The sequence below is a fragment of the Lytechinus variegatus genome, chromosome 17, assembly GCF_018143015.1.
Source record: "Lytechinus variegatus isolate NC3 chromosome 17, Lvar_3.0, whole genome shotgun sequence".
Classification (NCBI taxonomy): domain Eukaryota; kingdom Metazoa; phylum Echinodermata; class Echinoidea; order Temnopleuroida; family Toxopneustidae; genus Lytechinus; species Lytechinus variegatus.
Window position 1 is genome coordinate 17,156,904 of NC_054756.1, and position 72,089 is coordinate 17,228,992.

At 35.8% G+C, this 72,089-nt stretch overlaps 2 protein-coding genes and 2 long non-coding RNA genes across 5 annotated transcripts in view; 2 read left to right on the forward strand and 2 right to left on the reverse strand.

Annotated features, from left to right (window-relative positions):
* Positions 1-17,666: 17,666 nt before the first annotated feature.
* Positions 17,667-47,137, forward strand: LOC121430946. Of its 2 annotated transcripts, none has more exons than XR_005972082.1 (4): positions 17,667-18,710; positions 31,591-31,647; positions 33,876-33,988; positions 46,843-47,137. It is a non-coding gene; the product is annotated as an uncharacterized LOC121430946 (long non-coding RNA). The 2 variants fall into 2 exon arrangements; XR_005972081.1 differs by lacking the exon at positions 46,843-47,137 and adding an exon at positions 45,664-46,717 and having other exon boundaries at positions 17,671-18,710.
* A 14,344-nt stretch (positions 47,138-61,481) lies between these two features.
* Positions 61,482-66,842, forward strand: LOC121430500. Its single transcript, XR_005972044.1, has 3 exons — positions 61,482-61,727; positions 66,087-66,235; positions 66,758-66,842. It is a non-coding gene; the product is annotated as an uncharacterized LOC121430500 (long non-coding RNA).
* Positions 66,843-68,138: 1,296 nt separating this feature from the next.
* On the reverse strand, positions 68,139-69,527 carry LOC121431272. Its single transcript, XM_041628782.1, has one exon. The coding sequence runs from the start codon at positions 69,525-69,527 to the stop codon at positions 68,139-68,141; it is 1,389 nt and encodes a 462-aa protein (XP_041484716.1).
* A 908-nt stretch (positions 69,528-70,435) lies between these two features.
* LOC121430908 overlaps positions 70,436-72,089 on the reverse strand; it is a 3,955-nt gene continuing 2,301 nt past the window's right edge. Inside the window, exon 2 of the mRNA XM_041628338.1 lies at positions 70,436-72,089. This exon is cut by the window's right edge and continues 1,208 nt beyond it. Coding sequence (XP_041484272.1) covers positions 70,436-72,089 — 1,654 coding nt within the window.

Genomic DNA, 72,089 nt, shown 5'->3' on the forward strand with positions numbered 1-72,089 from the left:
GTACTACAGGCTATACTATCACTAGACAGTTTATAGATTCTTTTCTTTGCACTGCTATTGCTTTTTATCCCATCTATGCTTCAGCAGTGATCATTGCATCAGCTCAGTGCTTCTGTCTGTGTACTGTTCATGTTTAATGTACCTGTAGGTGTGAATGGGGTCACTTCTACTAATATTATAGTGGCAATCTATCACGGGTATTCCCCAATTAAATTTCCAGTATAACATTGAGTAATGCACATTGTGCAGCTCAGTGAAATTTGGCGGGAAATGTGCAAAGTGTTTTTGGAATCGATTCAGATATCATTTACACATCCTGCCCCACCTCTTAAAATGATCAGCAAATGTTCTCTGGGTATTCCAACAGGAAAAATAACTGTGAAACAAATTAAGCAACACCCAATTTCTCATCGAAGTTTAGTCAATGCCATTTCATGCAATGAAATCAATTGATATTCATGGATCGTTGTTAGTTTTGTTAATGTAATCCTGAGTCTGGACATGAACATTAAAAGTTTAACCAGGAAATGATAGTAAGATTTTGTGGAGGAAACATTAATTTTTTCAGACAAGCAAATTTTTGCTACAGAGTTCCTTGTAGCTGTAGAGGAAAAACAAATATAAACCATATTATGCAGTCAGCCGTGTTTCTTTCTGTTTAAAATAATAGATAGATATGCATGAAATGTAACTTGATAACATCTGTTGAACTTGGTGCAGTATATGTTCCCACAGAGTTGTGTGAATTTTTGTTTATGGGTAGACTCTCTAGGGGATGCCTAAGGCTAAAGTCCACTGATTTTAGTAGTAAACTATGATAGGATGATCCTATCTTTGTCTCATATTTTCTAGAAGTATGTTTGCATACTTTGGAGGATTTATTGCAATGCACTTTGGATGTGGCCAGGTCATTTGATCATAGATAGGATTATTCACACCCAACCATTCAATATTATACCCACAAATTACTAGAACTTTTTGAAAGTGTCTAACTCCAGCTGAAGCCATCTCAATATGGAAAGCCAAATTTGAAATACTGTACATCGATTGTGAAAAAATGCAGACTCGTGCAAATTACATGTGGAAAGCATGCACGTATGTCTGTTCACAGACGATTATTGTCCTGGTTGGCTTTTCATAGATATGGTGTTGCAAAATATTTGATACATACATACATATGCACATTTTTTATTGAATTGGTGTGAAAGCATCTTTGTGGATGATTGTATACAGTATTGTTCAGGAGATATGATCTAGAAATGAACTCTCAATGCTTTGATTCAAATAGTATTAGGTCAAAATGTTGGAAGTGGAATGATAATCAATATTATTGCAGACATGATTTAAAAGTGACATAAAATTTTGAACAGACCACCTGTGCCTGAATGTGGCCTATATATTGTATAAATGTCACATTTGGATTGCAGAAGGGCTTTTGTGACTTTCTGTTTAAAAGGCTCTGCACACTATGATTCACTTGATTGGCACAGTGTCATTATACATGTAACTGTTCACAATCAAAATGATGTTATAATTCATAATTAATGGCATTTTGGTTCTCAAATGTCATGATAGATGTCATGGTCACCTCATGAAAATAGTACTTATTATGTTGATAATAATTAAGTTGATCACATTTACGAGGTGCCAATTATCTACTTGCCTAATCAATGGTGCACTATATATTACCCAGCTTTAGCGCCAGCTGCCAAAATGCTTGATGCATTAAAGGAATTAGTCCTGCCTGGTACCCATTCACTACACCTGGGTCGAGTGCAGCGCAATGTGAGTAAATTTCTTGCTGAAGGAAAACACACCTTGGTTGGGATTCCAACCCATGTATGTACCTCTGTTTGAAAGAAGAGAGTCATTTAACCACCAGACCACAAAGCCTTCAGACAAGTTTGGTGATGTCAAGTTCAAGATAATGGGACTTTCAACACTTACTTATAAAAAATCTTAAAAATCTTAACCGCAAGGTCTCATTGTCAACATTGATTATGTTATAATCATGAAGCCCTAAAGAAATTCCACTAGAAAAGTTGCTTTTGTCACTATCAACCCAGGTTATATACCGTTACCTGTTAATATAACGAAGAAGTTGACTTCCAAGTTCACTCTTGATCAGTTGAAAACAATGTTGCCGTATGAATGATTATCTCATGTTGAACTTAAGCCAGTACATATGAATTGTACCATAGAACCCAAATATAAAGCCAGAAAATAAACCAATAGCTATTAGAGGGGGGGGGGGGGCTGGACCAACACAACTCCCATCTAATCTCAAGGAGCTTTAGCTGATCAGCCTGCATGAAAATCAGCTGCTCTTGTTCAACAATTTCTTATGGATGTTGGCATCTCAGTAGGAGCTATTGAGCTGAGTAATGTGCCAAACTGTCACATTTTGACAAACATTGACAGCTTTATTCATGCAAATTCTGTCTCAATCAGTTGTGATGAAATATCATTTTCCCCAATAGTCATGCACTTTGATAATGATAAAATGTGAAATGTGATGGTGAATATGCATCTATGTAAGAAAAAAAAATGTAAATTCAACCCAAATTTAGGTTCATTTTAACCAATATTTTGATTTTCATGTCAAACATCATATATGCGGGGGGGGGGGGGGGCACTCGACCAAAAAAGTGGTGGGGGTGTGCAGCGGGCGAGACAAAAAACGGGGGCCTTGGAGCGGGCTTATTGTAAAAAGAAGGTTCCTTGGAACGGGCTTCAGAACGACAAATGTTTGTGAAAACGGGGGTCCTTGGAACGAATCGCCAGCGTGAGTGCGTATGCATCCCTATGGAACGGTCATGCGTGCATGATGCAGCTAGCGCGGCCTCCTCTGGGTGAGCTCTGCGGCCGCTTTTCACCAAAATTGCAGCTCATTCAATGCGATCGGAGCGGCGTAACGCAAATATGCGAAGCTTTGGAGCGGATTTCTCTCTTTTTTTCTCCATAAGAAGAAAATGCTATGCCTTGGAGTGGCTTTCTTTGTTCTTTTTCTCAACAAGGCAAAAATGCTATGCCTTGGAACGGAAATTTGAGTGTGAAAATGGGGGTCCCCTCCGCGGCACATACCCACTATGCATTATATACTGAGTGCCCCCCCCCCCGGGCATTTATGCTTCAATTTTCTTTGCTCATACACACAACCTCAAACATATTTTTCATTTTGATTGATAGGGACCTGTTCAGAATATTAATATTCATATATTTTGTTGATCAATATCTAATGGATGATTTGTATTTGAATAAAAAATAACACCCTCTCAGTCTCAAGTAAATGAATCATAATAGGTGGTTTCAAACCGCCTCGATCACAAGAATCCCGTTAAATTACGAGAACTTTTTTAGACTAAAAAATACCCATAAATTATTCCTGCATTCACACCGCCCCGAAACATACCCTTTCGGGATAAGTTCCCAAAGTTACAAGCATGCGCAGTATGGTCTGATAAGCAGGCAAGGCGCGAGATTCAAAATCACTAGCCAAGCAGCCATCCACGCCGCTGCGCCCAACGACACGCTGGGCTAAAAGTTCCCGTTAATTGCTTTCACATTTCCAAAATACCTGCGACCTTGGAAAAATCCCCGCGAAAGTTCTCGTAATTTCGCCAAGTACCTACTATTTAGCGGGTATTTTCTTTCGGGGAAATTACGCATAGTTTGCTTTCACATTAGCAAAATACCTGGAACTGACGAACTTCGAGGCGATCTGAAACCACCTTATGATGATGATGTTTAACATGAACATGCAGCATACATAATTGTACAGGTTACATCATCGACCTTAAAATAAATTCCTAGCCTTTTATGATCATAAAGCTTATTTAAGTTCTTCATACATAGGTATCAAGTTTTAAGTGTCACTTCCGGTACTGATCTGTTTTTTATTGGAATAAAGCAGGAGTCGTAACCAGAAAAAGAAATAAGAAAATTGTTTTCATTATCACTTTCAATCACATGTGTACAAGACAGGAAACCGTTGTTATGGTTTGATTTCCCCCTTTTTTACAAAAGGAAAGCAGGAGAAACTCTGAAATCGTCTTATAAGGAAATTAACCTCAATTTCAGACTGTCTTTTATTATACTTTAAAAGAAATAATCAGTCACTACACATCTATACTCTGTAAACTTTTCATCAAATTTATACAATTAAGAGTATGTTTTCTGCTCATTATATTCAATCTCTAAATAGATTAATGTACATATCCAACACCTATAGGATCCCTCTCATTCAGTCTGTATCCTGGTAAAAGAAAATTTCATATCTTGGCTCTGATTTACTGTAATTTCCTAATAAGGCAACATCCCAACAACTATAACTTTGAATTTTAAATTCATATCTTCAACAAGTGAGAATATAGATAATGAATATGCCATTAAATTTTTGACTGTACCTTCAATGTGAGAGACCTATATTAAATCCAGTCTACCCAAACTATATTTTTTAGATCCAGTATTATTTCATTTACATCAACAGTCTGTTGTGACTTGGGTAAATCTTGACTTACATGATTCATTCAAACTAAAGATCATGATGGCCATTCTCTATGATAAATATTAATGTCATTAAATAGCTTCATGGTATAACTTCACTATTTACTGGTTATATTGACCAGTTAATAGTATGTCATCTTGATAACATGGTATAGTGATCTTTAAGATGGTTTTCCTATTTGAGGTGAATTGTCCCAGGTGAGTCTAGCACTCCAGGAAAGACAAACGGATGCCAATCTTAGTCACCATGTCATTAAAGGTACACCTCAACTGGTCAATATAACCGGTAAATAGTTAACTTATACCATGAAGCTTTTTCATGATAATACTCTTTATCCAAGAGAATTGCCATCATGACCTTTAGTTTGAATAAATCACATAAGTCAAGATTTACCCAGTTACAAACATACTGCCCAGTTAAAGCTTCAATGATAAATGGCAGTTAAACATGACAATCTGTTGATAGTCAATGAAAAGTTTATTGCATCTGCTGATACTTTAAGAAAACTAGAATATTCAATTCTCATACAGTGAGCAACTTGCCTTGTCTCTCATTTTAGTAGCTGTTTTCTCTCAATTTTTTTTGTAGCCTTTTTGTAGTTGTTTTGTAGCTCTTTTTTAAAAGCTGCTAGTAAACAGCCCAAAACAGTGAATTTGGCCAATTTTGCACATCTTTGTTGTGTAATAGATTGGCCTATCTAGCTCCCTCTCTTGAGGATATTTTTTTTTTCATTTTCATGCAAATCACTTACAAATTTAATGATTTAAATATCAGAAAATTCAAACAAATTTACAAAGAATTTATTGTGAAGTTTTTCAGCATATTCCATGCTTGGAAAGCGTTTGATAAAGGAGAGAATGAGAGAGAAACAAAGCAAGTATATAACATGCCAACCTAACAAAAGCGGAGTAGCTTTTGAAAAGTTTTTTCAACTGATGATTCTCTGAGGAATTTAGACTATTCAAACCTTACATATCTAGCGCCCTCTTTTGGGTGATGTTTTTATTTTTTTATGACAAAATTACCTTTTGAGCATTATTTTACAAAATTAGTGACCGGATATCAGGAAGTTACATGTACAATCTATCTATGAGCATACGTTGATTTTATCTTTGAGTTTCCAGCCTATATTCCATGCTTTATAAAATGAATTAATATAATTCATACAGAAAGAACGATAAATCGTGCAGATTTGTTTAAAAATTTGATTGGGCAACCAATGAAAATAATTTTGCATGTAGTGTAGGATTGCAAAATTGATCCTCAAGGCTACAAACAATATCTTCAAAGCATTTTGTATTTTTTTTATAAGGCATGCACATTCATAATATTTTCAATTCAATTCTTTATTTCATTTCCATTCAAAACCTAATAAAAGTAATATAAAGTAATACAAATCAAGTACAATTTTACAGAAGGGCATTCTTACTTCGTAAAAAAACAACAACAGTATAATATAGAGCATAAATGGAAATGAGGGGGTCCACTAAAAAGCAAAGCTTGTAAAGTGTGGATCCTCCTTGGAAATGAAGAAAATATAGTCAACTTTCATTCATATATGTGTACATGTATATATTACAGGAAAGAAAAAAAGAGAAGGAAGAAAATAAATCATATTGATGCAAACATAATTACTGAACAATTGAAAAGCTTTTCACGCAAAGAGGTCTTCATGGTAAGGGATATGCTGCGCAAGACAGAAGAAAAAAAAGAACAGAAAGAGAGAGTGGCACATTTTGAGTGACACATTTTGGGGAAATGTGAGTTCTGCTTTGAAGTTTCAAAAGCAGGGCAGCAGTTTAATCTGAGGAAATCATTTTGGCCCAGTGGATACCTTGCACACCGTATTGAACAAGCAGGCACAGGATTCAAATCCCTGCTTTGACATTCTTTTGCATGATATACTGTACATTAATCTGTCCATCTGCTCTTTCTTGGGTACCTGGCTACATGTATGCTGTGTTTTGCTCAGTGCAATGCAGTTGGTACAATTCATTTGAAAAATGCTCATAAACACAAAGTTCAATGAAAAAAGAAAAACAAATCAGCTCATTTTTTGATACTGGCAATAACCTTAAAGTAGTGAGATATTTTCCCCCTTTAAACCAATTTAATACAAAAAATAATACTTTTCATTAGTTTTCTTCATTATAATAGCTCATCCTACAAATGTCTTCAGCTGGCCTATATTATGTTCATAGTTATCATCATTGCTAGTTTGGCATTTTCCACTTTAAATTTGGATTTTTTTTGTTTGTTCAATGTCTGCAGAACGCTATATGAGTATCATGACTGCAATGGGTGTCATGTCAACAATCTTTTTACCAGCAGAAAAGTTTAAGTGCAACCCGTAAGGTGTGCAACAGACAATAAACATCAGTGTAATACGAGATGATACGATCAGATTTCTACAGTCATCATTGTTGGAGTTTCATTGAAACGATATAGATTTCAGGATGTTTTAAATATTTTGAATATATTTGATGATTTTCACCCCTAATTGTTATACTTTTTCATGGTACATAAGTTCCTTGGTTCAACTCTTTAAAAGAAGTAATAGCAATTTGACCTGTATTTTTTTTCACAAGGATGTACTTTATGGAATTGCAGCATGAAGGTTAGAAATATCAATGACAATTGGTACCAAACTCCACAAAACTTGAAAACAAATTATGGAAGTGGCTTATCTGTGGTGCATGTTGAACCCCACCTCTCCTCTCACAAGCAATACCCCTCCAACAACAGTTCCCCCACCAACACCCCCACGCTCCCGTCTCTCTCTCTCTCTCATATACTGCACTTCTTACCTCTCAAGTCACCTCCCTCCTTCCTCTTCTTCCCAAACAACACCACCACTATCACCACCACCATCAGCACGTCCACCACCACCACCATCAGCACCACCACCACCATCAGCACCACCACCACCGCTATCATCATCACCACCACCACCATCATCAGCACCATTACCATCACCATCATCATCACCACCACCACCATCATCATCACCATCACCATCATCATCATCACTGCCACCATCATTACTATAGTCTGCAGGCACAGATCCTGATTGAAACTTTGATGAACAAGTGGGTCTCCAAGTAAAGACTAGCACATACAAAACTTGCCTGAGCGAGCTACACAAGGCATTAATAGGCTGCCCATTCAGACCCTTAACGTGAGTGAAGGGTTTGCGCAGCAGACTACATCATCACCACCGCCATCATCACACCATCACAACAGAAAATGAACACAAAACTAATTTTCATTCAACCTAATCCCATTATATTATCTGCGACAGTGAGATCCCTCTTGATCATGTCTGAGATTTGTCTTCCAATTTCTCCTTGTTTCCCCGGGAGACTTGAATCCAATCAGATACAAAATTGGTATAATTGGTTTGAACTTGTTAGGGTGCATTCGGAGGTACATGTATATCTAATATCATTGAGTTCGAGATGTGATCTACCATGCATTATAAAATTGAAAGACAAACAAGTTGTGAAGACAGCTCAGTTTTGTAAAGTCCAAGTATGGATAGATGCATGTATTTGTAATTTTGTAACTGTTCTTACAGTTCTTGCAGTGTTGATATTTCATGTAAAAAAATAATTTTTTAAAGGCATTAAGATCAAAGTTCCAATTCATTTTTCACTCGGGGTAAAAAAGACAGCAACCTGTAAACTAATACAAAGATTTATAATGTAATTAGACAGAGCCTTAACTGCTGTGTTAGAGAGCCAGTACATAGCTGCCAGCTCCTATATGATATTTTTTATAAGAAAGCATACATGTACATGTGTATATAGGTAAAGGTACTTAAAAATAAATTACCAAAAGAGCAGAAAGTGAAAGAGGGAAATAAGTGTAAAGCAAATTTGCATTTTTGGGCCTCGTCTTACAAAGAGTTGCGATTGATCCAATCAATCGTAACTCCATGGAAATCCATCAGTGTTATAATTTTTTTCTACATGATATTTGCAAAATGTCCTGTGTAAACAAAGGAGATCACACCAAATTGTCAAGAAATCAATGAATTTATGGATATATACATTCATACCTAGAGAATTTTTTAACATGCATTTTATATGTTGACGTTGCTGGCTGTCCATAGTTGCGATTGATCGGATCAATCACAACTTTTTGTAAGATGAGCCCCAGAAGTATATACGGTAGGCTACCTGGTGAAGTTGTATTGGTAGTAAAGCAAATTTCTACAGAATTTTATTGTACACATGGATATTCTGTAGGTCAAGTTGAGTAATTGAGATCTTATACTGTTTGTCCTGCCATGTTTATAGAGTCATTCTCTGGTTAATCTATTTTGATCTCTCTTTTTTTTCTGATTCGTCTGCCTTGAGTCTGCCATTCCTTCCTTCCTCATCACATTCGTCCCTGTCAAAAACATGTTAGCCCCCCCCCCCCGCCCTCAAATTGTCCATGTCAACGGGCAAATGTCCATTTCATCTCAAAGTAGATACATCACCATAGCAGAACTGCAAAGTTGGCGCCATTGCTGCACCGGCAAGCATTTCATGAACAGAAAGTCAGTGGTTTTCACAACAAGTGTTTTAAGCTACTGAAACCCTGGTTTCTGATTGGCTCAGAACAAAATAGTGAGTGGTAATGGCTAACTATTTGCTTTGAGAAAAGCTCCCTGAAAGAGCATCCATTCTTCATGTCCTTGTTGAGTTGTTGCATTGGACAATTATTTCTCTTTTCTCTCAAAACTGCCCGATCTGCAAATTGGCCCGATCTGCAAATTGGCGCCATTTAAATCTTCAGTGATGTAGTATTCCCGCATGATTCAGAGATGGTGCTACCTATCGATGATGCTGCTTGTCTGACCAAAATAGATTATCGTTGTGGCTCATGAATTTTCGGCGAGACAGCTGCAGTTTTTACCGGAATGCACTATTACATTAGAGGGGATACAGGATAAATGGGCTTGAACTTTCGGGTTCGTGAGCAAGAAAGAGGTGAGCCTTGTGGGAACCCTCATCTCAATTTTAAATCTGTAGAAAACAATGGAGGATGTCCTGTAGTTCTCCGTTTATAATTTCAATGTATCATTGAAATGCTAATGACCAAATTTGACAAGATATCTCAATTTGAGAATAGAATTTTCAATCAGCATTGTATAAAGATTATACACAAAGCATGCATTATATAGTTGCAGTCAAGTCATAATGATGCATGAAAAATAAAAAAAATAAATACGCTCGTGGTGTTTCCATCGAAATATGATGTTACTAGCTCCTGGGTTCCATTGCATATTAAAACTTTTGCCATATAAAACTGGCAATTTTTTGCCAGAGTTTTTAATGTGTGATTTTCAATGGCATGATTTTGTTTCCAAAGTTTTTGTCTATTTGCCTGAGTCTTTTTATGGCAAAAGTTTTCTGCAACGGGTGCCATGTCAGCCGATCTGTCTGTGCTATTGGCATTGAGCTAAAAATAATAAAAAAAATATTAAAGATATTTTTTTCTATGTTCAGCTTTGCCATTGCTTTCCCCTTTATTTTCTCTCCATTTTTCTTCATTCTTTTTCACTTGTCATTCTTGATTTCATCTGAATTCCCTTCTACCTCATTCTGACAACACATGCTGTTGCCATGGTAACCGTGGCTCCAGCCCGTAGAGCACATACCACTTGAGACTGGGAAAAATAAAGGAGAATGGCAATGTCTTGAAGGGAAAAAAAATCATAATATGGAAAGATTTCCAATAACCCATTGTGGGCTATTTCTCACGATTGGCAAACAATAGTTTCCTATTTACATAAGTTATCAAATGAAAGGTCCATTCTCCCTCATTGTCTCAGCCGTTGCCCTCTCTTTTTTAAATAATTGATAAATTGCCAATTTGTCCACTGCCAACTCGTCCACTCACCACATGGTCTACCTTCATTTAGTCCAATGCCATTCCGTCCATCAACATTTCATCTGACAACCATTTGGTCCAATAACCATTTGGTCCAATCATCGCTTTGTCTAATAACCAGTTCGTCTATGGCCATTTCGTCTCATAACCATTTGGTCTTTATACACATTTCATTTTTGTCTCACCTGCGAAGCAAAGTGAGACTATAGGCGCCGCTTTTCCGACGGCGGCGGCGGCGGCGGCGGCGTCAACATCAAATCTTAACCTGAGGTTAAGTTTTTGAAATGATGTCATAACTTAGAAAGTATATGGACCTAGTTCATAAAACTTGGCCATAAGGTTAATCAAGTATTACTGAACATCCTGTTAGAGTTTCATGTCACATGACCAAGGTCAAAGGTCATTTAGGGTCAATGAACTTAGACCATGTTGGAGGAATCAACATCGAAATCTTAACCTGAGGTTAAGTTTTTGAAATGTCATCATAACTTAGAAAATATATGGACCTAGTTCATGAAACTTGGACATAAGGTTAATCAAGTATCACTGAACATCCTGCATGAGTTTCACGTCACATGACCAAGGTCAAAGGTCATTTAGGGTCAATGAACTTTGGCCGAATTGGGGATATCTGTTGAATTCCCATCATAACTTTGAAAGTTTATGGATCTGATTCATGAAACTTGGACATAATAGTAATCAAGCATCACTGAACATTTTGTGCAAGTTTCAGGTCTCATGATTAAGGTCAAAGGTCATTTAGGGTCAATGAACTTTGGCCGAATCGGGGGTATCTGTTGAATTACCATCATAACTTTGAATGTTTATGGATCTGATTCATGAAACTTGTACATAAGAGTAATCAAGTATCACTGAACATCCTGTGCGAGTTTCAGGTCACATGATCAAGGTCAAAGGTCATGTAAGGTCAATGAACTTTGGCCATGTTGGGGTTTTTTGTTGAATAACCATCATATCTCTGTAAGTTTATTGGTCTAGTTCATAAAAAGTGGTCTAGTTCATTAAACTTGGACATAAGAGTAACCATGTATCACTGAACATCTTGTGCGAGTTAGAGTAGTATTCAAAGTCAGCACTGCTGCTATATTGAACCGCGTGATGCAGGTGAGACGGCCAGAGGCATTCCACTTGTTATAATTTTGCCCAATTAACACTTAATCCAATTAGACCAAATGGTATATGGACTAAATGATGATAATCCTTATGTAACAAAGGCTTCAGTTTTTAAAAGTACATATATCCCAACCACTCATACTTAACATGAAAATGAAGATCATATTTTATTGGTCGAAAAAGACATGATATGATGCCTGGCAGCCGCTGTGCAGCACCAGATCAATAAGGCTGTATCCCTTTAATTGTTGTACGCCAAACAGGGTAGCAGCAACTCCCATCTTTTAATTTCTTCGGTTTCAATCTGACGTCTGTAGCAAAGCTATATACTATTATTTGGGTTAGGTGTTTTTTAATGTTTACTCCCGTATCTCGTTTTATTCATACCATTTCCCTTCGTTTGGATAGAAGTAGTGAATGTAGATTTATGACAATCCACTTTTCTAATTTGTGTACCCTTGATTTTACGGCATTATTAAAAGAGAGCCCTACTGGTAGTTGATACCAATTAAAGGGGAAGTTCACCCTGACAAAAAGTTTATTGTAAAAATAACAGAAAAAATAATTAAAAATATTGCCCAAGATTTGAGAAAAATTCATCAAATAATTAAAAAGTTATTCGAATTTCAATTATTTGATTTGTGACGTCATATGCCAGCAGCATTCCTACATAGCGAATGGTAAAAAATCAATGAAATGTCATTTTCTCAGAAAATTGATAATGGTTTTCACTGTACCTTTTGTGTATCAATAGACAAATCATTTCACACCCGATAATGAATAGAAAACAAAATTAAGTCATCAGGAACTATACAAAATTTGAAATTCCTGCATTTTATATTACATAACACATGGGGCAGCTGCTCGTTTATGACGTCACAAATCCAAAACTTTGAACTCTAATATCTTTCCTACTCTTTAACGGATTTTCCTCAAACCTTCACCAATATTTTTTACCATTTTTTCTGCGATTTTTGCAACAAAGTTTTCTTCAGGGTGAACTTCCCCTTTAAAAGAACTCATCAATGTGAGGTAACAAGAATAGGAATGCAACAGTCTTGTTTGTGGATCATAACTATTACTGTATGAAACCTATTTTTAATAGGATGGCGTGAATATGGGAAAAGGAACTGTCAGGGTTTTTTAGCTTGAATAAGTACTTTTATGATTCCAAGTAATTTTGGTATTTAAGGTAGGTGTGAAACACCTAAAAGATTGACTTTGAAGACCTTCAACTTGGTCTCCAAACCCTCCAGAGTTGATAACTATTGGCAGATGTCCATTTCATGCCTGATTGAAGCACATTCGGAGGATAATCCTCTTTTCTCAAGTTCATTGATACATTTCAGACTTTTATAGGCTTATTACGTCCCGCAATCTGGTCGCTCTTCATCAGATTTCATTCAAATGAAGCGATTAATGCATCTGTAGTTAGAATACATAAGGTGCAGTCACACTTTCCAAAACCAATGTCAAATTGAGTGATGGTATATCATTGGTAATAATGCAATAGCTATCATCGGACTGGATTTTGCTCACTGAGTGTGGCTGCTGCATTATTATGAAGCTTTTGGCCTCTTTATCCGCGAATATCCAGGAGGGTTATCCTAGCAAGCCTTTATTCACCCTAGAACATTAAAACAGATCTTTGTGACTCTTAATGAACATCGCATTCATGAGATACACAATGGAAAGTATACAATGAGGAGTTTAAATGCCCGAAGCAACTTCAAGATGACACATCGCTGTCAGATAAGGCACATAATGACTGCTCATTATACAACATGAGTAACATTAAAGTGACATAAATAGAGGGGTAGAGTTTTGGATGAGAGTTTGCTGGATTAAATTGTTAGCAGAAAAAGAAATATAGAATTCTCAAGAGGTTTTCCACGATTTCACATAATTTGTTTTTTCGTGCTTACCAAACTACAATGTATAATTCAATGATATTTGGGGGGATGGGGTCCACGATATAAAAGAATCCTATTATTATCATGGTTTCAATAGTGAGTATATTGGTCACTGGCATCTGCATTTTGAGTGCCTAGCTACCTTCTGAGAAAAAATTGTGGGTGCTGTTTTTAAATAGAAATCAATTTAAGGGGGCATTTTTATCATTTACATTTTTTGGGGGGCTACAAGAGTCAGGAATATAGGCCTACAAATGTACGTGTATGCTGATACTGACACTACCAACCACGAAGCAATTTGTGCCCCAAGCTTATAGTCACGTAAAAATTCATGGAAAAATATTACGAGCTGCAAAAAGGTCAGTTTCTTTTATTCAATTGACAAAAAATTTATCAATCTTAAAGACTGCTTATTCAAACATGGAAATCCATACATGTTATTTAGAAAGGAGTTTGAAAATATAGGTGTGTAGTGTATATAGACTTACAGGCATAGGCCTACATGTAGACTATTTCATGATTGGTATTAGGCAAAATTACATTGAATAAATATAATGTGACCTACATGTAACTGTTGACTACTTTCTATTCCGTTGGATTTTCTTATTATCTTATTATTATCTTTCTGTAATAATATTTCTTCATTGATGGTCATTAAATTTATTTTTACAATTTACTTTATACATGTACTCAATACTGAACATTCATGTTCCTTTTTTTCTTCTCTTTATTAAACCCACCCAGACAGAATGTCTGATTTTTGAACAATAATTCATCACAATCCAATTTTGAATGTCAGGCTTGTATGATCTTTCGTCTATATTGGAATAGATGGCAGCATAAAATTGTTATAAATTCAGTGAACATTCTTCATGATCCTCAGACCACATTAGAATCATGTCTCTTCTTTTTTTGCCATTCAGTTTGCGGCTTTTTGAGAAACTTTTTGTTTTACTTTCGTCATTCATGATTAAGTGTAAGGAGCTGGTTGCTAGATATATATATGAATTATAAATGTTTTGTCTGCTTAAAACATAATAATCATTGTGTTCTTTTATCATGTAGTTAGTTTACTTATTTTTCAAGGCTGTGTTGAACAGCTTTGCACTCTCAATTTCAATGATTTGAAGAAAAATCAGATCAGATGTGAAGAGAGATCAGCCAAATATTGGATTTCTTTCATAATTATTTTAACTGTTAAATCTCAAAAGTTGTGAAATCAAATATATTAGTTTTGTGTTTAAATCCTCAAAGTTTAAATTCGTATTTAGTATTCTGCGAGTCACTATTCAAAGGCGATTTGGATTTCTTTTAAATCCTTGGAACTTATAGTGTTCAGAAGAAAATGATAGAGGTTAAAAAAATCTTCATTATTGTGGCATATGTTTTGCATATGAATCAAGACACCATGCACCACAAACCGCATTTGTAACAGACAAAAAGCAACTTGTCCTAAAAGATCATTTAAACATTGAGATAAATATTGTATTTAAAGGAAATCATTCAAATTCACATTCTAATTTTAATACAAGTTCTATGCACTGTTTCGTTGTAATCTTGCACTACAGTCAGTACAGTGAAAATAGTGCGAAGATATTCATACTAGCTTGCATTTAGTATGCTAATGCCTGCCCACATTATTCTATGTTTCATTGATGAAAAGACCTAGCTCATGTCTACCAACAGCTAGTCTGCTCACACAGACGTTTTGTTTTCACGCAATCTGCATAGCGCATAATGCAGAGTCTGAATTAGTAAGACTAGATTCACCATGTATTGTGGCTGCTATGGCGTCTAGTCTTTACTCTGTAGACATGGTGTAATAGGTCAAAGTGTCAAGTCTGATTCTGTGCTTGTAGACTAACCAATGGCAACAAGCTCACAACGAGGAGTCAATCATTTCAAAGTGGACCTAATAAATAGGGAATCTTTCCCGGAAATTTTCCAATTGCGAACGTTCAATTGTATTTGATGTCTGCGAACTTTGTTTCATGAGAGCTGCTCAGTTCAAGGAATCTGTGAGCTCTCCTTAAGCAAAAATCTGAATGATGATTTATATTTCCTTACTCTGTTGCTGCCAAAAAGCATTCCTTCCTTCAGTATTGGCCATCATCTGGGAAACATTTCATGGAGCATGTTGCTCTAAGCCAGTCAGATTCGAGGATTTCTGTCGCTTGTAACAAATTAATCAGGGAACATCACCATTTGATTCATGAAAACTCTCCTCTTTCCATTTTGATTTCATGACAATTTCTTGACTTTGGAGCATGATCCAGTGGAATTTGAGCTCTTCATTATATACGCCTACAATTCTGACGCTGAATATCAGTCCACTCCTCCCCCCATATAGTCAAAAGCTACCAAAAATTCAAAATTTTTTGAACTACATGTAATAATGATCATCCCATTGGTAAGTGCTTTCCAATAATGCAGCTTAAAATCCTAACAACTTTTTCTTTCTTTATCATGTTGTCTATGGATTTCTTTGTGTGTGTTTTGATTGGGAAGGGGGAAGGGGGAGGGGGGGGGGGTGGTTATCACTTTAATGCAATGTAAAAAAATTTCATGTGCATGGTAAGGACATGATTTGAATGACCTCATTAAAGTGTAAGAGCCGACTGTTAATTAGTGAAATGACAGGGACCGTTCTCTGGATTGTGGAATGTCCTCATGGTCCTGAAGTGTGTCTGGATACCCAGGTACTGAAACATGAAAAGACATTATGTATAGAAGAAGATCAAACAGCTTTGTGCTGGCCTTTACAGACAATAGTGTTGGGATATTTAATTAGGTGTAGCAATGCCTATTAAGGTCTTCAGAATTATAATGACAGATTTATATTTTCTTTCCCTATGCTGTACTTGAGGAAAGATACATGTGGGAGTTATATCATCAGTGATGCACTGATTAGGACCACCAAATAGAATTGCGTCCTATTTTTTCATGACACCCAGTTTCCACAATAATATAGCATTCATGAGGCGCCGATCTATCTAGTTGCCTATTATATATTAAAGGCACTTGGTGCATTCAAGGAACTTGGTGCATTCAAGGAATTAATCCTGCTGGGTACCCATTCACCTCACCTGGGTCGGGTGCAGCACAGTGTGGATAAATTTCTTGCTGAAGGAAAACACGCCATGGCTAGGATTCGAACCCTCTGTTTGAAAGGTGAGAGTCAGAACCACTAGACCACGACGCGCCCAATCGTAACATTTCTTGTGGGGGCATCATGGTCAAGTGGTTATGACTCTCATTTTTCAATCTGAGGGACGTGGGTTTGTTTCCCGGCCATTGTTTGTTTTCCTTCAGCAAGAAATTTACCCTTAATTTGCTGCACTCAACCCAGGGGCTCGTTGCAGAAAGAGAAGCGTTTAAACGCAAGCCAAAAAATCAGTCGCAAGTCCTTGAATTGGGTACCTGGTAGGAAGAAATTCCTTGAACGCTGCTCCAGAGCACCTGCGCAGCACAGTTTAAGCCTGGGGAACAATAACAACTATTGATTGATTGATAATTATTGATTGTGTTATTGCTTGCAGAGAAATTTTCTGAATGTTACATTGTGTCCAGTCCCGGCCTCCTTAAATTTTCCTCACCACTGTCTTATACTTTAAAAGAGAAAATTATTTGGGGAATAAGGGGATAAATACACAGGAACTGGGGGCAATGTAGCCCCCGAAATGTCAAAAAGAGCACTGAAAATTATTTTTAAAAAAGATCCTTGGAAAGTCCTCATTTATTGCAATGTTAACGTTTTAATTTCCAATGTTGCATATTTAGGCAATAAATTGTGAAAATTAGAACCCACAACTAAAAATGCATATATATTTTTTGCCTGTGGAGAATATATGAATTTGTATGGAATTAAAATGCACTTCATACAGATGTAATGATAAGTCACTTGTTATTGAAAAGGTCCCCCTAAGATCCCCTCCTGTAGATATTTTCTTTTGACTAATTTTTGATCTTCCAACGTTTATAGATCAATGATATTTTTTTAACCATTCCTGTATATCTGGGCATCATACTCAACTGTACTTTTATTTCCTTTTTTCATTACCTTCATCTCTTCATACTTGCAGTAAAAGATGATATGTTTTTCATTTCATGATTTGTCATGAATGTCTTGTTTGATATTATATGGAATTTGTTCAAGGTTTGACTGGAGCTTTCATTAATATTTTGTCTTTTAGAATCTAAACGTATTGTCATCTGTATTCTATTTCATGAATATAATTGTGTTTGAATCGTTGATGTTGTCCAATGTGAGTTTTTGTTCCAATTTTGTGACTACTAGATTTTTTCCTCCTGTGAAATTTTTATTTTAGTGATGAATATTAACTTAATTGTGATTGAGTATAATGATGTATTCTTGATATTTAACTTGCTTTGAATATTAAGACTGGAGTTACAAAAGAAATCAGTATTCATAATTCAAAAGAATGACCTAGTTTGCTATTTATCTTATCCATGGAAGATTTGTGCAATGATGCAACTCGAACCTCCATTTGTGTATTGGCCAGCAATGTATTAAGAAATAGCCCCCAAATCATCTTCCGGTTCTTCAAAATTAGAATTTAGATGAGTTGTATACTACATGAATACATGTGTTTCAAAATATAAAGCTGTAAAATCTATCTTAACTTTTTTTCTGGAGAATTGATTTGTACCATTACCAAGAGTCTCAACTATATTTCAGCTCATTTTCATGCTTGAATGAAACTTTAAACAATGTTTTCTCCTTGTACTGGGAAATTCAAGTAATTGACTTCAATCAATCATTTTGAACAAGATTGAAGCTTAAGAATAGATCTGCCTAAACTGTGCTTAAATCTCTAACTTACTTTTTGTCCAGCAAGGGTTTTGAGATGGGAGCTCTATAGGTCACATAATTTTGTGCCTGCATCCTTTTCAGTTATTTATACATTAAATTCATTGTTATTTTTTGTAATTTTGGAATCATGCACATTTGAGAAACTGTTCCATGTGGGTGCTGGCCATATTTAACACATATTGTATCACATTGATTATGTGCAAACCATCGTGTCATGTGACGTTTCAAGATGCACTGTCGGTCTATATCTAAGGGTATATTTGTTTCATTCATTCACCTCTCCACATTGATGGCGTGACTTAACCAGTAGTCACAACGACCCCCGTCTCAACGAAAGCCCCTACAACGAAATCATTGACAGAAACACCTACGCAGAGGAGAACGACCGCAGGTTCGAGCATCGTCGTCGCCGAGCAATCGGTTGATTCTGCATCATCAGGTAATACTTGGATGAACCCTGCTGAGGATTTCACCCTCATTTCACTTACTCTGTTTTCGCTGTCCTTTAGATCATCGTCATGCATGTGTGGAATTGTGTGGTATCTTTGTCATTTACATCTTTATATCACTTTATGTTTTTTTAATGATCACCGGTCTGTTTGCTACTCTTGTTACATGTAATTCACTCCTACTCGCTGGAAAGGACACAGTGTCACAAAGTGTGCCCTTAGTGTGTCCACAGTGTTACACATTATGTTCACAGTATGTTCAAAGTGTGTTCATTGTGTGCTCACAGTGTGTTCACTGTGTGTTCACAATGTGTTCACACTGTGTTCACAGTGTTACATATTATGTTCACAGTGTGTTCAAAGTGTATTCAAAGTGTGTTCAAAGTGTGCTCACAATATCACCTACATGTAGTGAACTATGTGGAAATGTGACTCACGCTTTTGAAATGCTCAGTGTGAACATATTTCCACACTGTGCATGGGACACCTCTAAAGTGTAAAGTGTTTACACAGTGTGTTCACATGGTTTAATAGAAATTATCTGAATATTTAAATGTGATTCCACACTATGAACATATTGTGGGACTTTGTGTCCTGTCCAGTTGGGTAGTCATTGTTTGTTTGTTATGCATCTATTGTTTCCATGTACATGTATGTTTTGATATTTTGATATACAGTGGATGTATCTTATTTTTTTCAATTTAAGTTTATCAATGTCAGCCCATTGGCCAGTCTCTGTTATAGTCCTATTGGTGCTTTTGAAGGGCCTTCCATTTCAGTCCCATATTTAGACATTTTTGTTAGTACATCTAGTGCAACATCAACTGAATAAGCAATCGTAATGAGTGAATAAAGAAGGGAATATTCTTAATTTTCTCTACTAAATAAAAATAATTTCAAGTAAATATGAAAAAATTAATTGCAATTTCGTGGGTGTAAAGAAGTGAAATGCAAAGTTTTGGGCGAAGTTTTTTTTTTTACAAAATGAATGTAATGACACTGGCCTAGATTAGCTGTACATCCCTTTTAAAAAAAGGAAAATAAATGAATATAAAATACAAAATCCAAAGAGAGGTGAAACTGGCAGCATACATTGAATGTAGTTGCTTCTTTGGTATCAAAAATAATTTGGTCACTTTTAAAAGTAGTCACTTTAAAAGTAGTCGCTTGGTTTAGGAGACCATTTCACGAAACAATTACACTGTAGTCAGTGATTTTCTCTGACTGTCGTTATAAGCTAATGGTCCTTTAATCTGATTTGTGCAGAGTGAATTTGTCACTCCCTTTTTTTTAATGAAATGCTCTACTGGATGAATGCCTCATTTTGAGTTATCAGGCATGATGAAATATCATACTTCATGATTATTTTTGTCACTAAACTCCATTACCAAAGGATTTTATATGTAATTGCATCTTTTACCACAATGATAGAGATAAATACAAATACATGTAAATCTACAAGCATGCCAGCATATCCATTCTTGTCATCAAGTTTTACGAGATACTGAGATAGGATGCACAGTAATTCAATAAGAAGCATGGGTAGCATTTCACAAAACAAACAGTAATATTTAGTTGTTAGAGGCTACTGAAATCCCTGCTTCTGATTGGCCTAGAGCAAATTTGTCAGTGAAAATCACTGGCAAGATGCTCCCTGTAATCTCTGCTGGCCTTGAGAATTTCAGAAAAGGAAATAAACCATAGTTGGCTGTATCTATTGAGAGAGGGCCCACTTCTGCAGATGACCTTGAAATTATGCAACAATACATATGCATGTACAGGGATTGATTTGCTTGCCAAACTGGACTAGTATTTTTGATATATAAAGAGAAAGGCTTTCAAATCTGCTGCACACACAATACTTTTTTGTGGAGCGGCATTTAAAGTTTGAGCAAGTTGGACAATTATTCCCTGATATTGGTTAAATCATGTTGCGTGACCTTGAGACTATTGTCCACACTGATCTATAAGTCAATTGGGTAATATGCTATTTTGAAATGATCTTGAGGCTTGAAGATATATTTGTTGAATTTGAATCCACATCGCATATATGTGCAATATACTGTACCCTGCATCTGGGTGACCTTGAATTGTTTCCATAAAGCATTATGGGGTATAATGCAGTCAAATTCTTGGTTTCTCTACTTGAAAATATCCTTGTACATGTAGTCCACAATGAATTAAGACTGACATTGAGATGACCTTGAAAAATACCATTAAAGCTTTTTTATACTTTTGCTTACATGGACAAATATTCTGAGACTAATTAACCAAAATTATGTAATAAAATATGGCATGTGACACAATTACAACTAAGTGATTTTCATTGTTTTATTTCAAAATATTATTTTTTGTTAAATTTTGTGGTAACAGTGGACTCACATTTGTGTATTTTAGTGTACGAGTACAATGACTGTATTTGACTCTTAATTTTCTGTTTAAACCAACGTAAAGCATGGCTGCTTAAATACCCAACTGTGCAGGAGTTTGGCAATTTGTTCTGGTGCTTCAGCGTGTGGTACAACATTGCATTGGATTATGTAGCATTGAAACCACTCTTTCTTCCCCCGAAATAATATATTTCTGTTAATTTGTTTTAGATAAAGCGGCCAGTGATTTTATTATGTCAACTTTATTTGCAGCATCATATTTTTCCTGGAAATCTTTCGCAAAGAGCAACTGCATTGATGTTTATAGAAGTACAGTATGTGTATGCAGATGAGTCAACTCCTTTTTTGCCAGTATTCATATTCATATCCATGAATAAGTTTAGCTGTGAAATGGTTTGTCTTCTTAATGTTAAATGTTTACATGTATTTAGCTCAATGTGAAGTAGAAAGTACAAGAGATTTGCTGATAATAAATGATAGTGATTTCTTCTGGAAGAATAGGGAGAGATTTGGATTTGAAAACCTTTCAAGCTGAGCCACCCATATATTGCATTTGACATGTCTTTTTAGTGGTTTAGTGTGTAGATGTACATTTAGATGCTTTTAGCAAGAGTTCACCTGTTCTACCACTTGCTTTTTATAGAAAAAAGTGTTTAGAAATCAATTTTATAGTCATGCAGGTATCTATTACAAATGGTTTTGTGATTTGTAGTAGTTTAGCGTTACACCAACTGTAAATTGCACACATTTCGATCAAGTGGTCATGTCTTACCAGTTATCACAATTTTTTTATTCGGAAGATGAAAGAAGAAATCCATATTTGGTAAAAATGTTCAGTTTTTATCAAATATTTTTTTAATGGTATTATAAATATTGAGAAAACATCACGTTGCTTAATTTTATTGATGCCTAGCAGATCAAATAACCTCTGTTTGACAATATTGTTGTTTTCTTCTTTTTTTTGGGGGGGGGGGGGGCATTCATGACAATCCATACTTTGCATTGCTATTATGAATGCTTGATTTTGCTTTTATATTTAGGTTGTCCCTTGGTGAATTTTATAATGATAATCCTGTCTTTTTCCAAATGACAGTGTGTACCTTCTATTGGCCCAGGGCCATTTCTTCTAGTTGTGATTGATTCCATCATACTAGAATTGCAATTGATCTAAATTTGTATAGTTCATTAAAAGTGATAGAAAGTTGAGATTTAATGCAATTTTAGTTTAATATCTATGATCGCAACACATTATGATACCCCTTTCATAAACCCAATTATGCGGCTAATAGCAGCATAATTTGGTCGTAAAATCGGAGGAGGACCAGAGTTATCCGCATTATTTTGATGATGCTATTATCCGCATAATAGCAGCATCGGGACCAGATTTTGACTTTATGAACGCATTTCCAAATAATGCGGATAATTGCCATGGCGCGGTCACAAGGTCACCCTTTTCCAACACCACCGCATCGGAGGGGGCGTGTCCAGTTGTCATGACGATTATCCGCCTTTTTCAGGACGGGCGCTCGTAAAAATAGTGCGGATTATTTTCGGAGTTTGTGAACGCAATTTTTATTGAATTATCCGCATTACTCTTAGGCGGCTAATTGGAGGATGGGTTTATGAAAGGGTATAAGATAAGTCCCTGGAGTTCCTCTATTATATTACTTTGATAGAATCTGCTTTCATATTGGGGAGGATAATACACGTGTCTGTGATCACCCGATACTCAGTTCACATCTTAATGAGAAAGCAGTCCCATGCATTGAGATTGGTGTTAAGTGGAGGCTTTGGTAGAACAGATGGAATTACAGTTAGCTATGGTTGGGGTACTCCTCAAGGCAGCTGCTACTTAATCTCGGCCATGTGTTCTGATATTATTAAAGCCCTTATTGCCATTAATTAAACATTCTCATCTTGTAGTCAAAGCCCCAGTGATGATTTAACCATCAACTGCATCCAAATTCTGGAATATGTGTTACCATCCTTTCAGAGCTTAAGAATATACCTCTTTGATCATGCAGGAGTTCAGCAGCTCATGATTTTTTATTTTTCAATGAATTTTGAGATTCCTTCGGGGAGTTTGAAGAAAATGTTTTAGACAAATCTCTAGAAGTTTAAAAAGCCATGCTCGATGCAAAAAGAAATTTATTTGAATGAAAAGAGAAATGTAAAAAAATAATTTGATTTGATATCAAAGTTTACTTTAATATAGTTTCATATTATTATGTACAAGACGAGTCAAGGAGTAAATGCAAATGAGGAAGATAATGATGTCACATAATAAAATTCTTTACGATTAGATCCAACAATGCATCTTAATCGTATTTTGAATAAATAGAGTCAAAACTTGGTCTTATATAATTCCGATTTTCTTTTCAATAGTTTTAGAGTGTATAGTCAAATACTTCTGTAACATTATGGCCATTACTAATAGGTGAAAATTAAAAAAAATGTCTAAACATTCAGAAATGAGCTTATCTGAATGGGTAATACCTGGGGGCGTTTCATGAAAGGACTTGTCGGACGTTTTATCCGACAAGTCCCATTTTATCCGACAGTTACCATAGGAACAGTGCCTCTCAGCCAATCAAAATCATGGAAAGATGTCAGATCTGACAACTTGTCGAATGAAAATTTTGATGAAACGCTCCCCAGGAGACCGTTTCCTCAACATTTTTGTCTGACAAGTTGTCAGATATGACATCTTTTCTTGATTCTGATTGGCTGAAAAGCATTGTTCCTATGGTAACTGTCGGATAAACTGGGACTTGTAGGAAAAAACGTCCGACAAGTCCTTTCATGAAACGCTCCCCTGAGATATGAAGGGCAGATGTAGAGGGAGAGAGGGGGGGGGGAGGGGGATGGAACAGACCCAGCAAAAAACTGTAGTGTTAACCGATGTACATAGAGGACCACACCACTTATTTTACACCGGTGTTAAATTGGTGGTGTTAGTTTTACACCTATGGGTGTTATTACAACACCTTTTGTTGGTATATTTACACTTCATGGTGTTACATGTGGTCGCATTTCATTAGTTGGGTATACTAAAAGGGTGACGTATGAACAATTTTCCACACGGTGCCATGGATAAATTGTTGCTACATCACAGCATCTTGACCAAATTTATTGAGTAATATCTCATTTTGAAGCCAGAACTATAGGCCAAATATATTACTATGAATTAGATCAATACAATATCAGGAACTAAAACTATAGCACATTAAGTTTGAAGTAATAGGGGTGGCGGAGCCGGTGGATGCGGAGCCGGTGGATGTGGTAAATGATAAAATATTAATTAAACCTAATTAACAACTTACTTTAATATGTAATATGACTGTTGTACTCATATTTCTGGGCATTTTAAAGCAGGGAACAACTAAATGTCATAAAAATTTGACAATTTTGAAAATATGCAGCAATGGAATACATGTGTATGTCAGCTCTGAGGTGCAACCTAATCAATTAGTAAACTGGAGAGATTTGGTTAATTATCTAATTTTTATTCCTAACTTTTAGTATAAATGTTGTGTATCATTGCAACAAACATTTCTACCCATGATGTTGTCATTTTGCCAAGCATATAAATACAGTGACAGGTATTTTAGGGGCAAAAATGTGAAATTAAATACTGTTAATTAATTAGTATAATTAATATGCATACAATAATAGATAATTATTCGATTTTTGGTACAGATTTAATTATTGATGTTTCAAGATTATAACTGCAATTTACTAGGGTGATCCAATGTTGCATAAACTTTTGTCACCATTTTATGTGCAGCAGGTCCAATTTGAGAAAAACACATTTCAAAATTCACATTTACATTGACGTCTATGTAATAATTAGCTGTTAATTAGTCATTTTAAGGAAAAATAAAGGTATTCGAGACTTAAAACTTTTCCATTATTTAGAGAATGGTAATGGCTATAACATATCAAAAAATAGAATTTTTGACCATTTTTACCCTGTTCACGAAATTGGACCACCTTATGACATGCGACCATGTATGTTTAATCTCTAGCGTGTAATTTTAACACCTCAGGGTGTGGTCCTCTATTAACACCAATTGGTGTCAGTTTTAACGTCGCAGTTTTTACAGTGGATGAGTGGGGGATATGATTGTTATTGAAAGGGAGAGGGAGTTTAAACTGGTTTTAAAGAAGAGTTTGGAATGCGACAGTTGCGACTGTCAATATTGATGTAGGTTCTAGTACAATCATTTTCTCTCCAGGCTATTCATTCATTGATCCTCGTCTTGTCCCTCGAGTGATGAGAATAGTTCACAAAGTTCAGGCATTTAGCCAATAATAGGACAGCCGATTTGCCCATCATCATGTGCGAAGCCATTAAAGTTGTGTTCCCTTGCATTCATTATGGATGTACCTCTTGTCAATACTTAATGAAGGTATGAAAATTCCACGAGGGATCCAATATCACCAGCTAATATTGGATGTCCTCAAGAGTTTATCCTTTCTCAATGCGAGACACATTCCATGGGTCATGTAAGTACATTAGGCTGGTTAAACTGTAATTAACTGGGGAAAGTCCTGAGCTTTGACAGAATGATGAGAGTTTTCTCAAAGGTGATGGCAGCAGTGAGAGCGCAGCATCATCGTTATTTATTCATTATGATTTCCTTTGGAAGTGACAGTGGAAATTGAAGTTCACAATCAGTTTTCTTGATGTTATGTCAATTGATGAATCATGAAAGTGATGTATGTAAAGAGGTACATATTGTACAGATGTCAGCCATTCCGTTTTTTTGAGTATTTGTTCCTTTGACAATTATGAATATATAATTATTTCCTATTTTATTATATTTGTTCCCTCTGTGCAATGCATGCGGCAATATGTTTTCGTATTCTGTTTTACCTGTTTTAAAACTTTTTCATCATAGAGTATGTGCCATAGTATGTTTTGCATGATTTGCTTTCCATAGACAGCCACAGTGCCATTGCTCGCTTCGGAACTTGCACCATCATTTAAAATAATGAAAAACATTTTTTCCTTCTGAGAAAACTTTTTTTTGCAGAAGGTTGGCATCTCTGGTTAATGACATCAGTAAATAAATGTTCACAAAAGACAATAGCTGAAAGAAGATGTATTACATGTAGTTTTCATGATAGTTTAACAAATAATGTTACACTGTTAATGAACACTTTTTTAATGAGTGCTTTAGTTTCAGTCTAAAGTAGGTTCATTCATGGTCTTCAGTAGGTCCATGCATGGTTTTGACCATACTGAATCAAGGGTTGAGAAATACAATGATCCTAAAACAGACGTTAACATGATTATGGTAAATGTGAAACCATATTTATTATTGTAATTTGCTCTATGATCCGGATATCTTTTCTGTTGACTTATTATCACATGCACCCTGTAAATTCCATTCATGCATGTATAAAACAATAGGCCAGAAGAATAAGTATTGATCACTGAAAGTGCAAAAGTGTGTTTGCTCCTGCGTTATTTAAAAAAAGAGCGATATTAAAACACCCTATACACGAGAGAGAGTCTAAAATTAGAGTCTAAAAGTTAGAACCAAAGTTTGGTTCTAACTTTTACACTCTTTGGTGTTATGTTAAATCTCTAGGGTGTCAATTTTAACACCGGGGGGGGGGGGGGGATGAGTGTGGTGGTTCTGAGGGTTAATTTGAACACCCCAATTTGCTTTGAACCTCTTTTGAATGCATACAATGAGCATTTGTTGGCATTTATAAAAGCAATAATGCAATGTCTTGTTATGTATGAACAGTGGAAAATAAATACAAGGCTAAAGACATGGGGGAAGACATTCCATCATTAAGCAGAACACAGCATGTAGCAGGAAATTGAATCAATTAGCAACCGGCTGGAGAAGGGCAGGGGTGTAAAACAGATGCAAAGGACATACACTCTCTTAAAGGTCAAGTCCATCCTAGAAAAATGTAGATTTGAAGCAATAGAGAAAAATCAGACAAGCATAATGCTGAAAGTTTTATCAAAATTGGATGTAAAATAAGAAAGTTATGGCATTTCGCTTATATTTCACAAAATAGTTGTATGCACGATTTTAGTCACATCCAAATGACAGATTTGATGATGTCCTTCATTCAATATGTCTTTTTTTATTGTTTGAATAATACAATCTTTTTACAGATTTTGACAAAAAGGACCAACTTGACTGAACCATAAAATGTTAAATAGAGGTAATTCAGTGTGTTCAGGGAGAACACAGGACAATAAGGAGAACATTAGAATATTTCATATTTGATTTAATATAATATAATAGAAATAGTGAGTGAGTGATCAGCGGTCCCCTCACTTGCATACCCACCGGGATGTGCATGTAACTGTTTTGTGAAATTTTAAGCGAAATTTAGAAATGTCATAACTTTTTATTTTACATCCAATTTTGATGAAATTATCAGTGTTAAATACTGGTTGGATTTTTCTCTTTTAATTCAAATCAAATTTGTGTTGGGGTGAACTTGTCCTTTAAGAAGACCTTTGAAAGCCATGTGGGACTAAAGTGGGCACTTAGGTTACTTTGTCACAGTGACATTTACACATCCTCTTTCTAATTCCATGTCTGGAAGTTTTGCCGGTGTGCAAGATTTTTTCTTGATCATGATTATCCTGTAAACATGCATACTTGTTGGTATTGATTATGCCAATATTGTTTTCATTTAGTTTAGCTATGACCAAATACATGTGCAGCCAGTCAATATGTACAATATACATGGACACTGGTCAGGGAAACAAAATTACACAAGACTTAGGGCGGTTTTGCAAAATGCTCAAAAGATCACCAGAAACAGAAAATAAAGCTGCCCCAAAGGGTTTATGCAAAGTTGCAGTTTAAGCACCTCGTTCTCTTGTCATTGCCCTTCCAGGGTCACCTTTTATAACAAAAAAAAAACCCTGATGATGGGCACCTACAACCACCCTCCCAGTATTTTTATTTTTATTTTTTTAATTTTTGTGGTTACTCTCTTCTTTCACAATCTACACACACTCACATAGACATAACATGTACACCCACACACGCACTCTCTCTTTTTCTCTTTATTCACAACTTATGTATACCCTCTGTCTCCTTTCTTACTCTCTCAATCTTCTATCCATACAATTTAGAGTTTTGTCATATTTGTCAGAAGCTCTCAGTCTTTTCATATCTGCTGTCAAATTTCATTTGAAAAACCACAAACCAAGGATGAGAAGCCTATAGCATCTATATGAGAATGTCTGAATCTACCTTAAAATAATTTTTTTTCATACCTATATTGGTGTTGGAGACATCCATTATCTGTTTAACCAATGCCCCACTTCCCTTGGTGGCATCACGTGAGGCGTTCTTAATGCAGGGAAAGAGGTTTGAGTGCAAATCATAATATCCCCCTTCATGTCCACCACGCTGCGTTCCGGCCTTCAGTCAGCTATGAAAAAAATAAAATCCCATGTATGACATTATGACTATAAGACATGCATGGATGCTTCATCTCATTATGTATTCAACTGTGTGTGCACCAAGTTATGTGTATGATATATCCCACACATGCTATGTTCATAACTGGACTTGGTGCCATAATGTGAATATATACAGCAAAAATGGAAGGCTTATTCACTTTTAATAATAAGTTAAAAACTGGCAGCCCAGAATGTTTTTTTTGGGGGGGGGGTAACACCCCCTCTCTATTCCTGCATGGTACTGGTCTCCTTGACAATATGCTTTATAAACACTAAAAATGCTGTATAAAAGATTTATACCACACTCGTTTAATACTCTATGAACCTTACAGTAGTTGTTTAACAGTTTTAAACAAGTATAAACAACAAATAATTGTGTATATTTAATCTTGAAATTATTACCATGGTCGGTTAAACTGTTTAACGGCTTTAGGGATTTTATAAAACAGAATTGTATAGAATTCTTCGCAGCATTTCTACTGTGCAAAGAATGTCAAACATTTTCATCGTAATAATTATTGTCTCAAATATGTTCTGGATATTCAAATATCAGCTTTGCTGCTACAACTACAATCCTTACGCAAGGTACATTTTTGTCATGATAAACCTATTTGTTTGTTTTTTTATTTGTTTATATTTGGATTTTGCATTGCTTTCTACTGCTGATATGAACTTACTCACTTGCAGCAATACATTGTCAATGTTGCTGATTTCTGTTTTTAGCAATGTACTCTATTTTAGGTTCAATGTGTTGCTTTGAGAAGAGGCACAGGTATACACAGTGCTGTGTATCTTGCAAGCATGCGTGTCAGGTGCACCCTGTTATGTGTAAAAACAATTCTTTATTTGGGATCCTAGGAAATGTGATTCTGATGATTGTCTTGAAGGAAACATAGAGGGCGATATTTTGATTTCTGGAAAGTGGTTTATACACACACAAAATAAAAACAATTCCAAGATGTGCTATTGGTATCTTTTTTTTTGGGGGGGGGGTTACCTGAGGCCTTGAGTCTACTTGACTGCTTCAGATCACTATTGAATGCCTACTTGCAACCAAAATAAAATTGGCATATAAGACATATATTGACAGTACTATATTTTACCAAATGTATTATAAAATAGAATTGCATTTTTTTTTGTCTTGATGCTCATTGTTTCATTAAAATCAAATATGAATTTATTTAAAAAGTTATGATAGGGCATGATTTTTTTTACTTTGTAATGCACTGGCATCAACATACTTAATTTGAATTAATCATTTAAAGTAAAAGTTATGCATGAATAAATGTCTACATTTTAATTTTTATGTACTGTAACTAAATCTTGTTGAATCCCCTTGAATTGTTAGATATTTGTGGCCATATCACATGAAAATTTAGAGAATGTCCTCCACCTCCTAATCCTCCAGCAAAGTGAAAGATAAAGCATAGCATCAGGCAAGTTATTCATTAAATGTGTCTCCGCCAATTTTCTTATGCTTCTGATCATTATTACTCTAGGAATTTGAAAGCTTCAAGCATGAACAGTTTTCAGTGAAAAATCATAGACCAGCTGGCTTTTGAACCCCTCTTAAATTCACCAAACATAAAACAATATTAAAGTATAGTGTTAACAATCTGAAGTCTTGACATTTCAAAAGGGAAGTTTCTGTTCACCCTTAAGAAAAAAATTTATAGTAAATATATCAGAAACACTAATGAAAACAAATGGTGAAAGTTTGAGAAAAATCCATCAAAGATTAAGAAAGTAATCTGTGATCTAATCTCCCAGCAGCTACCCTATATGTTATGGAATAAAACTGCTTAAATTTCAATTTTTAATTGTTCATGGTGACTTTCTTTCAGGAACAGGTGTGAAATAATTTGTCCATTTATATACTTAGGTACAATGAAAACCATTTTCATATTCATGACATTTCATCAATCTTTTACTAAACAGTATATGGGGAAGCTGCTCACGTATGATATCACAAATTGAAAAAAAAATAGAATTCTAATATATTTTGAAATCTTTGATGGATTTTCCTCAAACCTTCACCAATATTTTTGTATTATTCTTCTGTTGTATACAGTAAACATTTTGATAGGCTGAACTTCCCCTTTAATAGCTACCTGTCGTTAGCCTCTTTTATTCAAGGTAGAGTCAATAATTATGACTCACAGGGACTTCCCAATGTCAGAATGATGCTAGTTTCTCCTCCCCACTTTCATCAATATCCCTTCCTTCAGGCAGGGATTTTTTTTTGTACATCTATGCTGCATTCAAGTGTGTGATTTGAGTAAATGCTGTCTTGTAGATGAACATAGAGGGCAGTGTTCTGATTTTCTGAACAGAGGTTGAACCTAAATTACCTCAAGCAGCCTTGCAGCAGAAAAACAGCTACTGATTCACAAATTTCTGAATGTTATTGCGTATTTCAACCTGATCTAATTGGAAATAACTTGGATGTTTTTCTTTTCAATAATAATATATGCACAGCTTTTTTTGTTTTTTTTTGCCATTGAAAATACATTTTATACAGGTTTAGATTGGTATTTTCAAACACACATGTACATGTCGTTCATATCCTTTTTCAGGCCTGGTAATTTGTATTATTATGAATATGTTTCACAATGACAGTACTGCTTCATTGACGATTGAAGATGTTCATCCTGGTATAGTTGTGTAAAAGACAATGTTGATTGCAAAATTAAAGTGGAATTAAAGCTTGTGTAATTCTGAACCATAAAGGGAGGAATGAATTGTAGAATATGAAAGGAATTTTTTTCAAACTCTTTCCTTCTTTTATGTGGATATTAAAAAATCTTTCTTTCTAATGTCTGATTTCCATTGGTGTCATGTATTTTTTCTTCTGAAATTACAGTCTTCTGACTACCCAAACATGTTTTGGATTCCAAGACAGTTGATGGGGGAGGGGGTGTACTTCGAGTGCTAGAAACGATACTATCCTATATTGAAATGTTTCTTTTCAGAATACGCAGCAATATATATATAACTTTTTTCTTATTTTGATTTAATTTTCAGTAACAACAACGCCAGAAAGCGAGCCATCTGTTAATACAGTTAAACCAACAAAATCAGGTGAATATGCATCAAATTTTTTCTCAGTACAAAATGCATATTTGATACTATAAGCATTCCATTTGTATGTTGCGCAATAATGTAGATGAATTCGACTCCGGGGAAGCGTTTCATGAAAGGACTTGTCGGACATTTTATCCGACAAGTCCCATTTTATCCGACAGTTACCATAGTAGCAGTACCTCTCAGCCAATCAACATCAGAGAAAGATGTCAGATCTGACAACTTGTCGGATGAAAATGTTGATGAAACACTCCCCAGGTGTGTTGCTTGTCAGTGCTTTAATTATCTATTATTATGCATACTTGAAGCCCCCTGTTATAAATAACCATAAATTCAGCACCCAAACTGAATCAGTCTTTATTGCCACAACATAGCTAAATGCTTTACATATATTTATTATCCCAGCCACTGAATTTTGATTTAGGAAGTAAGACGGTTTATGCAGTCTTTGAGAAATGGTTATTATTATTAGTCTGTTGCTCAAATGTAGGCAAAAAATTTATTTGTAATATCCGGGTGCTACTTTCCACGACTTGCGTCCTAAAACGATGACCCGACCTCTCCTCCTGCAACAATTGCTCTGGGCTTTATTTTGTCTAAAGGCCTGGTCCTGCTGGTTGATAGGCACAAAAGGTATTCATAATGGATACAGTGGATAAGCAATATACGTCAGGGTGCCTCCATCCATTTTCATCCGCGGCTCCAGGCAATGGACAAAATGGGCGAACAATGAAATCACAGTGGACGGATGCTCGTTGAATATAGAGCGTATGAAACACGTATGCAATGAGTACACAACGAATACATAATGTTTCCAACGGATGGCAAGATTCGTTTCCGTTTTACATCCTCTCTGTATCCGTACGTGCAGTGGGACCAAGCCTTGAGAGTTGAGATAAAGTTATAGGGTTTGGCTTTGATAAGGTTTTATTGTGAAGGTTATGGTTAGGTCTAGAATAGGGTGTAATGTTAAATCCATGGTTTATAAAATTTGCAATTCCATAGTGTATTAAATTTACAGCAGAGCAAATGTCGCCAGAGCAAATGTCATGGAACCGCCTAGAACTTCATCATTGAGTAAACTTCTACATTGGGTTAAATGAGTTTTTTTTTTTTTTTGGGGGGGGTCTTTTTTATTTTTCTAGGGCTCGTTTGCACATTTCAGGGGCTAAATAGCCCCCCAACCAGCCCCCATGTAACCTTTTTCCTGCTCGAGTGAGGTTGTTTAATTGAAATGGAAATACCCGAGAATCATTGCACCCCTTCAAGAACCAGTAGTTCTTTTTCTTGTACTGTTCTTGCACAGGGTAATTATCTGTAGGACAGAAATATTGTATTACACCTTCAATAGGTCAAGTGTTATATGATACTAATGGATATGCTGAGATCTCAAAACAAGTTTGGAAGCATGCATGAACAACATATGAGAAGTATTTGATGGGAGTAGGAAGACATGAGATCTCCACTTATCATTTCACACATGCAGTCTTGAGACAACTTGTCTGAGATTTTGAAGAGTGATATTGTTGAAATTCCTCACAATGCTATCAGCAAAATGTAGTGCAATAAAGGAATGGATAGGAGCACAATATTAGGGTTAGGATTGAACTCTGACTGAAACAAGGATTTACACAATTGAAATTTCAACCCGGTATATTCAATTTCCCTGAAAACAACTTTGTTATTTTGTTAATAAATGACCAAACTTTGTGTTCTATTTTCTTTTTATTAATGCTCATTTTTAAAATGGTTTATTAAAAACCTGGATGAGAAAAAGAAAATCTGTTTAATAAACATACCATATTGAACATTTAATGCAGGTTACCTTTTGATTTTTTGCCCCTAGAATACGTTGGCACCCCCCACATTTAGTTTTCTTTATTTCCTTTAATTGAAGCTATGATCAGAAATTAACATTAATTTGAAAAGTGTTATCATACACTTTGAAAGCATACAAATATTTCATATTCATTTCAGATTCTTTGACACTCGTAGCCCAATATTCTGAAAATAAAAAATTTTCAAGTGAATTCCTATGATACATATATGTTTGAGTTTGACAAAGCTGCTGCTGCAATAGTTTGAAAGAATCAATATTTCATTTCGCCTTTTCATTAAAATACCTATCAATTTACAAATGCCAGTTAGAATTGGTGAACATAGCTCAATTGTGGATGAAATGTTCCCCACCAAATAAACATGTACATTTCCATTCCCCGCTCTAGAACCGAAGAAACAAACGAGCAACAACCAAACGCTTTACATCATCGTGGGATCTGTTGCTGGAGTTATTTCCCTTGCTATCCTGGTTCTAGTATGTTACTGTTGCTGTCGTAAGGTGAGTGGGATGCAGTTGAACTGCTTTGAATGTAATACTAAATTGGCCTCTATTCCGTATTCTGGTCTTAAAGTTTGGTTAAAGTATGGATAGCCAATGGTGACAGAAAAATCTAGCACCTCATGTTTGATTTATTGGCTCCTTTAGAATGATCATTATTCAAAACTATCTGGGAATAATGTTTAAAATATTATACAATTCAAGCCTGAAGAAAGAACGCAGTAAACATAAGAAATATAGATTATAAACAAGTCTCTGAAATATTTGGCTTCCCGTAATTCCGGCACAGAGTTAGACCATGGACTAAGTTAAAACTGGACTTTGGAATACAGGCCAAAGAAAATCCATGAATAAAATGAAACCAATAATTATATCAGCTTTATCTTAAACATAATAACATTTATGAAGGCAAATATTTGTGAAAGCTTGGATCACCTTCTGTCATTCTGTTAGATAGCACTTATAAATTTTGAGTTTTTAGATGTGAGTGAGTAAAAACAGTTAAAATATCAGGGTGTTTCAGCTTAGATAGAATCATGGTGATATATAGAGTACATATTTGTTGCAATAGCAGGCAACCAGAGAAATCAAATTTGCCGTATGGAATCATTGGCATACATGCATCAAAGCATTAAATAAACTGAATCCTGTTATTCAAGCTCATATTTCCTGATTGATGTTCCACATGACAAATGAAAAAAAAAAAAATCTCTTTGAAAGCCAGACACTTACTGCCTACATTTTGGTGCACTTTCTTTTCAAATATTCAAATGTGAAGTACCCAATTGCATATCATAAAATACATCATATAAAAAAGGAGGATCTTAGCTTTACAAATGTTTGTCATTAAGATATTATTGTGATTGATGAAGTTACGATAAAATATCTAAATTATTGGTTTCATTTTTCCCATGGTATGTACAGTTTGTAGTATTACAAGCATGTCTTGTATGTGTAGGGCTAGTCCTCTTATAAGAAATGCAGAGGGAGATGAAATAGCAAATGTTGGATGAATCATTGGAGATATCATACAAACTTAATGTTTTGATACCAAATTGAATACATTTACCTTGTCATATATTGAAATATTAACTGAAATATAATATCAGGGTGGAAGTAAAATTGCATCTGAACAAAGTATTCATTTGGGCCATTTAATAAACAACCCCCCCCCCCTAAAAAATCAAGTTGGGGAGAAACAACACTAAAACACAACAAAATCAACATACGCAATTATGTTAGAGTGATTTTCTACAATACTAAATTCGCAATAATTTATTCCCATTCGTTGACTTTTTTAGTATTGTGTTTTCAGTCACTAGAAGCAATTAAAGCAAAGTACATAGATTTCAAGCAAAGTTCTTAGATTTAAGCATAAAATTGCCATCCAATTTGATAGATTCTTCCAGTTTAAAGGTCAAGTCCACCCCAGAAAAATGTTGATTTGAATAAATAGAGAAAAAAAATCAAACAAACATAACGCTGCAAATTTCATCCAAATCGGATGTAAAATAAGAAAGTTATGACATTTTTAAGTTTCGCTTATTTTTCACAAACCAGTTAAATGCACAACTCAGCGATATGCAAATGAGAGAGTCGATGTCCATCACTCACAATTTCTTTTGTTTTTTATTGTTTGAATAATACAAGATTTCAATTTTTACAGATTTGAAAATAAGGATCAACTTAACATAAACATAAACTGTTAAAATATTGGTAATTCCACATGTTCAGTGAGAAATAAAAATGTGTTGCACTTGACAAGGGGGAGAAAATTAGAATATTTCATATTTCATATAATGAAATACCAAAGAAATAATGAGTGAGTGACGTCATCAGTCTCCTCATTTGCATAACGAACTGGATGTGCATATAACTGTTTTACGAAATTAAGCAAAACTTTAAAATGTCATAACTTTCTTATTTTACATCCGATTTCGATGAAATTTTCAGTGTTATGCTTGTTGGATTTTTGTCTTTTTATTCAAATCAACTTTTTGTTTGAGTGGACTTGTGCTATAATGTTATATTCTTGTATTGAACGTGTGCATGACTTGTCTGTTCCTCCAAAACACCAATGCACCTCATTATAACTGGAGAGATATTGCATGCATTTCTCTGCCTAATAATATAGTAATGGACTTAAAACAATGGATGAATGTATGCTGCATGGTTAGCTAAATCATGCATTGTTTATTTTCCATCATTTTGATTAGGATTATCATTCGCTTTTTCAAATTTCATTATTTTGCATGAAATGACAATTCAAAGTTCGAATCAAGGCCAAAATCTTCATGGTCAACAAGCAAAAGGGGATCCACCCTTCATAATTAACTTATTTGGATAAAGGGGAAAAAAAGTCATAATGGTTAAAATCTGATAGAAATTTGACCAGTTGACTCGCGTGGTATGAAGCTTTCGATAATAATAACTTTGCATTGTAGTTACTTATTATTAAATTCTGGATTTTGATTGGCTGTTAAGGTGTAGCCTGTCGCTAAGCAGCCAATCAAAAGCCAGTAGTCGATGAAGAGTTACTGTACCATAAAAGCGATGTTGCCATAATGTTAGCTTAAAATAATGCATCCAATGAATAAAAAAGTAATGGCTCTCTAAAAAGAAATAAGCCAGAATTAAAGTAAAATTCTGATCGATCACCTGTTGAGAATATCATGTATATTGTGACAAATAGTGGGGTTAATAATTATCAGGTTTGACCTGATAATTATGATCAGGAGTGGTGTTTCCGACTACCCATTTTCCTTTACATAATGAAATATAATACAGATAGCATTTTAATATATGTTTCTCATGAAAGAAAATTTATGAAAACAAAATATGAGCATATTTTTGTACGCATATATAAAATATTTTCTCAATCTTGGAAAGGGCTGAAAGTTTCAGGATGCAATCTTAGTAACATTTTACTATCCAATCATTAAGAATATGTATTGCTCAAAGGGCTATTTAAAATCAAAATAATAATAAATGAATCACAGAGAGATGGCACTAGATGCCAAATTCAAATGCTAATGGCTGCAGAAGTGCCATTATCCTAACGGCCCAAAACACATACGTCAACTGCTACACTTTTGTAATATCTGGATTTCTTGATGGATGATTTCTATCACCAAAACTTTAAGTTTACACATGCTTTGAAACCAAAACTCAAAAGAAATTTAAAGACATTGATGACAGGATCGGCCCATTTAAAATCATGATAATGATTAACAGTTATCACCAATCAGAGACACATTGCAACCAACTTTTGTCATCCCAAAAAATCTAACAAACAAAATGATGCCATTGAAACTTACACATTGAAAAAGTCATTGAAAAAGATTGCCAGAGTATTTCTTTTTGCAACGGGCCCTGGTTGGGGGAAATCACAGTCAAATTATGTCAAAGTCAAGGTCACTTTAGTCAAAGAACTTAAAATAAAAAAATATATTTTATGATACAAGTATTTTTGTTATTTATTCATCATGCTTCATATCCATGCTTGGGTTGTTATAAAATGGTTTACAAGACTACAAGTAAAGGTCTTCCTGCATTTTAACAGATTTCATTGAAGATGCAAAATACAATTAGATAATTGGTGACACCAACCATAAGCAACATTTAATATTGACAAGTGATAGTCTGAAGAATAAAAAGTAGTAGTTTTGACTTTTGAGTGAGTTGAATAAAGTCAAAATAATTTTATATAATATTGTTTTCAGATATCACAGCAATTGGTATTACAAACATATCATGTCACCCAGTTAAAACTTCATTTAAAACTAAACATTGTCATTCCCTTTTCCATAAAGATGGAATTGAAAATAAATTATAAAAGATAAAGTAACTACTACTACTACTACTGCTACAACAACTCATACTACTACTGGGGGGGGGGGGACTTATATTTTCGAGTGGATACCATTCGCGACAATGGGGTCTAGAAAAGCACCCTAAATAAGTATTTTCCATATTCTGAAAATGCACCCCTTAACAAGTATTGGTGGGTGAACCCTACCCTTAACAAGTATTGGAAACAAAACGATACCCTTAGCAGGTTTTCCCTCAATTGAACCCCTTAACAAGTACAGCGATATTTTAATTGATGGCATGGATGTCGTTTTTACCTTCACTTACATCATTGGGTATAGTACGACCCCACCTCCCATACTTCACGCAAATCGGACTCTAAACATGTAGTGTTGACTGCTGGGGCAAAAAGTACATCCTTTATAGAACATTTTAATATTTTTTTACACCCTCGCAAATTCGACCCTATAACACATAGCTTTCTTAGCAAAATAAATACCCTTTTAAAATTATTTTATTACTACTACTACTACTACTACCACAACTACTACTACTACTACTAGTACTACTACAACTATTTCTACTACTGCTACTGCTACTGCTACTACTACTACTACTACTACTACTTCTACTACTGCTACTACTACTATACTGCTTCTTCTTCCACTGCTACTATTACTGTGTTAACCTTGTAACAAAATTACAAAGTTACTGCTACTATAGTATTATAATGTCTATCCATAAAAAATGTTTTGTTGATCTGGCTATTGCAATAAAGTATATAATTAAATGTTAATAAGGAATACACTACAAAGGCAAAATAGGGAGGAGAAGAAACAAGGAATGAACAAATGGCCATAAAATATAAATCAGGGAGACATGTACAAATTCTGTAGCTATTCCAAAATCAAATAGAAAAGAAGAAGTTTAATAGTCATTGTATTTATCTTTTGTGTTAATAATGTATTTAGTGCTTGACTAAAGATATATAGAATAGAGGTGAGAACATTCATAGGTTGCAGAGGTCTATCTCTGTATGCATTTTTTTCATCAAATGAACAAATTTATGCTTTACTGTTCCATAAATTTCTATATTTTTCATTAACCCAGCAAATTTCTAATCTAAACCAATGTTATTGATAAAATCAATGAATGGATTGCCAATATCAGTGAAAGCAAGAGGTCATAAGAACTTTTGATTGTACTTGCAGAAGATTTGTACCCACATTGCAGTGTCTCCTTCCAGCTTCTCACCGACATTGATCAATGTAAAGTTTGAAGATGAAGCGTTATTACTCAATTTGTTTGTATTCCATGCCTCTTCCTTAACAAGTATGTTGATAGTGAACTTTGTCCTCCCAAATTCATTCTCACTCCAGCATGTGTAAATGCCAGTTATGTTCTTTGTCATTTATTTAATAAGGAGAGCACCATGGGGAAGAATAGAAACCCCATGATGGGTAGTGTTACCAATAGAGATTGGTTGCCGTCTGTTGAATGTAACTGACCAATTAATGAAGTTTGGCTTGATGATTGGGCAAGGTAGTTCAACCATTGTATCGCGAACGAATGCAAGCAGAGTTTGATCTGGTCCAGAGCACAGTTCAAGTCGACATCTTGAATTGTCAGAAAGTGCATATTCTGTCAAGGTAGAGTTCGCATGTAGCAAAGGTTCTTCACATACTATCCTATTGTATTGATTAAGTTTACGAGCTGCTCTGATGAGGTCACAATCACATGACCAAGGAACATCTTGAAGATTCACCATTATCATCTTCAAAGAGAATGTCAAGAACCCGAGGTCAAGTTGGGAAAGTCTGTTGCCTGCAAGATTTATCTCCAATAGGTATGTTTGATACTGTAAGGCGCCCCATTCAAAGAACACAATATGATTGTCAGCAAGGTCGAGGTTCCAAAATCTATGATGCTTGTGAAATGCATCTCGAGAAATGTTCATGATTTTGTTCCCAGAAAGATAGAGTGTGTATGCCTTGCTATTTTGTGGCAGACAATCCTTTGGAATTGAAATAAAGCTATTGTTGGACAAATCAATAGCCTGTACCTGCTTCATTGACATCACTACACAAATGAGATCCAAGGTCATTTGAGGAGAGATTGATGCCGAGAAGATTAGGGAATTCTGAGAGGGACAAGTTTTCCTGGTTGCTGGTTAAGAATGATCGAAAGGCAAATTCTCTGGGACATCTAAAAACATTACTGATTGAAGATCTTGCAATACCTCCATGGTTAGGTTTGAGAACGGAAAGCGACCGAGGAATACCCCGTAGAGGCCATTGATCTGTGAAAATGGTCGATTTGAAATGTATGTGAGAGGATTGTTCCCCAGTCGAAGATACCTGAGCGTTTGGATATATGAGAATACACCTGAGGGAAGGGACGTCAGATGATTTCTTTCCAGATTTATTCTTTGGACTTTCTGTAGACCAAAGAAGGCTAAAGAAGATATATGAGCTATGTGGTTATTATCCAAATGAAGGAACAAAAGCGAGGATGCTGAGGTGAATGTGAAGTTGGGTATAGAGGCAATCTGATTTATGCTTAGGAACAGCCCTTGCAATTCTGATGAAATCATTACCTGTTTGAAGTTTTTGAGGTTATTACTGCATGCTAAAATATTCCTTCCAGATATGGAACTGGAATTCGAAAATCCAATGGCATTGCTGTTGATGTTTAAATGTACATGTTTTGCTGCTGAAATAACCTGTGTTATGTTGTTGCCCTCTATATTCAGATTAACAAATGTGTCTTGATTTAATAAGTTATTCAAGTTAAAATCAGTCAACTGGTTGTGACTAATATCAAGATTTCGAAGAGTGTGCATGATTGGGGTAATGATATTAATCTCTGTAATGAAATTAAATGATAAATCCAAATGTTGTAGGCTGACTGTACTCAAAAAGTCTTTGGGGTTTATTGTGATTAGTCTGTTATGACTGATATCGAGGTGGACGTAGAGCCAAGAAAAGCTAGACTGAAGATTTCATTTTGGCTGAAGTTTAAAATAGAAAGTTGGGGTGTGGAGTTGAACGTTGACTTGTGTATGGTGTGAAGTATATTGCTGGACAAATCTAATTCTTTGAGATGTGGGAATGGTGTAAAGGTAGATAGTTCTGCCAGTCTGTTATTGCTCAGTCTCAGAGTGAGTAGTTGGGATGAGCTTATCAAATATGTATCATCCCACGTAGTTATAAAGTTCTTACTGAGCTCAATCCATTTAAGACTTGGCAAATTTCTCAAATTGGCAAGGTTTCTTATTTGGTTATTTTTCAAGAGTATATAGTAATATTTTGATGACCGTGAACACCGAATTGTACATTTGTTATCACATTGTCTTCAGCATAAAGTGACTCCAGCAGAGGAAATTGAAGTAGCGGAAGTGTTTCCAGTTTATTGTGCATAACACTAAGATATTCCACCTTTGAGTTATTCCTTCCATTTAATATGTTCATTTTTAGCATATTGTCAGAAAGAACAAGTGTTAATGATGTGAGGAGGGAAGAATCATATCTGAACTTGATTATGTCATTGCCTGTTAAATCTATGGTTATTGTGTTTGGAATATTAGTGAATGCCGGTGCACCTATAAACCTTAGATGGTTGTTGTTTATAAGAATATGTGCTTTATATATTTCATATTCTTGAAGGGCGAGGCATCCACAATGTAATTTCTTTCGAGGTGGATTGTTTCAAGAGAAGGTAGATGGCTGAACACGGTGTCACTGATGCTTCGTATGAAATTGAATTCCAGTGCAAGTGTCTTGAGGCTCTCCATTGGTTGTAGATTGTCCATGTAGTCAACATTATTATGTGATATGTCAAGATTTGATATAGCACGTGGATATGCAAGCATCTTCGTTGACATATCAGTAATAGCATTTCCTTTCAAATTCAAAGCTGATACTCTAAAGTGAATTTTGGGTAGTTTCTCGAGTTTGTTAAATGCTAATTGAAGCAATGAAAGGTCCGTTTGTGAGGTATTACGAAGTATCGGATGAGGCAACTTGGTGATATGATTGCGGTTGACTGATATCTCACTAATAAGAGGTAAGGAACCAAGGTACAGAACATTCTGAAGGAAATTTGAATCAAGCACAATAAACGCCAGTTTTGGTGTGTCATCAAAAGTATTCTTGTCAATGTAGCTTAGTTGATTGTGGGACAGAAGAAGCAAAACCATTTCTCGTTGGCAGGGAAAAGACTCTTTCTGTAGTGAAGTGATAAAGTTTCTTCTCAGATCAAGTTTGCCAACATCACATCTGAGGGCTTCTGGGACATCATCAAGGTTACGCTCAGTGCATTCCATATTTACTGCATAGCCCCTCCGCTCACAGTCACAGACGTTGATACATCGAAAACAGCAAGTAGTTCTCCAACACAAGAATAGAAGATATAGTGAGAAATATATGTTCATTTTAAGTATATTGATCCCGATGCCAAAAACAAAAAAAAACAATTTTTTTGAAAAATGATTTTACAAATCTGTTAATGAGAAATCACTCTGGAGCTGAGAGGAACTATTCTATTTGTTTCTTCTTCCCTTAAAAATATTCTTGTGAAGTTAAGAGTAGAATTTCTCCTATTTTATACTTTCCTATTTTCAGAATTGCTTGCTGGAGTGGTCTTTGTTCTTACATGTATTTCCTAGTTTGAGAAATTAGTTTTTCTAGACAGATACATAAAGGTTATTTTCCCATAAAGACAAATAATCTCTGATTGATAAACTTCCTTTTTAATAAATTTGCATAAATACATCTCCATCCTATTGTATGCATTTACCAAGCTAAGGGAGTTTTTTATGCCCTTTTTATTATTTCATGAAGGTAGTTTCTTTTCAAGAAATGCCTTAAGCTATAAGGGGTAATTAATGAAATTATTTTTCTTGATTCAATCTCAGAATTAACAGAATAACAGTTGTGAAATAGGTGCGTCAGTGGCGAATTATCCATGGACCTATTACCTCCTGGTCTAATTATGGACTTACTATGGTTTTAATATTTGTTGTAGGTCTTTGTTTTATTGACCAAGTAGATATTAGATGAAATTGATAATTGGACCAAAATAGAAATTAATAAATTATAATAATGATATTCTGCATTTATATAGTGCTTAATACATTTGAACTAACCGGTACACAGATAATATTATTACCCCGGTCATCAGATCTTTACATGCCTGCAAGCAATGCATCTTCTCCACTCCCTGGGCAGCATTCCAACAAGAGTTCCAAGACTCAAATTTTGCTAGGCATACTACATAGGCTTTCGCATATTACAGGTGCCCATTAGTACCCGGGTGGAGAATGGCAAATTGTGGATTGACGTCTTGCCAAAGGATGCTAGGCAGTGGTGGGATTCGAAAACATGACCCTCTGTATACAAGGCGAGAGTCAGAACTGTTACACCACGGCACTTCCACAACATTTATAGTACACTTAGTCGGTAAAGAAATGATGGTGTCAAGCTTATAATTATACCATCTGCTATAAACAATGTGGATATGCACCTAAATTTGGACATTGTGGCATGCAGTTGAGACTCAAACGAGTTTTGTTCATAACAAAATTACTAAAACACTGCTAGACGAAATAGTACTACTACTACCACTTCTACTACTACTACTACGACTACTACTACTACTACTACTACTTACTACTTCTACTTCTACTACCATTACTACTACTACTACTACTACTACTACTACTACTACTACTACTTCTACTTCTACTTCTACTTCTACTTCCACTACTACTACTACTACTACTACTACTGCTACTACTACTACTTCAACTTCAACTACTCCAACTGTTGCTAATACTAGGCCTTCTACTAAGTCATAAGGTGATGTTGTTTTCAGTCCTCTTATTAGTGTGAAGCAGAATGTCCACATTATTAAATGATAACCATCTTGAGAATAAAAATGTGACTCAAAAAATTGATTAAAAAAATTAGTTTAAAGAACAAGTCCACCCCAACAAAAAATTAATTTGAATAAAAAGAGAAAAATTCATCAAGCAAAACACTGAAAATTTCATCGAAATCGGATGTGAAATAAAAAAGTTATGGCATTTTAAAGTTTTGCTTATTTTAAACAAAATAGTTACATGAACGAGCCAGTTACATCCAAATGAGAGAGTTGATGACATCACTCACTGTTTCTTTTGTATTTTATTATATGAAATATGAAATATTTTTATTTTCTCATCATTATCATGTGAAATGAAGTTTCATTCCTCCCTGAACACATGGAATTCTATGATTTTAACATTTTGTGCTTCTGGCAAGGAGGTCCTAATCATCAAATTTGTAAAAAATGGAAATTTTGTAACAATTCAAACAATAAAAAACAAAAGAAATAGTAAGTGACATCATCGACTCTCTCATTTGGATGTAACTGGCTCGTTCATATAACTATTTTGTTGAAAATCAGCAAAATTTTGAAATGTCATAACTTTCTTATTTTACATCCGATTTTGATGAAATTTTCAGCATTGTGCTTAACTGATTTTTCTCTATTGATTCAAATCAACATTTTTCTGAGGTGGACTTGACCTTTAATCAATCAAGGTTTTCACACCCGAGATACAGAAAATTAGTAAAGTTACCTAGATAGCTTTCATGCCCCAGAGTGGCAGAAATTAAAGAGAAATGCCAGTAGTTGCTGTAAACACTGATTTCATGAGAAAGTCTGTATCGCGGATCTAGATCTGATACAGTTACATAAACTGAACTTTGTAAAAAATGTTCACACTGAACACCACCAACACAGATAAGCACACGTGGGACAGTGTATTATTATTGCTGGAATAAAGACCCCGACGGAAGTGACCGAATCCGCGCTTATTTTGCTTATTTCTCAGCAATTACACTATTTCTTCCAGAATCCTTTGGCACATATTCTTTTATTCATATAAACAGACACTTGGGTGGTCATTATATTAGATTCTGTAAAAAAGTCATTTTGAGGTTATTACCAGAACTGGAATTTATCTTTAATGAATATATTATCAGATTGATAATAATCAGGTTTCAAATGTACGGCTCAAGATGAAGTCAAGTATTTTTGCATGTAGGATGTGTTATGCTCCCGGGGTGCCACTTCCATTCACGATTGGATACCATGCGCGACCATGGGGTCTCGAATTGCACCCTAAACACGTAATTTCCATATTCTGAAAATGCACACCTTAACAAGTATTGGCGTGTGAAACCCTACCCTTAACAAGTATTGGAAACAAAACACTCTTGGCAAATATTCCCTGAAATGAAACCCCTAAACAAGTACAGGAATGTTTTATTGTTACGGGTCCTTCGGTCGTCGGCTTTACCTTGTTTGGTTTAGTACGACCCCACCTTCTACACCTCGCGCAAATCGGACTCTAAACACGTAGTGTTGGGGCAAAAAGGACATCCTTTATAAAACATTTCAATTTTGTTTTATCATCCCCGCAAATTCGACCCTAAACACGTAATTTTTCTAGCGAAATAGATAGGCCTACCCTTTTTCATTATTTTTGTGTTTTTGACACCCTTATCACGTTACGTAAGTAACATGCCCTATCGTGAAAAAGACATCCTTTTTACGTGTTTCTTTTGTCACGCATGGTATCCACCCGTCAATGTTAGTGGCTCCCCCCCCCCTGGGTTATGATTTATACTAGAATGCACGGGCATGGCCTGCTTCCACTGCTTGATATGTAATCAGAGTGCATACAATAAATCAATATTACGGAAACAACCAAAAGACCTATTCTTTTCTCCCTTTTTATTCTCCTTCCATTTCTCCCCTTTATTTTCTGTCTACTATTCCCTCTTCCTTTTCCTAAAAAAAATAAATTCATATTGCAGTCGAAAAATAGCTTTTGATTTGACAAAGTGCACGACGGGCGATTATCTTCCTCTCTACTTGGTGATCAGTGTCTTCAAATTGGCAATGCTGCAATGTTCCCTCCTTTTGGAGTCTTCTCATTCCATTTTTACACATGGTTTCGACTCCCAATCACATTATGCAGTTAATACAGTTGGCCTTCGCATCACATGACCAATCATGTGAACACGGTGATATTGCATGCTAGACATTGATTTGCTTTGTTTATTGTGATGACTTCTGCTTTCATAAAATGATTAAAATTTCTCAAAATATATGACATTGTAAACACAAAAAGTAAACATTTCAAAGAAATATATTTTGAACAGAAAACTACATGTACAGCAACCTTAATAATGTAAGAATGGTGAATCATGATTCATTGAATAAACGTAATCGTACAATGGCAAAATAAGGACTGTCATTGTAAGTGGACATGTGTTTGAAATTGTATCAATGCAACTCTAATGTAATAGCGGGAATACCATTCTTACATTGAAATTGTGTGCAACATTCCTAATTTGCTTCATTAGCTTTGGTTTGGTATTCCCACATAAGGATAGCTTCAATTTGTCATGAGGAAAACATTCCCTTTTTTTCATTGTGATCTTTTTTTTTAAAGTTACCTTCTGATCAGTGCATGAATTTCAGACATGTCAGCCATATATGTATTACAGGTTTATGAAAAAAACTTACTTGCAAATTGCATCCAATTCGTTTGTGTCCTTATAAAAGTTGTTATGGTTATTTTGATGATGTGTAGTATATGTCCGTACATTGTGTTGTTTTTTTACACTGCTGTTACTGTTGCACACTAAGAAGTTTATTTTTGTTTTAGATTGTTAATTTCCTAATGCTCTATTTCCCCCCAAATCTTGATTTGTTTCATGTTATCCTTCCTGCATGTATGACATTTCATTTCAGCAGTATTTATTATATATTTTATTTTGTATTTCATATTCTTTTAAAAGTATTACTGCATGTACTATCGCCTTGCATTTTCACTGAACACTATGTTCTCATTTATTCATGGTAATGTGTTATACATGTATCTTTCATGTCAGCTTTCTTCCATTTCTTTTGTTTAAAAAGACATTTTATTTAAGTTGCATTCCTTATTATTTTCTTTCTTTTGCATTTCCTTTTGTTTCTTTTTACAGAGAAAAACTCCAAATGGATATGCCAAGGCCAATCCTAATACACCAGTATAGTCTACTCAGTTACTTTTTACAGTGTAGAATTGTGTGAGAACTTTTAAAATGATATTGTAAGAGTGTTTTTTTTTATTCGAAACAACAAGCAGGGTTTGTTCTTGTGTCGGCCATTAGGCAACTTTTATATGAGTCAACTATCTTGATGTAATCGGGTAGTACATATTGGACATTGATGTATGGAAGCTGGTACCACGGAAGATGTTTTCGGAAGCCAATATAAGGGGTTTTCAGACTCCCAATTCTTAACGGCTTATTTCGAAAGGGTGGGTGCTGTCGCGTTAGGGTGCGTCAACGCGAACGCGAAGATTCGTCCAAAGCCCCCCCGGTTTAGCCGAAAGGGTGCGTCGGGAGCGCCACGTCGCGTCGCGTTCACTGGAACGCGCCCTTTCGTCCAAAGCCCCCCCGGTTTGGACGAAAGGGTGTGTTTAATGATAATGAATAAATAAATAAATAAAAATACAAATATTTCTAAGAAAGCTGAATATAAGGTATTTTGCCAATTTGCACGTAAAATAGTGGATTTTCAATCATTTAAAGCATTGACAATTTGAGGAAAAGAAAGAAAAGTTCAACTAATAATGATAATGATAATAGTAATAATAATAATTTTCACCCCAAAGAGTGAATTTATGGAAATGAATTTGGAGTGAAAAATTGGCGCCAAGTGGCTTATTGCAAGGGTGGGTATCTGATTTTATTATCATTATTATTATTAGTTGAACTTTTCTTTCTTTTCCTCAAATTGTCAATGCTTTAAATGATTGAAAATCCACTATTTTACGTGCAAATTGGCAAAATACCTTATATTCAACTTTCTTATAAATATTTGTATTTTTATTTATTTATATATTCATTATTATTAAACACACCCTTTCGTCCAAACCGGGGGGGGGGGGCTTTGGACGAAAGGGCACGTTCCAGTGAACGCGACGTGGCGCTCCCGACGCACCCTTTCGGCTAAACCGGGGGGCTTTGGACGAATCTTCGCGTTCGCGTTGACGCACCCTAACGCGACAGCACCCACCCTTTCGACATAAGCCATTCTTAACCCAGTATCAATCCTACATCTATCATCTCCCCTCCTGGGTTCTATGACATTGGGTGATTTCAAGTTCGGTGTTGGCCTTGGTGTCGGTGTTAGTGTTGAAATTTTGATTGCTTCCCCTAGCTCCAAAACTTATTCAGAGTTTGTAAAACTGATTCAGATCACATTATTGACATCTCAACAACAAGTGAGTGACTTTTTGGGACCATCCTCATTTTATATTTGGTGTTATAATCGTGTAAAAATTGACCCAACACCAACACCATACGGTCAACACTGAACTTGAAATCACCCATTTTGCTCTGGTGACAATTGCTCCGCTCTAACTTCCACACACTATTCGAACGACCAACTTCACCCCTGGGTTTAACACTATACCCTACCATAAACCTAACTCCAAACCTAACGTAAAACCCTAAATTGCAACCCTAACCCTGCATCTTTGGCGAAATTAAGCCCGCATCAATTGCCGCAGGAGCAATTGTCAGTTTTGTCACCCTCCCCCTTCCTGTACTGGGTGAACTTATGTACAGAGAGCTTCCATGTATCAGTGTCCTATTTGGACCAGTAAAAGGGGTGTTTAGTTATTCCTTGGTAGAAAATGGAATGGCAAAAGATGGAGGAAGTGGGGGAGGGGTTCATGAAGTATTAAATCTTTGTCTAATCACCTTTTTGTCTATGACAAGCTGTCTCATAAACATTTCATTCATTTTGCACAATTTAACACTTAGTCCAATTAGACCAAATTGTATACGGACTAAATGGTTATTGGATCAAGTGGTAATGAGACGAAATGATGAGTGGAAAATTGTCAATTAGACAATGTGGATAGTGGCCAAACTTATGGTAGACCAAATGATAGTAAAATGAGTTGGCGATTGGACGAATTGGCATTAGACGAATAGGAAATAAACCTAATTTCTAATGAATCACCATTGATTGTTTTGGAGTTGGTTTAGTTTGTGTTTTTCAGGATTATCTTTTGGAATCGTTGGTATGATTGTCCTGAAATAATGTGGTTTGGAATGTCTACATATTTTAAAGTCTATAGATTGCTGTATCATGTCAATCATGCATTCCATTCAAAGGTAATTCACAGGTTAGTATTAACCTTAATCTCACTTAAACATTTTAAAAGTCCATCAATTTTCATATTCTGATTATTTACTTGCTATTAGGACAAGATCCTTTATACTACAGGTATTTATGTATGGTGGCAGGAAGGGTATTAATGCAAAAGCACAACAATTGGAAGAACATGAAAAATTGCACAAAACCACTTCATTGATAAAGATTTACATGTACATTTTATTCATTAAAGGCGACCGCACACCTTACGATTGGTCTGCGACCCGATTTCAGAATTAATGTAGTAGAATTTGATGCTAACATTGAGACTTGGAATATCTTACTGTGTAATGTTCTAAATCTTCGTACGAATGCATATATGTTCAAATCCGTGACTATCCTATCATCCTTAGAATACAAGCAAATTTGATATCTAGTCGCAATGACGTCATATCAGTCGTAAGATTGGCTACGATTTGAAACTAATTCGGCCTTTACTCCGAAATAAAGGCTTGCAATCTTTCAAAATGAAAATGGTTATATCAGCATTCTTTCAATTAATTAATACCTCAAATAAAATGATATGTTCCATTCACATTTTCAGAAAAGGAGCAAAATGTTCAAAATTTTGTTCCAAAATCGGATCGCGAACAGTCATAAGGTGTGCGGTGGCCTTAAGTTTGATTAAAATGCTTCAGTAGGCATCTCATTCCAACTCTCTTTTGTAGAGCTATTATGTGTGCAAACTTCTGGACAACCTTATATTTTTTATGAGAATGCAGTGTTTTGTACTCTCTGTGATCATTATTTTTAATATTTTGAAGAAAATGTTCTTTTGTGGAGGACCAAGTGTGCCCCTACCTCATGCGATATTGGCCACTTGTGTGATGTGTGAAGAGGCTGGCTTACTAAAGCTATACAAGATTTTGTTGTTTTTTTAAACCAAAACTTATGGTAATTAGCATCATCAATCGAAAGAGGGGCTTTCTATTGATTTGATGTTATGAATATGTATTTGAAGAATGATCTTTTCAAGTGGATTATTTTTTCTTATGACATTTATGTCAAAAGATCAAGAATTTGAGACATGATGATGATGATGATGACAATAGTTTTCATTTACCCCTAGAATCAAATCATTTAGATAAAGTAATTGAGAAAGAATGTTTGAAATGTTTTGCTTACAATGATGCACTTTACATGGAAAGATAAAGATATACTTACAAATTTAAGAGTTACAATTTAGCACAGGGAAAGAAAAAAAATGGGAAAATATCAACAAGTTTGTAACTAAAAGGAAGGGTTTGTATGTAGATTGATGACCATGTACAAGCATTACATTTTTACCAGTTCTATATCTGTAAAGTGGAGTATGGAATTCCATTGATTTGAATATTTCAATGGAAATGGACTGTTACAACTTCTTGTGTGCGTAGGGTATTATCATGTACATTGCAATGCTGCTCGAAATAGAAAGATGCAATCAATTAAATCATGCTTAACAACATTTACTATTCTTGCTTCTCTGCAAATGTTAACAATTGCTCTAGGCTGTATCTTGCATCATTGTTTAATCTTTTAACTACTGTAACGCAAAGATTCTAGTATACCAGTAATTGTCATGTACTCTAAATGTCTCAAATTTAGAGAAACACAAAAAGAAAAGAAAACCTCTATGATAGTTGGAAAGAGATAGGTTGGTGATCAAATCATTTGATTATTTTGTTGAGGTATTATCTTAGGTGGATTATATTCACTGATGTACAAGCAGTTGGGCTATTCCCATTGGTTCTTCTAATAATAGTTAACACTACACTCGGTCTAATATACTCACTTTATTATAATTCTCATTTTGTTTACTAATGATCTTGTACTTTGTCAGATGAAATGAGTTTAGATGAACTGAAAATTAAACCAATGGCAAATGGGCTCAATGGAGAAGTAGACCAAATGGTTAGTAGACAAACTGGTTGTAGGTGAACTGTGATTAAATCCTTTGTGATGAGACAAAATAGAAAGTAGATCCAGACAAAGTGGAATAGACCAAGTGGCACTTTACCTCTCTTGTAATACCTGGAGCAAATTTACCTATGGCATATCCATTAAGCCCATTCTGTACTTTCAGATTATTATCAGATGTCTTGTGTTTTACAGCGAAAAAACCATGATGAGGTAAGAATGATAGGACCTGCAGTAGAATTGCCACTGGATGTCCTGGACGGTTGCTGAATGGAGTCACCATTTTATTGTTTTTATTCATTCCATGTTTGGTTTCAACTGATCTTGTTTCTTAGATGTATGTTTCATTCATGATTGACTCTTATTGTGTTACATATAGCCAGCTTCTTTAGTCACCTTCTGTTTGATTGTGGTGCTAAAAATAAACACCAAGTAATGTTTTCAAGGACCATGCCCTCTGGTGTTGAATATAAAACACGGTGTTTTACCCCAAATAGTGTGCATCATATGCAGATTGCACACTGTGGATACCTGAATGGTGTATTAACAGTGTGTAGACATATACACTATGGATACCTCTACAGTGTTGGTGTTCACTGTGTATTTGCCTATTCCAATGTGATTAACTCTCTTAAAATGCTGAAATTTGACAGTGTGTGGATAGTGTCCACTGCGGATACCTCCATGGTTTGATTAGGTCTTGGTGTGAACACACATACTATGTGAAGATGTGCTCACATTTAACAGACTGAGTGTGAAGAAACCTTTACACAGCATGGACACCTCAATGGTGCGAGTAATTCTCAGTGTGTTGTGTGAACTTGCGATTTGCTCTGTAAAAATGCTCCAATACGGCTCACACCGTTAAAGTGCTCAAATTTGATAGTGTTAATATAATTTTACACTGAATGCTGCTTCTCCAGTGTGAGTGTTGAGTGTGTCCTGATAATGGCCTATGTGAAAAAAGTGATTTACACTCTTCAAATGCTCAAATTTAACAATGTAAAAAAAAAATCAGCCTGTGGACACCTCAACAATGTGAGATTCCACACTGTGTCCACGAAGTAGACAATGTGATTCACATCTGTTAAATGCTCGGATTTGACAGAGTGACAATGATATCACATTGGAAACCTGAATGGTTCAGTTATTAATGTGTAGAGATCAACGTGACTCGCACTGTTAAATGCTCACTCGAAGTCAACAGAGTGAAGATATTTTCATGACACTGTGGAAACCTCAACAATTAGTTCACAGTGCATGATGTTGCCATATTCCATTATGATTCAAATGCTTTAATGCATAAGTGTGAAGATACTTTCACACTTTGTTTCACATAGAGGGATGCTCTGTGCTCTTTCTAGCAGCGATTAGCTCTGATGTGTTTCGACTTGTCCCCAATATGACAAATCCCAACAGTTTGGTCAATTTTACTGAATTCTTCCTAAAAAGGAAAGGAAAATTTTAGGCAAATTATGAGAAATTATTTAAAAGATTAATTTAATATTGCAATCTCCATCTATATAGTATTAGTATGTAAGTATTAGTCGCAAATTCTTCCAGTATGGTGCATTTTTTAAAGCCAGCTTTCATGTACAGATCAACATCGGGGAATGTCTCAATGTATATGCATACAAAATAAATCAATGTCATCAATTGTGTGAAAATTTATGAAAATAATGTTTATACCATAATACTATCATGTATATAATTAATTGATCTTATGTATAATAATTATACAGAAAAGAAACTTCAAGATTTTGTGCAAGAAAAAATGTTAAAGGTATCTGTTGGCAATACTGTCCACTATAATCTTCTTCTAAGTTCATAATCATGTGTTAGTTTAGGGCCAAATGTTTTCTGAAAATGCAGTTTTATATGTTTGGTAACTGCTTTTGAAAGGCAAAGTTGACTGAGTTTAAAAATGTGTATACACGCGAGAAAGTATATATGCCATGCCAGGAATGGACTATTCTTTGTAAGAACGTTACTATTGTATATATTGCTCCAATGTGACCATGGACATGTATTATTGTATATAATTATAAATCTTTTTGGAACGGCTTCATCTCAACAACAAGTTGATTTTAATGAAAAGAGTGAAATGATAATAATAAAAAGCAATAACACTGACAATTGTGTTTTAAGTGAATGTAAAATAAGAAATTTATGGCATCTATATTATTCTGTATTTACCTTTCACCACAGTGTCGTCAACAGGATACAGTATACATCATAGTTTACAATAGATATTCTAAAAATATTAAGTAAGAAATTAGCCATGTGCTTCTTCATTGCATAAAACATGATACAAGGATGAATTCTCACGCAACATTGTATAAACGTTACACATTACCAGTATTAGGTATTGCTTTGCCCAACAAACATGCGTGTGTTTCCTTCTAATTGCTTTTTCTTCTTTTTGTAGTATGAGAATGATATTGTCCCTTTCATTACTTTGCCCATAGATTTAAGAAAATGTAAAGCTTCACGATTCCTTAAACCTTTTATATCCATCAATCTTTCGTTAGAATTGTTAGTGGTATCATTTTTATGTTTTGTTCTTATTATCAAAATCAAATTGTTGTTGGAATGGACTTGTCCGTTCTGCCTATTGTATGGACAATACCAGATTGGAAAGTGTCACTGTATGATTTCTTTGTACATTGAATCCGTTGTATCCTTTTACAACTGCTTTTCTTTATTGTGTTCTCCATGGTTATGTATTATATCGAATATTCGTTTCTCACTCCTGGTATGAACCTCAATAATGTTCTTCTTAAAAAATGATTTGAAAGTACAAATTATTATAATTCGCTAGGATATAGTGCTAAATTCAGCATTCTTATAGGAGCTCATGTGGTGACTAAACTTTGGGTGTTGATTTAAGCACTGGAAGTGTTTATGACAGCACCTTAATGTAGGTGCTCAATGCAGCATTCCACGTCCTACTTCAGCATCCCAAGTGATGAAAATCAACACCTGAAGTGTAAAGTCAATAGAAGAGCTCTAAAGGGTGCTGAATTTATGAACTTGTTTAAAAGTAAAGAGTGTAGAATGCATAGATCAGTCAATTTGATGCAGTTCTGATTTGATGAACATCCAATCATGTAGATTTTTTTAATGTTGGAGAATTTTTTTTAAGGTTTTCAACCATCCAGATCTTTTTTTTCTGTGATTTTCCGTTTTGATTTAAAGGTTATACTTCTACTGCACACTCATAAACACATGGTATTTTCTGTCTTTTCTTTTTGTTAGGAGAAATGTCCACATTTTCTCCATGTTAAATGTTTGTGATGTATGTAAATATGTTTATTACACGATTATGTTTTTTTACACCAGAACGATATATATCTGTTTTTATATTTTAAATGAGGTATTGTATATCGTTATATTAGATTGCTATAGGGAGCTGTATACCACTGGTAACTCGCATCTTTTGGGAATAACAAACCATCGATTGAATTTATGAACCATTTAACATTCTGGTTTTGAAGCATATGTCTTTTGTTGATTTTTTTTCTATTAACCTTGCCAAATATATACGTTCTTCTTTTTCGTTTAAAAGTATTGAACAAATTAGAGCACCCTCCCCCCCCCCCAAAAAAAAATAAGAGACTTAATTGTCTACCAAAAGGTTTATAGTACCTATTATATTTTCCGGACTTATTATTACTACGACATCGTCCTAAAAAAGATGTGTAATGTGATTACTAAAAAAAAGGCTGGTTACTCTCAAGAAATGCGCATTTAATTTATTACAATAGTGTATTTTGACTTTTGTATGTACAAATGTATCCTTTTTATGATTGGTGCTGTAAATCAATGAAGATAATTGTGCTTGAATAAACGATGTGTTATTGTTCATGAAAAAAAGAATGTCTATTCAATCGTTTTTGTCTCTGACTCCATGTTAAATGGATTGGGAATTGACGTAATTGTAATTGGAGAGCGAGAGGGGATGGATGAGAGAGGGGTGCTTAGAGGGAAGAGGAGGAGGGGGGGGGGAGGGGGGAGAAAGAGAATGAAAGAAAGGGAGGAGGAAGGAGGGGGAGATGGGAGAATCGATAAGAGGTTTAGCACCTTAACGAACAAAAATATGTGGAGCAAATAAAACGAATGCTAAGTCTACATCTTGGAACTGTGAAATAGAAATCACCGAAGATTCGAGTATATAGGAAGAGAAAAAAAAAGAAAGAAGGAAGAAGGATATTTTTGCCTATATAGTTTATGAGACTGGAATGAGTAGACAAAAAGGGGCTTAATTGTTTGAAGATTATTATTCAATTATTACCACTTTACTTAATATTTTATTATTCAAATGGGACAAATAATAAATATCTACACCAAATTTCTATTCAAATTACTTTAGCATGTGACTGTAACGTATATACCTTACTCTGAGGGCAATGTATGCAATAATCAATGCATGAATTTATTATTATTACCTGGTATTTTTATCGCCGGAATAAGTTTCATCTTTGAATGTTACCCAATGTATGATCACATTGATCAGTTGATGTACAAATGTAATTATTCACAGAGTTAACATTATAATGGACCCCCTCCTTTTTTTTAAAGACCGTACATCCACTGAGCTGCAGTCGTCGATTTGCCATCGGTATGCTGTAACCAGTAAAATAAATATAATAAAAATGGTGCCAATTACCTACACTAGTGATTCAGCAAGGTGCTCATTTCGGACCACTCTTATTCATTGCGTTTGTTCTTGATGCCGTCATTCAAGCCGATGGCATTTTGTCGTCTACTGCATGCAGTTTCTTGTTGATCTGCGCAAGACATAATAATAATAATCCGCTTTTATATAGCGCTTAATCCATCGGAACGACGTTTCTAAGCGCTTTACAGATATATTATTACCCCGGTCATCGGATTCAATCAGTCATTCCCGCACACAATGTGTGCACATCCTCCACTCCCTGGGGAGTATTCCAGTCAGTCGCCTGTGAGGCGCACACAATACTGGACAAGCTACAATGACTTTCACATCCTACCGGGTACCCATTTGGCACCTGGGTCGAGAGTGGCAAAGTGTGGATTAACGCCTTGCCAAAGGACGCCAGACCGCGGTGGGATTCGAACACACGACCCTCTGTTTACAAGGCGAGAGTCAGAGCCACTACACCACGGCTCCTCCACACATACCCATCAGGCTTTATCGAAGGTCGGCTGTTTGAAAACTGATCCTTTTTCAGTTTACATCAATAGTGCATTAATACATAATGAAAAAAAAAATAACACCGGGATTAAAAAAAGGTGAAGTTAATAACCATTGAATAGGCACACACTTTGCTACTTAGAATTGAATGGTGAGAGAGCATATGTGTGTTTTTACCTTGGACTCTACTGGTAAGGTTGATGGTTTTACCAAGGGATCTGTCAATGTCTACTAATATTGTGCGTCTGACATTTAAAAGGCAAATACATGTATTTTGTAATGTAACTGGAAATATATTTGAGTTATATATTAAAACAGCCCCCTTTCCAGGCTTGCTATAGCTGTATCTACCTATTAACCTACTACAAAACTCTGAACTTAAACATTGATATTGCCAGTTAATGGAAAGCACAATTCACCATCAGTTCCATACACCTTTAAAGCTGCTTATAAACATTTTCAAAATGTTAACTGATCTGTAGGAGCTGCGGAACGTTTTGGTCTTTTTTTTTTGGGGGGGATGTCTCAGTTTGGCTGAACATGCAAGAAAAAAAAACACACACCAGTGGCGTACCCAGGATTTTCCACAGGGGGGGGGGGGGCAAATTCGTCCGCTCAAAATTTGACAAGCAAAAAAAAAGATCTTCAACCACAAATATAGGATTTTGTTCCAGAAAAAAAACTGACAAGCAAAAAAACAAGGTATTCAAGCTCGTCAGGGGGGGGGGGCAGGGATACATCCTTTGCATGGGTTGTGACTCGTCGGGGGGGGGGGGCTGACTGCCCCCCCCCCCCCTGGTACGCTAGTGCCACAAACACGATCAAATGGTGATATAAACGTTTTTATGCATGCACGTTCATTGATAATCCCTCCTTGGGCTCCGCGGCTTTTAATCTGTTCAAGTTCCAAGTTCAAGTTCAAGTTCATTTATTTCTTTCCACAACCAAAATACAATGCATACATGTACGATATCAATAAGGTTAAAAGAAAAAAAAACACAACAGGAATAAAAGCTTATGGACAATGAGCTAAAAAGATATCGAAAATATGGGAAAGAGGTGGTCTGTATAGAAGCAACGCTTGTTAAGCACAGATCACCTTTGATACAACAACAAAATATGTATGATACAATATAAATAAACGTCTGCATTGAAAAAAAAAGCAGATAAGAAGCAAGAAAAAAAAGTATATATACATATATATACAGTAATAACATAAAAAAGAACAACTAACTAGAGTAGGGTAGAGGAAGGTAAGTACACACGACAAAACAGGGGCGGGGGGGGGGTACTAATCCAGTTGTCTGTAGTAAGTATAAATGAATAAATAACAGATCTAGCATTAATACTTAAATATCGCTATGAGGATTTTTTTAGTTAGACACTCAGAATCAAGAGTTGAAGAGGAGTTTAGGCCTACAGAGGTTATAAGTCTAAAATTATACATTATTTACATTACATATATAAATCCAAGAAAAGAAAAAAAACAGTCTATAAATAATCCATGTACTTGTAGTAGGATATAGAAACAGAAGAAAAGGAAAATAATATCAATAATGCAGCATGACATGTAGCACGAAATGTCACGTTTCAATGTAGGTGTACAATATACAAAATTTTAGTTTATGTTTAAAAACAGATAAGCTGACACACTGCCTGATAGAATTGTCTAGAGAGTTCCAATATTTTGGTCCAGCATATGCAAGTGAATTAATTCTGAGCTGAGTTCTTACTGATGATACATGGTATAAAGCAGCTTGCCTCGTAGAGTATTTGTGTATTTGGTTATTCTTAACAAAAATAGATGCTATAGCCATGGGTACACCACCTTTCTCCAACTGATACATGAGGCATCCGAGATATAGACGATATATATCTTGGACCTTCAGCATTTTGTTTTCGTAAAAAAGCTTATCAGTGTGAGCGCGCATATCAGCCGCCGAGATAATTCTCACTGCTCTCTTCTGAATGAGCAGGATTTTTTCTAAGTAAGATTTGGCTGTGGTTCCCCAGGCAAGCACACCGTAATTTAGGTAGGGCAAAATTAAGGAAGAGTACAATGTGCGAAGTACACTCCTAGGGAATATAAACTTCAGCTTGTTAATTACACCAACATTTCTGGAGAGTACTTTACATAAATGGGATGCATGCGCCTTCCAAGACAACTTATCATCAATGTAAAGACCTAGAAATTTAATAGATGATACCTTTTCAATATTTACCTGATCAAAGACTACATTAGCGGGCATAACTGTTTTACTGTTACTGAATAACATATATTTCGTTTTCAATAAATTAAGGGACAGTTTATTTGCGTGAATCCATTTCATCAGCACACCAAGCTCTCTATTAACAACACCTAAAAGAGTTTCTAAGTTTCTGTGAGAACAGAAAACACTTGTGTCATCTGCAAACAACAAAAAAGAAAACATCTCTGAAGATTTAGGAAAATCATTTACATATAAAATAAAAAGCAAGGGACCCAGAAGGGAGCCTTGAGGTACTCCGCATGTGACGGGTCGCATAGATGAAGATGTTTCATTAAGCTGCACAAATTGTTGCCTGTTATTAAGATAGCTTCTAAACCATTCCAGTGCAGTCCCTCTTACCCCATAATAGGAGAGTTTGTGCAACATAATATCATGGTTCACTGTATCAAAAGCTTTGGAATAATCCAAGTATATTCCAATCGTGTGAAGATGTTTATCTAGTGCGGAAGATATTTTATCTAACAGGCATAGAATGGCATGAGAAGTTGTGTGCTTCTCACGAAAACCAAATTGGGAACTTGAGAAAACTTGACAAGACTTCAAAAACTTAATCAATCTAATGTATACAAGTTTTTCCAAGATTTTAGAGAATACAGAGAGTAGAGAAATGGGTCTATAATTACCCATTTCTACAGGGTTTCCTTTTTTATATATAGGCACAACTTTAGCTATTGTCATTTTTGCAGGAACACTTCCATGCACTAAAGACAAGTTGAAAATGTGAGTGAGAGGTATAACTACAAATGAAATTACATCTTTTATCAAGTCATTAGTTATACCATCGAAACCTGGGCTCTTCTTCCTTTTCAAGCCACTTACAACATCTATAACCTCAGTATTGACAACAGGAACAAAAAAAAGGGTTTTTTCATTTGGACTGTCCAAATAATTATCAAAGGTTTCTTGGATATTAGGTATAGTGCTAGATAGAGTAGTACCAATATTAGAAAAATAATCATTAAATGCTTCACACATCAGTTTCTTATCTTCAATACAATCATCTTTCCAGACAAGTTTTGTAATAGTTTGTGGTCTAGGATTAGATTTCAAAACATTACGAATAACCTTCCATGTTCCTTTAACATCATTACATGCAGACTGCAGTTGAGAATGATAGTAGTCTTTCTTTGCTTGGCGCAGAGCAGAGGTCAGTACATTTTTGAATTGGGTATATTTTGACTTAGATTCAGTGGTCTGCTTTGCTTTATACCGACAAAACAAACGATTTTTCTTATTTATTGACCTTAGTAAAGATTTTGTAACCCATGGCATTCGAGGTATTTTATTATATTTTTGTCTACATTTCTGCACTATAGGAAAACATCTATCATAACATAACATAAACATGTCCATGAATTTATTGAAAGACTTATCAACATCTGTTTCATTAAGGACTTCACTCCATTCAGCTTTTTCCAATTCTCTCTTAAATTGTGAAATGTTATGTTGAGTAAAATTTCGTGTTAGCTTTTTACTGAGTGCATCGCCAGAGTTCCTTGATACTAAAGATGTTCTAGCAAAAATAGGGAAATGATCTGAAATATCAGTTACAATAATGCCAGCAGAGGGAATAGGGTGCAAGTTGGTGAAAATATTGTCGATTAAAGTTTGCGAGTTCTCTGCTACTCTAGTTGGTCTGTTAATCAATGGAATCAAGGAGAATGTGCTTAAAGTATCAACAAAGTGACTAACAGAGATATCACTATCGTAACAAAATAAGTTCATATTGAAATCACCCATGATGACAATATTTTTGCTATTAAATGAAGCACTCGAAAGAGTTTTAGACATTTCTTCAACAAATTCATATACGTCACCATTAGGTGGCCTATAGACAACTCCCACTAGCAAATTTTTTTTTCCAGGAATAATAATCTCAACAAAAATAGATTCTAACGAATTATTCATGACGCACAATTCAGCTTTTGTGTGGCACTCGAATGACATGGGAATATACATAGCTACACCACCACCAGTTCTGCTTTGTCGATTATTAAAGACTAATTGATAACTAGGAAGATTGTATAAGGCAGTTGGATTACAAGAAAACCATGTTTCAGTGATTCCGATTACAGGGAATTTGTCCTGAAAATTGTCCAAAAACAAAGAAAGTCTTTCAAAATTTGCATTCATACTGCGCACATTAAAGTGCAAAAAGGTTGTCTCATTGGCAGAACAGTTTTCCAGAAGATCCAAAAAAAGTTTTTCAGTATAATATTCGGAACCAGTTACTGTAGTTTCATCTTCATCATTTAAGACATATTCAAACTGTAAAGCATTCACATTTAGGTCTGCTATAGTGTTATCATCAGACTGAGCGTAGCTCATTTGAGCAGCATTAATCTGTTCCATAATCTACAACAAAAAAACAGCACATAGATCTGCAGTTACAAAACAAATAACTGGATATAACAGAGGAGCGTTGGGGTAAAAACAAATCACTCTCACATAAAAGGGAAAAAGGAAAACAGATGGGGCAAGATATCATAGGCCATCCTTCCCACACGACCAAGCAGCACATTGATACGTATACAAAAATGTGATGCATAGTCATAATTACATAGACAACCTTAAACAGGTTAAAAAAAACAACAAAAAACAGGAAACAAAAAAAGACAAAAACAAAGCAAAACAAACTCACAGAGATTTGTCGTAAAAAAAATGATATAAAGCAGGCATGGGTTACTTCTGGGGCCCAGAAACAACCAAAAGTAAATAACGACTTTCTCTAATCAACATACATGTAAAGGCACAATACTTAATAAGACAGATGTAAAGTATCTTTAGTCACTGATTAAGAGCAGTATCACAGTAAAAAAAGTATCTTGATAAACTAAGAAGAGGAAATGATCAAGCTTCGCAGAAGAAAAAAAGAAAGAAGAATGGGCTCACAGTTCATGACGATACAAGTTGTTCCTCGTACATGTAATTCCTTTTTACTATATCTTTTTGCTTAAAAAAAAGTTATGATATAGGTCTAAGTCTGAAAAACCCCTCTGTGTTATTTCGGGTCATTATCATAAGAATTATCAAAACTAAACATTATCAAGGAGGCTAAAAGTCACGTAGGTCCTTATCTATCGTGCACCTCATACAATTCAATGTCTATTACTCTTCAAGTCCTCACAAATTAATTGACTATCAACTCATGATACATGTGTAGAAAATCTGATAATATCGGTTAATGATTTGAGAAGTGTCGTTGTTTTTATAAAATGGCATGTTTGCATCAAGTTTAGTTCGATTTTAAGCCTTAGGTGGAGCTTCGAAGTTAGCCGTTTGGTCTACGAACCATCTCTCGCACTCTAAGGTAAGTACTGTGAACTAATTAGTTCCGAAATCATTTACCTAGGGCCGTGACATGGATATTTTGGCATGGTTTGAGTTTTCTTCTTCCCTATTTTCCAAAGGAATCCTTTATATTTTACCCCTTCTCAGGGGCGGAAATCTCTCCCAAAAGGTAGGAGGGACAAGAGGTTGGCAAATTTAACAAGCAAAAAAAAAAGAGCACAATAATCTTCATCAACCCGAATTTAAGGTCATTGTGATGAAAATAAATTGGACAAGCAAAACAAAAGGGTTATCATCCCAAAAGTAAGGTCTTCTCGTCCCAAAATACATATGTTTTATTTTGATTTTGAATGATGTATTTCTTGCCATCATAAAAAGACCAAGAATAGTAGGGGGAACATTTAATATTGTGCCCCCTACTAATTTTTTGAGTAGGGGGGCACGTCCCCCTGCCCCCCTTGATATCCGCCCATGCCCCTTCTAATATTCAAGTCGTTTTGATAGAGTGCCATCATCTTCCATTTTACAATGCGAATTATTAGTTGTTGATCATGTTACTATGCTACGACCTTATTTTTTATATATAGGCCTACATCATATCAGTTTTATACATTTACTTTAATCGATTGCGTCTTAGTGGGTGTTGCAAGAAAATATTTGCAATTTTACAACTGATAGATCAACGTTAGCGTTAGCAAATTAGATTAAACTTCTTGTTTCAAGGAGCAAATTAGTAATCAATCACTAATTTGCAATTAACTGCAAGACCTATGATTGATTTAGGGACCAACAATTGACTTGCAATTGATCGCAAGTTTCTTACAACACCCCTTAGTTTGGTCACTGGGCCATTTAATGTGTATAGAACATGTAGAATCAAACTGTTTACATATCGTTAAAATAAGATAATATATTTCAATATCCACTTTGAATGCTATCAAAATAAAATGTGCAAGTTATAACCTTTTACCTTCAAGATAAATATTTAGTTTTCCATCTTTCATCTAAGCCAAGACATGCTAAGGGATCGAGAATTAATGGAAGATTTTAATCAATGTCAGACGCCGGTGTTATTTGTGACTCATATTAATGCTCGTATTAGGTGCGTCCTACCCCCCCCCCCCTGTTACACCCACAAATGTAATAATCGCCCACAAATGTAATAACGCCCACAAATGTAATAACACTTTACCCACAAATGTAATAACGCCCACAAATGTAATAATTTTTGATCGCCCACAAATTTAATAACACTTTACCCACAAATGTTATAACGAACACAAATGTAATAACACTTTACCCACAAATGTAATAATGCACTTTACCCACAAATGTAATAATGACTTTACCCACATATGTAATAAATTTGAAGTGATTTTTGGCGAATTCGTTCTAAACTAATATCCTATAGTAATGCGTTCATATAGCACAAAAGTTCAAAGTCTTTTTTCCAGACCCGGTTAATGAAATATTACAGTACAAGTCCAAGTCTTTTTCCAGACCCGGTTTTTCAAAATTATAATATACGTCCAAAGTCTTTTTACCAGACCCGGTTGTTTCAAAATTATAATATACGTCCAAAGTCTTTTTTCCAGACCCGGTTAATTCGAAAATTATAATGCAAGTCCAAAGTCTTTTTTCAGACCTGGTCGTTTCAAAAATTATAATATACGTCGGTGAGGGGTAAGGACAACACTCTAAGCCCAAGCATTTTAAGTGGGTTTAATTTTGAAGATTGGTCTCAGCTGTCATTTTTTTTCAATATTTCTTTATCTTTTAAATAACCGGGTCCAGACGAAAGACTAAGCATAATATTCCACAAGAATAAGAATATGAGTCTTTTGTTTTTAGGATTGTTTAAATCATTTTTAAATCACCGGGTCTGGAATAAAGACAACGCTCTAAACATGTGCTTTTCTACATGCATGGTCTTAATTTGGAGGATTGTTGGTTCTTAGATTCGTTGTTGGGGGTTGAGTTTTATTGATTTTTTATTCCTGAAATAATTGTGTCTGGAGGAAAGTCGATCTTCGACAATCGGTCTTCACGTTGTTCCACAGTAATTAGATTATTGGGTATTCGTTTTAGAATATTTGTAAAAACTATTTTATTTTTCAAATAGTAACCAAGTCTGGAGAAAGGATGTCTGCTTTACCCACGCGTTATTACAATGTTTTGTAGGGGTAGTAGTATTATTTAAAAAAAGACATATTTTTACTGGGTGAAACTTTGGAAATTTGGTCTTAGATTTGAAGTTTTTCAGTTACTTTTTTTAATAGCCGGGTCTGGAGGAAAGAGTACGTTTTAAAATTCGTGTTATTCCACGAGAATAAGAATATAAGGTCTTATGTTAGAAGATTTTTTTTTCGTAACTGTTTTAGGTCTGGAATAAAGGACAACACTCTAAACCTCTTTTAAAACAGGTTCTTAGGTTGAAGGTTTGTTTGGTCTTAGACTTTGATTTTTTTTTAATTCTTAATATTAGCGTTTTTTAAAGAAAAAAATGGTCGGGCTGAAAGACTACGCTATATCCAGCATTAAGATTATGGGGTCTTTATACTGTTTTTAAACTGTTATTCATAATGTTTAAATAACAGGTAACCGGGTCTGGAGAAAAGACTACGCTTGATTCTCAATTTACTCTTAGTGCATATATTCACAATATACACCGTATAAGTTGAAACAACAACAAAGACATTAATTCCACCAGTTTTAATTAACTGGGTCTGGAGACAAGACTAAGCTCGATTCCCATTTTTTTCCACAGGAATATCATTATCGTATCTTAGTTTGGACTTATATTATAAATTTTGAAATAACTGGGTCTGGAAAAAGACTTTGGACTTATTAAAATTCTTGAAACAACCGGGTCTGGAAAAAAGACTGGACTTATATCACAATTTTTGAAACAACCGGGTCTGAAAAAAAAGACTTTGGACTTTTATTATATTTTTTTAAACAACCGGGTCTGGAAAAAAGACTTTGGATTTATATTATAATTTTTGAAATAACCGGGTCTGGAAAAAAGACTTTGGACTTGTACTTTGATGTTTTATTAACCCGGTCTGAAAAAAAGACTTTGCACTTTTGTGCTATATGAACGCATTACTATAGGATTTTAGTTTAGAACGGATTCGCCAAAAATCCCTTCAAATTTATTACATTTGTGGGTAAAGTCATTATTACATTTGTGGGCGATCAAAAATTATTACATTTGTGGGTAAAGTGTTATTACATTTGTGGGCGTTATTACATTTGTGGGTAAAGTGTTATTACATTTGTGGGCGTTATTACATTTGTGGGTGCAACACCCCCCCCCCCCCCTAAAAGGGCCATTCATTTTTTTACCCCTCTATTTTGAAAGATCCTCCTCAAAACATTTCCTACGAATCTTTATATGCCCATTATCGGACTATACAGACATGATTAATCTGATATTGTATATTTGTTTGTTTATATCCGGGGGGCACTTCCATTCACGAGTGGATACCATGCGCGACCAAGGGGTCTCGAAAAGCACCCTAGACACGTATTATTCTGAAAATGCACCTCTTAACAAGTATAGACGTGTGAAACCCTACCCTTAACAAGTATTGGAAACAAAACGATACTCTTGGCAAGTATTCCATGAAATGAACCCCTAAACAATTACAAATGAGCGATATTTTATTAAGTGTGTTCGTCGGTCGTCGATTTTACCTTTACCATGTTTACACATCATTTGGTTTAGTACGACCCCACCCTCCACACCTCACGCAAATCGGACTCTAAACACGTAGTGTTGGGGCAAAAAGGACATCCTTTATAAAACATTTCAATTTTGTTTTATCATCCCCGCAAATGTGACCTTAAACACGTAGCGTCCCTAGCGATATAGATACCCTTTTGTCTTTATTTTTGTGTTTTTGACACCCTTATCACGTTACGTACGTAACGTGCCCTATCTTGAAAAAGACATCTTTTTTACGTGTTTTTTGGTCGCGCATGGTATCCACTCGTCAATAAAGGTGCCCCGGGGTTTATATTCATTTGTTACATGCCAATTCTTTGGTCTACCATATCAGTACGTCCCATATCCAAATTGCCATTTTGTCCACTCAACATGTGTCTCATAACCAGTTAGTCCAATAGCCATCTGTCCATATACCATTTGGTCTAATTAGACTAAGTGTTAAGTGGGCAAAATGAATGAAAATGAAACGAATATTAGACCAACTGGTTATGAAACTAAATGGTCATGTGTAAGAATTGGTGATTAGACGAAGTGATGATTGGACCAAATTGTTGTTAGACGAAATTTTGGACGGAATGGCATAAGACTAAGTGGACGAGTTGGCAGTGGACAAATGGGCTACCTTTTTGTTTCTCCTAATAACAGAGTCATGGCGGTGGCCTTTCTAAGTCTGATCACATGGTTTCTGGTATTGCACACTGTGTCTGGTGATACTTGCTTGAGCTCGGAAACCGTCAGTGATTGTCTCTGTCACAGCGCGCCACCTCGTTTGCCACCGCAGCCCAGGTTCTGTCGTAAGTGGCATGTTCCTAAAACTTTACATTTCTGAGAATCCAAAATTGTGCAAGAGCATAAGTACGCGAAGTAACTTTTTTTTTTTGGGGGGGTACCTCCAGCAGTGTTAAAAACCAACATATTTTGCAAATAGCCACACACAAAATGCGCCAACAGTTTACCCATAGTACTTCCATTTTTATACACCTTCAACTGAAAAAAGGGGAAATGCTTATTTATTTTAAAGATCAGTCTCTTCCCTCGCTTACTGATGTATTTTAATATTTTACTTATTTTTCGAACAGCCTTTTACAACGAATCTGGTGAAATTGATTTAGTAGGTCTAATAAAGAAATACCTTCAAGTTTATGCTGAAAATTCCGGACCAAAAGTTTTCCATCCAAAATTTCGGGTACCAAATAGACTGATTTAAATGGTTCGGGAAACAATATACCTTTCCATTTCACCTTGCATACTTAGCATACATGTAGTTGCTTTAATCATCAAATCACGTTTGGCAAATGTTTCTTCTTTTTTTAAAGATCCACCTCCATCATGTGTTCCAGAGAGATTGGAATGTGGCGGTTGGAACTGTGATTCATGGACCGAGGAATGTGACCAATCAAATAACAACAGTAACTGTTCGTGTCGATATAACCCACAAAAATACAATGACATCTGCGAAGGGGATCGCCGGAGAAAGGAAACTTTCAAGCTCGGAGTTAGAAATGCCAATTGTACAGGTAGATTTTATTCAATCTTCATAATCAGAAAAAGAAATGAAAAAAAACCATAAGTATGCTGCAAGTGCAAAATAGACTTATTTTGTCAATAACACTATCAGACTCACTTTGTTTACGATTCGAGTACCTGAATCTAATTATCATTCAACATTCACGACTTGCTCATTATGATAGCTAATTTTGTGTATTTAAACTGATTTATGTTTATATGTAACACTTTATCATAAATCCTTGCTATGTTGTCATTTAAAATGAATTTGTTCAAACTAAAGTCAAGTATTCATTTACTAATTATTCGTGTACTGAAACTCTCTTAAAAGAAATAGTTCCTTTCGTATAAATATAAACATTCTTCAAACGAATTCAGTATCTCAGATGACTATATAATTATTCATGAGTCTGATAAGCAGAAAAATAGGGCTTATTTTATGTACAGTATCGCCTTATATCATTCGCTCTCAAAGTATTATCTAATCTATTCTCAATATTCCTAAATGGTTTTGTCTTTATCAAATCCTATGAGAGCTGATAAGCTACAACTAAAATCACTCCCATGCTTTGCACATATTAAATAAACTGTCAGCTACATCACCACCATCATGGTTTATGAATTAATGCAAAAATGTTTAAGCTAAACATCAATTTCTCCTGATAAGTCATAAGACTTCTTTATCTAAACTTCATTCTCAGAATCTATATTAAACTAACATCCATTCACAAAATACGGTTTGTTTACATCTCTTACGCCCTCTACGTCTTCATACGCTACTATACTCATTAGCATAATTTGCCCGATTTACTTTCATTGACACGTAAGCACCCTTACGCTAAACTGACCTTGACTTTCTATGAAATCAACCAAAAATAATTTCCCTTTTTTTACATTAACTAAACAACATATCATTCTTTCTAAGACATATACAGATACAATGAGTATTAATTATGCAAACTTACCATTTGTTCGGCATTCTAACTGCTTCAGTTTGGGGTAATTTATTGGTTATTCTGAGACATATCGAAAAAAAACATTCACGTTTTCTAGCTTTCGGCAAGTGCGCTGACCTCATACGGTCAATTTGAAAAGTCAAATCTGAAAGGAAAAATCTAAAGAAAAGGGTTTGCTCGGCAAACCATCCTCCCCCGCTAGAAAAGAAGTAAGTATACATATGTCATGCATATCTTATTCCTCTACATAACCTTCCAAAGGGTATATTACTACTATCTTCGTGATGGGTCTCTTATATTCAGAGTCTTTAGTTTTGACTTTGACTGATCTGACCTTCCCGTCATCTCCAGGGTACACTTGAGTTATACGACCTAAAGTCCATTTACCCCGGACGGCATTTGGATCCGCTACTATCACAACATCATCGACCCTGAGATTGCGTCTGTCAACGTTCCACTTCTTTCTTGGTACAAGCAAAGGGAAGACATCACGAATCCAAGATTTCCAGAATGAATCGACGATCTTCTGGACGAATTCGACTCGGTGACGGGGATTCTTGGTATCACGGAACGGTCCTTGAGGTACGTGGCTAGATGCTCTACCCAACAAGATATCATTAGGGCATAGGTAAGAATCATCATCTGGGTCTGTGGGAATCCTCCCGATGGGGCGTTGATTAACTAGATTGGCCACTTCTTGAAGGTATTTGTACAACTCGAAAGGAAAAAGACAATGATCCTTGATAGCCTTCTTCAGTGCTAATTTACAGCTTTTGACCAGGGCTTCTGCGCATCCATTATGATGAGGTGCTAATGGCGTCACAAACCTCCAGTCGGTGCCCCTCTCAGCGCAGAACTCCTTTAGCTCATCTGCACTCCAGCCCTCTAACATTTCTCGCAGCTCTCTTTCAGCTCCAACGAACTGCTTCCCATTGTCACTGATTAAGCAAGAAGGTTGGCCACGGATTGCGAAAAAACGTCGCAAAGCCTGCAGGAACTCCATAGTCGAGCAATCAGGTGCAACCTCTAAGTGGACTGATCTGGTGTTAAGACATGTGAAGATGATGCCATAGTACTTCGCAGTCTTATTACGCCCTATTCTCACTGGTATCGGTCCGAAGTAATCACATGATGTGGCATAGAATGGTGGCGTAAAAGGCATCATCCTTTCAGCAGGTAGTTCAGACATGAACTGAGTTTCCGCTCTTTTCTCCATCTCTCGACATGTTACACATCTGTACTTCTCTGATTTGGCTAGACGTTGAACTCCAGGAATCCAGTACCTCGTCCGGATTTTAGCCGATGTTGTAGCTACTCCCGCATGGCCTTGCTGATGATAGTAGCGAGTGATAAGCTTAGCTACATGATGGCCATTAGGGATAAGAGTTGGATGTCTTGCTTCATACGATCGTTTGCTCTTATCTACTCTACCTCCAACTCTGATGATACCTTCACTGAGAAATGGACTTAGAGCCTTGAATTCACCAGACCTCAAGCGTTCATGAAGTGGTTTCTGTACCTCCTTGATCCAGTACAGTTCAGCAACACTTAACTCGGATGCAGTGAGTGGGCCATGTTCTCTTGTCAGTCCTTCATCAACTTTCGTCTTGCATCTGGCCTTCATATTCTTGACAAATCGATGTACATAAGCTGTGACTCTGAGGAGTCTTCTCCAAGACGAATACTTCTCACAGCCAATGACACCAGAACATGTTGTATGTAGAACTTGCTTTACCTTTCTCCTCTCCTTGTCATCATCACCTTGTTGTACATGGAGCGATTTTCCTCTGGCCAGTCATCTATAGGCTTGAATAGGAATTCAGGACCATGTTCCCATTCTTTACTTAGATCTCTGACTGCTAAGCCTCTGGAGATTTTATCAGCAGGGTTAATATTTCCGGGAACATATCTCCAGTTCTCTGGATTGGCAGCACTCTGGGTCTCTCCCACTCTGGATGAGACGAATGACTTGTACATTCTGGACTGACTGTGGATCCATGCTAGAGTAATGAGACTGTCTGTCATAAAGATTGTCTCTAGCAACTTCAAAGTTGTCTCCTCCTTTATTGCAGTATACAGCCTCGTCGCCATCAGAGCCGCTTGTAGCTCTAATCTGGGAATAGTTAGCCGTTTCAACGGGGCCACTCTTGACCTTGCTGCTACAAATCTTGTAGTAAAACTGCCGTCTGCTATCTGCCATCTCAGGTACGCGCAGCATTCGAAGGCAGCTTCTGGTGCATCTGAGAACACACATAATATTGGATTGTCAATAGCTCCTGGTGGTGTGAGGCTTCGGTCAAGTTTAGCCTCGCTCAACTCTTTCATTTCGTTGAAGAAATTTGTCCACCATTTCTGTTGTTCATCTGGCAGTCTTTCATCCCATTTGTATCCCTTCTCCCAAAGCCTTTGCATTCCCATCTTGGCTCGAACAAGGAAGGGTGATACAAATCCAAGTGGGTCGAAGATTCTTGCTATTTGACTCAGGATTTTTCGTTTTGTCCATTTTCCTTCATTATTGGCTAATTTCTCTTCTCAACTGGACCCGTCCGAGGTTGACTTGTACGAGAATGAATCGTTATGTTGGTCCCAAACAACTCCTAAGACTTTCTCATTGGACAATTTCTTCAGCAAGTCCATCTCTTTCTGGTTACTGGGTCTTATATTCTTATTAGACGCCCAACCCTTGACGTGAAATCCACCATCAGCCAAAGCTTTGTCGATTTCATCAGTAAGCTGGTTGGCTTCTTCCTCAGTTGGTATCGAGAAACAAATGTCATCCATGTATGAACTTTTCTTCAGGATCTGTGCTGCTTTAGGACTTTCCTTCTCTGCTACTTCAGCTGTTTTTCTCAAGGCAATTTGGGCCATTGCCGGGGAGGGCTTGTCGCCAAAGGTGACAACCAACTTGATGTAGACATCAGGCTTCCTCTCAACTTCAAGATCACGCCAGAGATACCTGTGTACATGTTGGTCAATTACAGGTACCTTGACACGGTGATACATCTTGGATATGTCACCACTGATTGCAACAGAGTGATCGCGGAACTTCATCAGAACTCCAAAAAGTGAATTCAACATGTCAGGACCCTTGTGCCAGTATTCATTGAGAGAATGTCCTTGATAGCTTGCTGACGAGTTGAATACAATACGCACTGGGGTACTTTTCTTTTCAGGTCTAACTACTGCATGGTGACTAATATAGTGAACCGGTCCTGAATATCCACTGACTTCATTATCAGACAACTTCCGTGCGAATCCCATCTCTACCAGCTGGGTCATCTGTTCTTGGTAAGCTTTTGCATGATCAGGATTCTTTAGAAGCCTCCTTTCTGTAGCTTCCAACATCTTCTCAGCTAACCATCGGTTATCAGGAAGTTTGTTTGGGTCTCGTTTCCATGGATACGAAACTTGCCACTGATTACCTTCTTTGACACAAGACCGTTCAATTATATCATACTCTTCTTTGTCTGCCTTGGTCATCCCTGTAGGTTGACATTGACAGTCGATGTCCTTGACTCCCATCGACTCCGTCGTCCAGAACTCAGTCAGATCCACTGGCTTGGCTAACTGCACGTGCAAGACTTTACTTGGTTCCATCCTCTTATGCGGTAACGTTCCTAGGATCACCCATCCAACAGGTGAATGACGAGCAGTAAAGTTGTGGGTCTCCTTTGACTCACCTCCATGGAACTTTGGATGATCACTGCCAACTAGTAAGTCAATCTCTCCGCCATGCCTGTTTATCATCTTTCTATCAATCTTAAGTTGTTTGGCTGCTGACTGTAGATATTCTTCTGGTACATTGTCTGTGGCACTGATATGAGGCAGGCTAATCACCGTAACTGGTAAGGAATTTCGTCCTCCTAGCTCTTTTACGTTGACCTTGTATTCATTGGTAATTACCTCCTCTTCAACTCCTCCCAACTTTGATATCACAACAGTGACTTCTGTACCTTCTAGCTTTAACTCGTCTGCAAGTGACTGCTTGATGATTGACACTTGTGCACCGCAAGCAAAGCATGCCTTATTTTCCTTGACAAGCTCCATTCTCTCCTTGAACGACTTGGACAGAAATGACTTGCATTGGTCAGTCCAGTGGGAATCATCTTTACAGAGCCAGCATCTGTCGAACTTCCTTTCCTGGTTATTGGTACTTGGGCTGGACTTCTTGGTCACAAAGTTGATG

Coding starts and splice junctions, on each gene's coding strand:
- LOC121431272 (XM_041628782.1), bottom strand. CDS start 69,527: ATGAAGGCCAGATGCAAGACGAAAGTTGATGAAGGACTGACAAGAGAA.